The sequence below is a fragment of the Myodes glareolus genome, chromosome 3 (assembly GCF_982192425.1).
Source record: "Myodes glareolus chromosome 3, mMyoGla1.1, whole genome shotgun sequence".
Lineage (NCBI taxonomy): Eukaryota > Metazoa > Chordata > Mammalia > Rodentia > Cricetidae > Myodes > Myodes glareolus.
Genome location: NC_142028.1, coordinates 16329717 through 16401805, shown reverse-complemented (window position 1 = coordinate 16401805; position 72089 = coordinate 16329717). Strand labels below are relative to the sequence as shown.

At 45.0% G+C, this 72089-nt stretch overlaps 2 long non-coding RNA genes and 1 pseudogene across 2 annotated transcripts; 2 read left to right on the top strand and 1 right to left on the bottom strand.

The window, feature by feature from the left end:
- Positions 1 to 24263: 24263 nt before the first annotated feature.
- Positions 24264 to 39794, top strand: LOC125399139 (uncharacterized). The gene is made up of 2 exons (XR_007231628.2): positions 24264 to 24432; positions 39398 to 39794. It is a non-coding gene; the product is annotated as an uncharacterized LOC125399139 (long non-coding RNA).
- LOC125399138 (uncharacterized) lies at positions 33905 to 57945 on the bottom strand. The gene is made up of 6 exons (XR_015737418.1): positions 57455 to 57945; positions 54454 to 57006; positions 53436 to 53660; positions 53058 to 53108; positions 52735 to 52861; positions 33905 to 34495 (listed from the first exon to the last, which is right to left on the bottom strand). It is a non-coding gene; the product is annotated as an uncharacterized LOC125399138 (long non-coding RNA).
- A 7590-nt stretch (positions 57946 to 65535) lies between these two features.
- LOC146895335 (signal recognition particle RNA) lies at positions 65536 to 65819 on the top strand (annotated as a pseudogene).
- The last annotated feature ends 6270 nt before the right edge of the window (positions 65820 to 72089 follow it).

Genomic DNA, 72089 nt, shown 5'->3' with positions numbered 1-72089 from the left:
ATAATTTCTACTCTTCTCTGAATAAAAAGCAAGACACTGTTGTCAGGGTTTCTGTCCTGCCTGGTTCCCATTATCGCTAAGTCCCAAAGAAATCACACAGAGGTCTACATTAGTTATAAACTGATTGGCCCATTAGCTCGGGCTTCTTATTAACTCTTATGACTTATATTAGCCCATTATTCTTGTCTGTGTTAGCCATGTGGTTTGGTACCTTATTTAGCGAGGCAATCACATTTTGCTTCTTCTGTGGCTGAGTCAGGACTGCAGAGAAATGGGCTTCCTTCTTCCCAGAATTCTCCTGTTCTCATTGACCCACCTCTACTTCCTGCCTGGCTACTGGCCAATCAGCATTTATTTAAAATATAATTGACAGAATACAGACCATTGTCCCACACCAAGACACTGATTTTTTCAAAGTTATTTCTTATGTGTATGTGTCTTTCTTGCCATGTACATATGAGCATCACATATGTATCAAACGTGGCCAGAAGAGGGCACCAGATTCCCTAGAACTGAATGTTGTAGCTGCCATGTTGGTGCTGGAAACTGAACCCAGGTCCTGCACAAGAGCAGCCAGTGCTCTTGGCCACTGAGCCATCTCTTCAGCCCCATCCAAATCACTCCTTGGTGCATCAGGGGGCTTTTGTTCAACGTGAATACACAACTGTTTGATCCTAGTAAAGCCTTATTCCATTCCACACTCAAGCCCCACCTCCAGATCTGTTTCAAATAGTGCTGTCATTAGGATCCCGCTCCCACCCCAGGCTTCCTTTGCTTTGCTCCTAGTGAACGTAGGTTTGATGTCTGATGTCTCATCTGTTATCACTTGAACCTAATGGGACATTTTGTTTTGAATTTTTAATTATTAACGTATATTAATTATACATTAACAATGGATTTCACTTTGACATTTTCACGCATGTACACAATATACTTTGATCACGCTCATCTCCCATTACCCTCCCCCAACTCACTCTGATCTCCTTCCTTTTCCCAGTAGTTTCCCTTCAGTTTTTACGTCTTTTTTGATATCTGTGTGATCTAAGTTACTTACGGAAACATGGTCAAGTTATTAAAGGCTATATCACTAAAGTCTCTGTCTCTGTCTCTGTGTGTGTCTCTCTCTCTCTCCCCCCCCCCCCCGCCGCTCCCGGCAGCAACCATGAAGAATACACAGGTCCTCAGAGAGCTCAAACAGGGGCAGGACCTTAAGAGCCTTTCCCTCGTCCACGTGGAATGCTGAAAGGCTCAGTCTTGCGCAGGTAATGGCCGATGAGAGAAGTGCTGTCTACATCATTCCCAGACAGCACTCCACACACCCTGCCTCTTCCTCCAGGTCTTAAAATCCTCCCACCCTTTCTGCAGTGTTCCTTCCACTTGGGAGAAGATGTCCCATTTAGGACTGACCATTCAACAGCCACCTACCCTCATCACTTCGACCAGTTATTACTCTCTGAAGTAACTGCCACCCACTACAGAACGATGCTTTTCTGACCACAACAGCAGTAATAAATAGGTATAAACACAAACTTTTAGACGTCAGTTTGATAAACACATTATATTTGTTTAGTAAAAACAACAGTAGCCTCCCTTCTATAGCCTATGACACCCACCACGCCCCCAGACATGGGCTTCTGCTTGGCTTCACAGGACCAGGCATGAATTTGCTCCTGTAAAGCGGATCTCAAATCCAATCAGAAAGTGGCTGGTCACCTCCTCATAGCTGTGCCACTACTGAAGCAGTAGCGTCTTACCTGGCAGGTAGTATAGTGAGGTGTCATCTGTATTTTAATAAATAAAGCTTGCTGAAGATCAGAGAGTAAAACAGCCACCCTGGTCAGCCTTACAGACCAGGCAGTGGTGATACACACCTTTAATCCCAATAGCCACACTAGTTTGCCATTGAAACAGGGCGGTAGTGGTGTACACCTTTAATCCCAGCCCTAGAGAGGAGTATAAAATGGGAGGAGACAGCTCTCAGACACAGTCTCATTCTAAGATTCCCGGAAGCAGGATCACCATTTAAGGTTGAGGTGAGGGAAGAGCCAGTGGCTCACTGTTTTGTTGTTCTGACCTTCAGATTGAACCCCAATTTCTGTCTATCGGTTTTTATTAATCATGCTACAAAGTAGATAATGTAGCATGTAGGGTTGACAATGGCATAGGACTGGGGGTACCTCCCCAATGGCCTGGACCTCCCAGTACTGTGAAAGCCAGCCAGCAGGAGGAAGATTACAGCGTAGGGACAGCTAGAGTCGTGTATGCCCACAACTAAAGTTGGTGATATCTTCAGCAGTGATCATGTTTTAAACCGGTGGCTCTCATCCTTCCTAATGCTGTGACCCTTTAATATAGTTCCTCATGTCGTGGTGACATCCAACCATCAAACTATTTTATTGATATTTCATAACTCTTGTTGTAGAATATTATCTTAAGATGTGTTACATTCATTTCTGCTGTGGAACATTTGTTTAATGATGCAAAGATGTGTTGGATTCCTTTATGCTGCATTTGTTTAACTTTGTGAAGCTGTGATTCTTTGCCTGTCTAAAATACCTGGTGGTCTAATAAAGCGTTGAACAATAGCGAGGCAGAAGAAAGGATAGGTGGGGCTGGCAGGCATATAGAATAAATAGGAGGAGAAATCTGAGAAGAGAAAGGGAAGAACAAGAGAACAAGAAGAGGAGGACACGGTGTGCCAGCCACCAGCTACACCGCCAGACACGGAGAAGAAACAAAGAAAGGTTTACAGAAGTAAAGAAAGATAAAAGCCCAAAGGGGAAAAGCAAAAGATAGAGGGGAATTTTAAGATGAGAAAAGCTGGCTAGAAACAAGCCAAACTGAGGCAGGGCATTCATAAGTAAGAATAAGCCTCTATGTGTGGTTTATTTGGGAGCTGGGTGGTGAGAGCCTCCCCCAAAAAAAGAGCCAAAAAAGTTTAAAAAAAAAAACCTATAATTTTGCTTCTGTTGTGAATCATAACATAAATATTTATGTCTTCCACCCTTTTTAGACAAACCCTGTGAAAGGGTCATTTAACCCCTAAAGGAGTCACAACGCATAGGTTGAGAACCAGAGGACACATCCATTTTCCACAACTTTAGGAGGCGTTGGGAACTGTCTAGCAGAAGTGAGTGATTGGGGGCTGGAGCTCTGTTTCCTGGTCATCATGATGGTGAGTCTGTGCCACAGGCTCCTGCAGCCATAAACTTCACTTCCTGATGTGGTGGACCGAGACCTTCTGAAAATATGGACCAGGGTAAACGCTTCCTCCCACAAGCTGTAATGTCAGGCATCTTGCCAAAAATAACTAATATGTCTTCTTTCTATTCTTTGTCCTGAATATGTTTTCTTTCTTTGTAGAGCAGAAAAGAAAGTATTGTAGAAAGGCCATGGAATGTGCCAGCTCTTCTAATTGAACCAGTTTAACTCAGTGGACCATAAACAGGTCACAGCCTAAGTCTTGCCTTTGTTTCTGAAAAATAGGAGTATTGTTCTACTTTCCCTCATAGATTTTGGATGATATAATTAGTTTAAAAAGCTCTGTACTTTGAAACGCATTACAGAAATACAAAATTAGTGTCCGGCCTTGCATCAGCACTAACAGTTCAAGAACCATTACCAATCTTTATCTGGGGTGGGAGGGCTACGGCAGTGAGTGTCTCACGTAGCCCAGGCTGGCTCAAAATCACCACAGAGATGAAGATGACCTTGACGACCGAATCTCCCTCCCTCCTTCGCACAATAACTGGGATGACAGGTATGTGCCACAACACTCACCTCTGTCTTTTAATTATAGAAATCATCATACCAGTAATTATATTTTTTCGTTCTCCTGATTGAGAGCACAGAGATTTTAATATGGATCTCCAGATCCTCACATCAGCTCAAGGACCCCCAAGGGTCATGATTAGATGTTCAGAACCTTTGCCCAAATCAATAAAAATACAAAAGCCAGCTATAATGATTTATCCCTTCTGTCCCAGTGGAGGCACAGACCTTAAGGTCACAGGTTCAAGGTCAGGCTGGGCTACATCATGAGCCCTGTGTCAAGACATCAGGAGCTGGCAATGTAGCTCAGAGGTCAAGAGTTTCTCTAGTTTATGCAAGGCCCTGAGTTTGATCCCAAGCACCAACAACCAATCAATAAATAAATATAAAAATGTAACCAAGAGAAACGTCAACACTTTGGGACGCTTTTTTCTCCTTTCCGTATTTCCCTAAATCAACTAAATTCTTCTCCTATTATTTATCCTATCACTTGCTCGGGCTTCTTGTCCCTCCTCTGCCAGTTTCTCATAGTAACCCACCAGTCATATATTCCGTAACGGTAACTATCCTACCTTTTATCAGGGATTCCTAATTAAACCTATTTAGGCACACACCTCAGTAGAAGAGAACAAACTGAACGTCACACACAGGGATGGAAAAATTTGGGCCCAAAGTACAAAGCTATTCCTTTCCCACTCCTTGCATTATTAATTATCTTGAGGTTGCAGTTTGCAGACATCTGCCGGATAAAAGAACAGATTAGAGGGAGTCAAGGAAATCTGTCCAGACCTGAGGCAGATGCCGCCTCTTAGATTTGGACCTGTTTGCGATGCTGCATGTTCTGTCTCTTCCTTGGATCTAAGTCCTAATATCACATTTCTCTAATACATCAAAAATAACTCCAGAAGAGGTAGAACTTGCCCGTGAGTCTCCAGCATCCCTGGGAAGCTTCACACATTTGCTGAGAGGCAATCATTAATTGAGAGCCTGGTCAATTAGCTAAGCTATTCCAAGACTGAAGATCTGGGGATAAAAGAAACAGTTCCCAGCTTCTACAATTGCTCTGTCTCCTCTGGGGAGTCAGTTGACAGCACGGGGTCCGAAATTCTGTGGTAGAAGAGATCCAAGGTGGCCTGGACTCTCTGGTCAGAGTTCAAACCAGGAGTGGTTGAAAGCCGAGCAGTTTTCCAGGGCAGGCGGTGTCAGAGAGAATATTCGAAACCCAGACTCATTGGGAATGGGAAGAGTACAGCAGAGGCAAACAGAGCCTGGGGAGATGGCTCTGCAGTCAGAATGCTTGCACAGAAAACAAAAGGACCAGAGCTTGGAGCAAAAGAAATGGCTTGGGGGTTAAGAGCACTGGAGGGAGGATTCCCATAAGTCCTCTGATCTTCACAGGCATGCCATGGCACATGGACACGTACACACACATAAAAATACAAACATGTAATGCATTGCTTTTACTATTCTATTTTTGAGACTTGAGAGATGGCTCAGCAGTTCAGAAAGCACACTGCCATTGCAGACGACCTGAGTTCGATTCCTAGCTTTCACGTTGGGCAGCTTCCAGCTCCAGGGGGAAAACCAATATCTCTGGCCTCACTGGCAGTGGTATTCATGTGCACATACCCCCCACACAGACACATAGTGTAAAATAATAAGACAAACCTTTAAAAATAAACAAGTAATAGTCTACTTTTGTTAGCACACATCCAAGTTAGATCATTGTACCTATAGAAAGAATTTCTATTGTTGTAGACTGCACTTGAAGCTCAGGTCTTATAACCCGGAAATCATAGCATCATGGGTCCTAAAAAGATCATGTGCCTTGGACCGTGACTCCATGGTTGCCAGTGCAAACCAGTAACAGAGAACCAAAGGGCTTCTTTGTTATCTAACTTGCATGTAATCCTGGCATCGCGGCACCACACAGAGGCAAATGCCTGACCTATTAATGATGGGGTGAATTTTCATTACTTTGGTGGGGTGGGAGCTTAGAGTCAGGATTAACTTAACTCATACTAATATGCAAAAGGTGAAAAATGAATTTAGTGCCCATCTATAAACAGCTGATAAAATAAAATCAACGTTGTGGTAAGTTGAACTATTATGATGTCAGTTACCTGAAGCAATGTTCAGCATCTATGGGCTTCTTGGGGTACCAGGGTGGGTAAGAAAAATGTCTTTCTTTCTTGACTATGGGTCCATCCAGGGAAGCTGTCATGCAATGGCCAATAAGATATTTGTAGGCGTGACGTGAGCAGAGACAATGTGTTCACTTGTGTGTCAGCGTCCCCATGAGAACAACCGAGCCCAATATCCCCTGCCCCTCCAAAAAACAAAGCCACCTCAGCCCAGCTCCAGACCTGTGACCCAAATCAGCCACTTCAGTTCACCCACACACATACAAGGGGGGAGCAAACACTCCTTTTTGTATGCTCCTGATGTATATGTGTGTGCAACCAATCTCGATGACTGGTTGATGCCCAGAAACCCTGACTGATACACAGCTGGTCTGCGGATTAGAGTATTCTCGAGCTATAGAATAAGGCAGATGTTGATGAACTAACATAAAATGATGTGTTACAAGTACACAGAATTTTCCTGCCATGTCTGGATCGGGGGAAGAATGTTTATGTATTTATGTGAATGATTCTAGGCTGCATCTAGGAAGATACTGTATTAGAATTCTCTAGAAGACAGAACAGTTTTTGTTTTGTTTGTTTGCTTTTAAGATGGGGTTTCTCTGTGTAGCAATCCTGGCTGTCCTGGAACTCGATTTGTAGACCAGGCTGGCCTCATACTCACAGAGCTCTGCCTCCCGGGTGCTAGGACTAAAGGCGTATGCCACTACACCCAGCAGAATCAATAAATTTTAAAGGAGGATTTGTTAAAGTGGCTTATTTCTGCAAGGTAGTTCAACATTGGCTGCAAGCATCCTGTGGAGGCTGAGAATCAAGCAGTGACTCAGTCTATGAGGCTGGATGCCATATCAGTCCCAGGCTGGTCCTGAGGGACCGGATGATCCCTGGACAATCATCAGGCACCAGTAAGAAGGGAAGGCAGGCAGGCAGCACTTCTATTCCTCATTTCCTCTTAATTTCAGGGCAGCACAGACAGACACACAGACGTATGTGTATGAGCACACACAGGTGCACACAGGCATGCCCACACAGAGAGACAGACACGCATTCATACACAGAGTGTGTCCCACTCTCAGGTGGAAACTAAAGCAAAGGTCATGGAGGAACTCTGCTTACAGACTTGCTCTCCCGGGCAGCTTGTCAGTTTCCTTTCTTATACCATCCAGGACCACCTGCCCAGGAATGGGACCACCCACAGTGAACCGGACCCTCCAGCATTAATCAGTAATTAAAAGAATGCCCTACAGAATTGCCTACAGGCATAACTTACAGAAGCATTTTCTCACATTGATAGTCCCTCTTCCCAGATGACTCCAGTTGGTGTCAGTTTGGTGTAAAACTGCCAGCACAGTGGTTAGCTATGATTGTCACCAAGAACAACCCTAGTTGGCTGAGGGGCAGAATGAGAGGAATGGAACAGGCCCTCAGACCTTAGCACAGCCGATTCCTTGGTGGAAGTACCTACCGTTCAGGCCTAGGAACCCAGCATGTAAGCAGTACCGCCTGCCAAAACAAAAACAAATACCCAATCCTTCAAAGTCCATAGTTCTGGGAAGGTCTCAAAATGTCCTTGTCCTTTTGGCTACTGGAGTTCTGCTTTTGGCTAGCTGAGTTCTGTCAGCCCATGATGCGGTTTCTGTGCCTGTAAGCTCACAAAGGCTTGGAGCTGCATTCAGTCCCAAACACCCGGTGTAGCCACCAGCCGGCTAATACTTTTTATTGGCTTGAACCTGTGTCCAGGTGGTCTTCTCCGGTGGACGCCTCACAACCGTGACAACCCACTAGTATTTCGGTGCTTAGCAACCAGGAAAGGTGGGACAATCCAGCTGAATATTCACCGTACATGAACACCATCTAGAAATAGCAGAGTCCCACACATTTTCTTTTTAAAACTGATTCCTGCACATTTTCTCTTCTTTAAATATATATATAGAGGGGGGGGAGATTATTTATTTATTTTTACTTATGTATATGCATGTTATCTGTGTGAGCATATGCCTCATGAGTGGATGTCCATGTAAGCCAGAAGAGGGCGCCAGCCACTCTAGACTGCAATCACAGGTCCTGGGAACCCTGGGAAGAGCGTCCAGCACTCCTAACTGCTAAGCCATCTCTCTAGCCCCGTGAACCACTTTCAGTATTGTCTGTCTGGATGGTGAGCTAATATCTAGGTCAAAGGAAGATTTAATTGGGTGGATAAAGAATCAGAATGGGAACATGAAGGGACAAAAAGGAAATTGTGCTAAAGGTCACCATCCATATTTCTTAACAAGCCACCTCCCTCATTTCCTCCCTCCCTCTCTGACACCATTCCTACCCTGGGGAGGCCATCCCTAAAGCTGACATCATTGTATCTCACAGCATCAGGAAAATGGATTCAACTACTTAGAATAAACAAAAAACATTAGGTGACCAAAGGTACGATTTTTTTTTCCTCACAGAGTGGGAAGAAGCGTATATTGCTTTCCATATTCCACATAGCCCGAGAAACACTGTGAGAATAAGTGCATGTTGCCATGGTAACGAGATGTCATCATTACCATCCTCAGCAGTTACTAAATGCCTGTTAGTGCTGTTCTGAGTTCCTTCCTACTTACACTGGAAAAGAAAGAGATGATGTTTGCTGCGAGAGAATTTCTAATTATAAAGACGTCAAGACTAGAGCATTCTGGGTAAGGAAAGGATGAACCTTTGTCGTTCATCACTGCTGGGAACTAAGGATGAATAAGAGGCAACCCCTGTCCACAGAGTTCAGGGCGGGGGCAGAGTAAGAAATGAGTGGTTACTAGACAACACGGAAACGCTAGGTGGTCCCAAAGTCATCAAATTAGACACTAGAAACACGTGCTTGCTCACTGTTTATATAGCCACCCCTTGCCTCAGCATTTATCTCTGCACAGTATATTTTAAGCCTCATAATGCAAAGAGGAGACTTCCCATGTCCTCCCTCCAAATCCCTTCCCCATTCCAAGTTGTTGCCTTCCTGCAAGAGAGTCCCTCCTGTCCAATACACACCGCACTCCCACAAAGAGTGTAAAGAATGGAAATGTGGCTTCAGCAAGCTGTTAAAGTCACAGAACTCATGAATAATTTAGACTCCTCCAACCGCCAACGAGCCTCTGATCCAAAACTCTGAGCCCAAGGAGCCAATGATGGGCAGGGTACCTGGGCGGGATAATATGGTGCCCTGGGGAGTGATTAATCTTTATTTATTCTGTGTTGTCAGCAAGCCTCAATGCAGGCTGCTGGCTACCTGTCTGGATCTGCAATGCTCCTGGATCACCCTCTAGGGCCCAACTTGTTGCCAGCCATCCATTGACTTCTTGCCAGGCTTCTGTTGCATAGCCAGCTACCTCCCCTCCTACATCCCATCCACACTGCCCCTCACCTCTTCCCTTCCAGCCACACCTGCAAGCACTTCCTACACCCCACCTACTTGTCCATTGCCAACAAAGCTTCACCCAGCAATGTTGATTCTCAAACCTGTGGGTCGCGACCCCTACATATCAGATATTTGCATTGCGATTCACAACAGTAGCAAAATTATAATGACGAAGTAGCAACGAAATAATCTCATGGCTGGAGGTCACCTTAACATGAAGAACTACATTAAAGTGTCACAGTGTGAAGGAAGTTACCAAAAAGGGTGTGTTCTCTCCTCCTGCGGTGGCCACCCCTCAACCCACATTCTACTAGAATGAAATGAGAGCGATAATATTCTTACATAAAAGTGGGTTTCCCGAGAGAAGAGAAAGCAATAGGTGCAGGCCAGTGAGCCACACCGCACAGGCCAAGCGGGTGGAATATTGCATCCTGACCCACTTCCACAGCTTCTGGAGTTCTTAAAAGAGCGCAATCCTGAGAACATCTGGCCCTTTAGGGCATGAACGCTCATCTCCCTCCCAGGCAACGGTGAGGCGATACTTACGGGTCTCTAACAGTCACACCCTGTTTCCTCCAGGGAACAGAGAGCCAAAGGAAGGCGCGGTTCACGGTGTCTAAAGTGGGTTTAGAGAAAGAACAGGCATAGGGCTGACTGCTGTGTGGGCCTCTGCTGCCGGAATTCTGCTCACTAAACTCAAACATCACTTCTTTACTCCAGAGTCTCCTGCTCCCTCTTCCCCTAAGGTTTATAGACACAATTCACTGTCTTCCAGCCATGGATACTTCACCTGGAAACACCCTCCCTTCTCCACTGCCCTACCTCTTGGGGCCTAACACGTCCCACCCAGCCTCCAGGCCTCTGCCGATGGCACTCCAGCTTCACCCGAGTATGAGCACTACTAACTGCTTAGCCAGAGTCCTCCATATCTGGGCCACAGTACAGAGAGAGGAACCCAAGGAACCCAAAGCAGTGCTTCAGTGGGGACTGGGGATATGAAAGTATTTGGGGAAGCCAGGGTGGTTAGAGTTCTCTAGTGACCAACGCAAGGAACTCTTCTGGGGTGTAGAAAGTCCTACCAAATAGCCGCTGAATAGGAGCAGCGTGAAATAAGTACCCCAGGAAAGGACTGGAGGGATGAATGTCTGGCCAGCAATGTGGTTCAACAGGGAAAAGAGCCCATAGGTGTGGCTACTGTGACCTGACCGCGAATACATGCTTCCTCTGTCAGGGAGGCCCAGGCTCTGGGCTCACCCTAGTGTTGTGGGAGTAACTTCCACTGCCTCAACCAATAGTCGCTAAAATACGAGCCCACAATGCAGCGGGGAGCGACTTCCGCTCCGTCAGCCAATAGCCGCTGAAATACCAGCCCACTGGGGCGTGGTATATTTCTCTTTTAAAAAGAGAAGCAGATCCGGATCAGGCTCTCTTGGTTCCGGCTCTTGTTTTCGGTGCTTGGTTTCCGGCTCCTGCTCCCGGCTCCTGCTCCAGCAACTAGGCTCCCTTCCTGACGGTTTATGGTGTATGTAAGTTTTACCCCCCAAAAATAAATAACCCCTTAAAACATAACTGGTGTGGGATTGATTCGCCGATACCCTAGGAGCCCAGATCCTAAGTTGTAAACCAGGTGGTTTGGGTGCGAGTGTTTGTCCAGGCTGTGTAGTGAGGGTCGTGATGAAATACAGATTGTAATCTGTTAGGGTTAGGTCTGCAGTAGCAACACTGGGGAGGGGCAGGGTGGGGGAGCTGGGGGGAGGGGCAGGAGGCGAGAGTGCTGGCTCCAAGATTCCATGCAATGCTGTGGTCTTCTCAATCAACTGTGTGTGGTCTTAAAAGTAGCAATTATGTAAGGAGGGCTGGGGGAACTGGCTGCAGACACGGCACCAAGTGATACAGAGAAACTTTTAAGTTTATCTCAGCACAACAGCAAGTTATTATAGACAAAAGTCAACAGAGGGTGAGGGGCCATGGGCGGGAGGGAGAGGCCACAAAGGGGCAGGAGGAAATCGTGTTCGGTATCCTAGTGCTGGCTTCCCGGGTGTGTTCATGTCAAGACTTAAATTATGCACTTTCGGTTTGGTTCTTTATTGCTGTTGGTTTTGGTTTTTTTGAGACAGGGTTTCTCTGTGTAGCCCCTGGGTGTTCTGGAACTCGCTCAGTAGACCAGGCTGACCTCGAACTTACAGAGATCCGCCTGCCTCTGCCTTCCTCTGCTGAGATTAAAGATGTGCGCCACCACAGTCCGGCTAGTTCTTTGGTTTTTTTTTTTCATCTCGATTATCAGTGAACTGAGTGTGGTATCCATGGCCACTGTGTGCCTGGAGCACAGGCAGAAGTAAATAGAAAACCAACAACAAGTGCAGCCCGAGGGAAAGACTAAGCATACCATGTGCTTGAATATATCCCCACAGCTCAAAAATCCTGTGCTGGGGGGCTGGAGAGGTGGCTCAGAGGTTAAGAGCATTGCCTGCTCTTCCAAAGGTCCTGAGTTCAATTCCCAGCAACCACATGGTGGCTCACAACCATCTGTAATGGGGTCTGGTGCCCTCTTCTGGCCTGTAGGCATACACACAGACAGAATATTGTATACAAAGTAAATAAATAAATATTTAAAAAAAAAAAAATCCTGTGCTGGCAATTCCATCCCAGCCCATCAATGCTGGGGGGTGGGGCCCGGTGATGGGTATTTACGTCACAACGGTGGATTAACAAGGATAATCAGTGGGTTTGAGGACACACTTTGTTGCTTTGTTGCTTACCCCCTTTAACCCTCTATCTCTACCGCGGGGTGACAAAGCAAGGAGGCTGTAGTCTTGTCACAGTGGGCATCAGCTGGCAGCTTGACACAACTCAGAATCTCCTGGGAAGAGGGGACCTCAGATGAGGAAGCCAGGATCAAGCTGGCCGATGGCCATGTCTATGAGGCGTTTTCTTAACTGGTAATTGATGTAGGACACAGGCCACCGTGGATGGTGCCATCCCTAAACAACTGGGTCTGAGCTGTAGAGGAAAGTACCTACGGGGTTGCAGCAATGGCTCAGCAGTTAAGTACATTGGTTGCTCTCGCAAAGTTCCGTTCCCAGCACCCACATGGTGGCTTACTACCTTCTGTGACTGCTCTTCCGAGGGATCCAAGGCCCTCCCCTGGCTTCTATGGGTACCGACACACACTTATATGTGCATAAAAATAAGTCTTTAAAATGGAAGCAAAAGAAAGGTAGCTGAGCAAGCCAGGAAGTAGCATCCCTCCATGGTCTCTGCTTCAGCTCCTGCCTTGGCTTCCCTGTGGAGGTCCAAAAATGTGAGCCTATTTCCACCTTGATCAAAGTTCAGAGATGGAATTTACCTCTATTCCTTCGAGGTTATTGTGTTTCTACCTCAAACAAAGGTGCCACCTAGATTCAAAACAGAGAATTCTCCCAAGGTTATTGTCAAAGGGTGTGGCTAATACCTAGGCCTTGTATTTCAGGAATAGAGAAGTAGATATGTTTCTACCTCAAACAAAAGTCTAAGGATCCAAGTAAGATTCCAGTTCCCTTAAGGAGATAACACTGGATTCCACCCAGGAATTTGCCTACAGAATGTTTTGGTCTAGGGTGTGAGTATGACTTGTTTTGTTCTAGCAACAGAATGTTTAACTATGGCTGTAACCCACAACTTTCAACTGGTCTGTTCATTTCCTTGTATCATGGTAATGCAGTTTTTTATCTTACGCCTACCTCTTGAGGTCAGGGTATTTTAAGCAATTGGAAATTAAATGTGGGTGATTTCAGTATTCACTGGCTCTCCCTCCCAGCACTATTCTGCTTTCTGCTTTATTATTTTCACATCTCGTACTCTTTACTTACATTTCTAATCTCCACAACCCTACCCTGGTAGGTGGTATTTGTGTCGAGACTGGTCCCTGATACTTCCCATAGTGCATTTCTCCATGGTCTCTGCTTCAGTTCTTACCTTGACTTCCCATAGTACATTTCTCCATGGTCTCTGCTTCAGCTCCTTCCTTTGACTTCCCATAATGATGAACTTTACCTGGAAGATGAAATAAACCCTATCCTCCCAAAGTCAGTTTGGTCAGTGCCGTGTGAGAAGCAAACTAAAATAATTAATTTTCTTTTTGCTCTGACAAAATAACTGACGAAGGGGTTTGTTTGCCCATATTGAGTCTCCATCTCCTAAGTGTTCCATACTCTTCCAAAACAGTGCCACCATGGTGACTAAGTGTTCAGACTCACAAGCCAACGGGACCACTTCCTACGCAAACCACCACACAGATTTGTACCAATCACCAGTGAGGAAGATGTCTCAGTCTGCAGAGAGTAGATACCTGTGCTGGGCAGCCACCAGCACTGAGAGAAATAAGTTTATCTTCATAAACTATCCAGCTGGTGTATTCTATCAACACAGAACAAAGATACATAGAATATGTGAAATGATATATTTTAAATAGGCTCTGAAATGTTATATGCATGTCTATTTATGTATTTGTGTATGTGCATATATATGTATGTATATATATATATATATATATATTTGAATAAAGAACACTCAATAGTATTTCTTTACAGGGCAAGAGCTCACTATGTAGCCCTGGCTAGCCTAGAACTCAGAGCAATGAACCAGCCTGCCTCTGCTTCTTGAGTGCTGAAATTAAAATTAATTTTTTTTAACTTTTTAAAAAAATTATGTATGGGGGTTTTGTCTGCATGTTTGTCTGTTCAATGCCCAATATTGCAAAAAAAGAAAAAAGAAAAATTTGAACTTGTAGTCCAGAGTAGTGACACATGCTCATAATCTCAGTACTTAGGAGTCTGAGGAAGGAGGACGGTGTGTTAGAGTCCAGTCTAAACTCTGCATCTAGACCCTGAGTAAAAAATAAGCACTCTAGGCCCGGTGGCACATGCCTGTAACTCTTCTAGTTGGGAGTTGGAGGCTTAAAAAAAAAATCAGGAGTTCAAGGCCATCTCTGGCTACACATTATTTTCAAGGTCCAGCCTGGACTACAGGAAACCTTGTCTCAAAAGTAAACAGAAAAAAAAACCAACAACAAATAACAACCTCCCACAAAACAAACAAACAAACAAAATAATAAACAGCAATGGACCTACACACCCAAACAAACAAACAAAACCTTTCAAAACAGGGAATCAGTTAGGAGTTTAGATCTCATCACCCACATGAAAGCCTGGAGTCCCAGAACTGAGAGGGGTGAAAACAGAGATTCTCTGACCTGCAGGAGTGTAGTAGAGACTTTAAAATTGCTTCATCAAGCTGGGGAGATGGCTCAGCAGTTAAAAGCACTGACTACTCTTTCAGAGATCCCAAGCTCAACTCCCAGCAACCACATGGTGGCTCACAATCACCTGTAAGGAGATCTGGTGCCCTCTTCTGGCCTACAGGGACACATGCACTCAGAACACTGTATACATACTAAAGAAAAAAATCTTAAAAATAAATAAATAAGTAAATAAATAAATAAACAAATAAAATTGCTGCATCAAGATTAACATAGGAAAGAAATGAGCAGTTAAGGACGGACTGGAAAGCCTTCCACACTAGAGCTTCACACAATCAACAAAGCATGCCCAAGGAAAGCTCCAGGGAAGATGGACTGTAAAGGGTCCTGCAGCTGTGGCCCAGCGCTCTCCAAGCACAGGTGTTTCCCTGCTCCTCGGCCCACAGTTATTAAAGTGCTTTCCCTTTAATAACTGTCTCCTTTTCCATGTCCAACCACGTGTCCCTGGTCCAGTCTTTGCCCTGGGGCACGAGAAACTGGCTACTTCAATTCAGCTGGAGGCCTGGAACTCGGGTGGACCCCTGTAATACTGGGGCTTGCTGGCTGCCAGCCTATCCTGAAATACACGAGTTCCAAGTTCAATGAGAGACCCTGCTTCAAAAGAATAGAGGAGAGAGCAATTAAGGAGGGTTACTGACACCCCCCTCTGGCCTCTCCACACACCCACAAGTGCGTGCATCTGCACACGCAGGCATACACGTTCACATACCACATACACTTACAGAGACACATACACACACAACGCAAACTGCTCCCAAACTTTATTAACAAGCTTAGTTTCTGGTGGGGCATGGTGGTACTGCCTATAATCCTGCTAACATGAAGGCTAGGCTGAACTCTTTCCCAAACAAAACCAACAACCAAAACAACCAACGAAGTTAACTGAGCCTACACTCAGGCTTGCTGGCTGCCTTCCCACAGGGCCCGGTTGAATCGTGTTAAAACTCGATAATAATTCTGCCTTTTGAATCTAACAAAAACTTGAACTGGCATCGCCTGCCTTTCTTTGCTTTCTGTTCGCTTTAAAAATAAATATTTCATTAAAATACGAGGGCTGAAAAAATAAGTAATAATAAAAGACAGCTGGCCACAGGCTTCCCAAGAAGCAATGTTTTAGGTCACACTGGCATTCAAAGGTTCCCCGTGTGTTGTCTCAAGGCTGCCCCACTCCTGGGGTCCTGATTGAGGGGTGGAGCGACATTCCTGTGGGTGCCACACCATGCCCACCTCCTCTTTCCTCTCTCTCCTTGGATGGGAAAGGTCATCACAAGCCTAACTCCATTCCATCTAACTGAAATATACTCCATCAGATCTGGCCTTCCAGATACTTAATGGGAGTTTTAAAAATATGAAAAGAGACCTTTCTTTCTCCACCCTGCCTGCTCCCTAATCTATTGTTATGCTGTGGAATTCTCATGAATAAATTCTTGCTTCTGAAAAATTCTTCTTGAACAACCCCAACTCAAAATTAATCTCTCTCCCTTTCCCCCTTCTCCCTGCTTCTTTCATCCCTCCCTTTCCCTTTTCCTTCTCCCAAACCTGTTCCTCTCACACAACCCTCTCTCTTCTACTCCCCCTGTCCCCCAGGGTTTCATATAGCCCAGGCTAGCCCCTCACTCCATCAGCAGCTAAAGATGATCTTGAACCCCTGGTCTTCCTGCTTCCATTAATCCCCCAGATACTGGAAGATTACAGGCATACACCACCAACCTCCTCCAGCCCCCACCCCCATTTTTCTCGCTCCCAGAATACTTTGGGAGGATATTGTATTTCTAAATCAGAAACCATAATCATCACATTTCTAAATCTTTTCTTGTATGGTGGTGACATGGGTCACATGTTAAGCATGCCCCATTCCCTTCCCCGGGGATAGCGGGACCCTGTCACGGAGCCCAGCTCCCACTCTCCTGTCTGTCTCTGTCACGTAGCATAAGTCATACATTAGCTAGGCCTGGTCACCATAATACAGCTCCTCCCCATCCCGTGAAACTCTTAAACAGAAAGTGCCTGGCTTCATCTTCCAGGGCCATACTGCCTACTGTCAGTGTTCATAAACCTCTGGCCTGAAGGGCTACCTATAAGTCTCAGCATCTTCTCTAGAATGTTCTGTCCTCTCCCCACTAAAGTCCAACAGTCACATCTCCCCACATGGCTTCTTCTCAGCCCTAATGTCACTTCTCAGACACTTTTCCTCTGTGTGTGTGAACTCTCCTAGTTAACATCGGTCTCCCTGGGCTGTTATCCCACACCCGATTTTATCAATGCCTTATTATTTATGGATTTGTTTACTCACTGTCTTCCCTATAGAGATGCAAGGGCCATGAAGCCAGGAGATCTGTCGATTATATTCATAATTACGTGCTGAACACCGAGCACAGAGAGACAAGCCTGTGGCGGATGCTTAAAAGTCTTAGCTAAGTAAGTAGCACTTGGTAGCACCACATGGATCTTGAGGTGGCAAGGGCCAGCTCAGTCGGAGCTAGAGATGTACTACCTACCACTCCTGCCCTCAGCTCCCAGAGTCAGGAAGGCACTGCTTCTCATTCCTTAGGAAGCAGGTGAGAGGGTCTCAGTCTGACACGGACGGGTTCCATGAAGAAAGCTACGTCTGAGGAGAGGCCCCCCGCTCATACACAGCTTCCACGCATGCATGAGGACCTGGGCTTGCTCTCCAGAATCCATGTGCAAAGCCTGGGGGGAAGGCATGCATGTGTCATCCCAGGGCTGGGGAGCCAGCGACGGGAGAATCGGGTGCTCATTGGACAGCCGGCTTAACCTACCCTAACCTAACCTAGTCAACAAGTCTCGGGTCCCAGTGAGACATCGTGTCTCAACAAACAGGGTGGAGAGTGAGTGACAAACGCAGGTCACCTCTGGCCTTCACATGTGCAAGCCTGTGTATGCACTAGCACACATGCAATCATGCGTGCGCACACACACACACACACACACACGATAAAGAAACAGTACAAAAGAAGGCAATGGGAGTTGGGGGTTGTCAGGCAGAAGTGAAGGGGCTTAAAGCATGGGGGATGGGAAAGGGGATGGCTCCACCCTTTCAGTGTTTGGAAACACCAAAAGAGTCAGGGATGGCAGCCAAAGACTGTAATCCTAGCATTTAGGAAGCAGGGGCAGAAGGATCAAGGGTTCAAGACCAGCCTGGGCTCCATAGATCCTGTATTCAAAAAGCTAAACACATTTTAAAAAATTAAATTAAAAGGATCAAGAGAAAGAGCTCACGGGACCCTTAATGAAGTCAGAAGGAAGCTGGCCAGGATTCAGAAGGCCCTACTGAGTGTGTTAACCACATGATTTGAGGATTTTTGTATCCCAGGAGCTATCTGAGAAAGTAATCAAGTGAAATGAATGCTGAAAATGAACGATCCATTGGTGACCAGGTCAGGGGCTGGGGAAGTGGATGACCCAGTAAGTGCCACATGCCAGGATGAACCGGCCTGCGCAGGCTGCTACCCTCTAGACAGCATGTCATTGGAGATTGCAGCTAAAGGTGACCCATGTCCCTTTGCTCACCTGGCTGTGAGTCAGAGACTAAGCCACCATAGCTGCCACACTGCAAGGCACCCCCACCCAGAAATATAGGTGCAGCCCTGGTCTCCACCTCGCTCCCTGCCCACAACGGTCGGTAGCCATGTAGACCCACGCTGTCTCCCAAGTGTGGTCTGATTCGGAAAAGTTTTCATTTCTCACTTTTTTTTTCTTCTTTTTCTTTTTAAAAGCAAAACCAAAACCAAGGCACTGTAAGTTCTAGGAACCTGCAAAAATAGGGGGAACCTAACTCACTAAGAGGAAGGGGAGCCAACTATCATCCTTTCCCTAACGACTGCACGAACTCCCTAAAAGTTCTCTCCAGATCAGCGGTGGTTGCTCCGGTCTGATCTTTCACCGTTCAGTCAGTGTGGTCCTAACACCGGTCCCCGCCCCAGATTAACTGCCACAGTGCTGGCTGGCTCCATAATTCAAATTGCCCGTCTCTCTCCTTATACATGCTCCTCTCCCTTTTTATTTGCTTTTTAAGATTTGTTTTTGTTTTTAATTATGTGTACATATGTGGGGAGGGGGAATGTACATATAAAGATGCCCTAAATTCAGACGAGAAGAACTGATTCTCTGCTGCTGAAGTCATCACAGCCTGAGGTGGGTGTTGGGAATCGAACTCTGTCCCCTGGAAGAGCAGCAAATACTCTTAACCACTGAACAATCTCTCCAGTCCCTTTTCTAAAAGAAAGAAAGAAAGAAAGAAAGAAAGAAAGAAAGAAAGAAAGAAAGAAAGAAAGAAAGAAAGAAAGAAAGAAAGAGAAAAAAGAAAAAAAAACTTATTTTTAATTATATGCATATGTGTATATTTCTGAGTGTGAATGCAGTTCCTGAGGAGGCCAGAAGGGGGCGTTGAAAACCCATCCATCCCAACCCCCACCCCCGGAGCTGGAGTTAGAGGCTGTTTTGAGTCACCCAATTGCTGCATATCAAACTCTTACAAACTTCTGCAAGAGTGGTGTGTAAGCTTCACTGCCGACATCTATCCAGCCCCTTCCCCTTAATGAGTTAGCTTCTCCCTATGTGTCCAGTTCCTGTAACTTACCATGCCTTCTTTTTGTTTTTAAAAAGAAAAAGAAAAGAAAGTGCTTTTACGAACTGGAAGATGACTTGGTAGACCAGAGGACCCAGATTGGCTTCTTAACGCCCTCTGCTGGTCTCCAGAGGCACTGCATGCACATGAACCGCACAAAAATACATTCAGGGAAACGGCCATTAGCATAAACAAAGAGTAGATGAACAATGCTTTTACACTGAACTCTTGCTTCGTGTGGAACCTTCGCGTAAATCGGCATCTTTCTCTAAGACCCCATCAGCCTCGCTTCAGTTTCGGTTAGCTGTTTTGAAGACTCCCTAGTAATAACCATGTTGTGGGCCAAAGATAGCGCTCCTTCCTCACCAGCAACAGCATTCACATGGCTTCTCTTTCTTGCCTGCTTGTTTAACCGGGAGACCCTAGGCCAGTGTTCGATGGACGTAGGAAGGTTGGACAGCCTTACCAGGCACTCGGGAAGAGGCCCAGACGTCCTCCTTCAGACACCACTGATCCACAGCGGAAAACTCTGGGCAACTCTTGTTTGTTGAAAGATTTTTAAAACATTTTCATCAAAAATGGGTACTTTTGTCCAAAGTTGTGGGGTTTTTTTCCCCCAGCTATCAAAATAGTTACTTGCTTCCGTTTTTACACGAGCTGATTTTAAAACCGCAAACTAATCTTGGATTCTAGAATATAAATCTAGAAGACTGAAGTAAAGATTAAAAATTTCAGATATATATGCTTTGTTTATACACATGCCCACTTTAAAACATTTTTATTTAAGATAAGTGTGATGGCATATGTCTTTAATCCTAGCACTTGGGAGGCTGAGTTCAAGGTCAGCCTGTAGATTGAATTCTGGGACAGGCAGGGCTACACAGAAAAACCCTGTCTTAAAAAAATAAAAACAATGGATTCTCTGTTAACACATATATATATAATAGGTATGTGTGTGGTGGCTCATCGGGAAGTCAGAGGACAACTTGCAGGCACCGGTACTCCCTTTCCACTATGTGGGTCCTGGGGATTGAACTCAGGTTATTAGGTTTGATGGCAAGGGCCTTTACCTCCTAAGCCATTTTGCTGCACCACACACACACACACACACACACACACACACACACACACACACAATTTTAAGACGGGATCTCATGTAGCCCAGCTTGACTTCAAATTTAGCTCTGTGGCAAAGAATGACCTTGAACTTCTGTTTCTGCCTTTACCCTGTCCCAGTGACAGGGTCATAGGCACGCATCTCCATGCTCAGTTATGTGGCGCTGGGTCTTGAACCCAGGTTTCGTGCGTGCAGGCAACACTGCCAGCTGAGCTCCGCCCCAGCTGTTAGGTTGATTTCGTCTCTATGTTAAGGAAGGATAATGTTATAGACCCTTCTTGCAATACCCTTGTCTGGTTTTGCTGTCAAGCGAACCTGATAAACACTCGGGAGCATCCCTTTGGCTCCCTGTGTAAGAATGAATGCAGAACTGGCTGGTGTGAAGGATCTAACCTACATCCCACTGCCACGAGGGTCTAGACTGTCTTCTGCAGGAGGGTTTGTAGCAACAGCTGTAGTCATGGGTGCAGGGCTGTGAGGTCATCAAGTCCTAGCAGGAGCTCTGGCCATGTTAGACGTTGAGGGAATGTGTACATTTCATGTAACTTATTACATTTATCAGCATGAAGTCATTTATAATGTGCTCCTCATGTCTCTGGGGTCCACAGTGATGTCCCCGCTCATTCCTGGTAGTTATAAACTTTGCAGTTGTCTTCCTGGCTTTAAGTCTGGCTGGAGGCCTATTGATTTTATTAAATTTGAGACAGCTTTTGCTTTTATTGGTTTTCTGTATTAGTTTTCTCTTTTCCGTTTCATTGATTTCTATACACTTGTTTATTATTTCATTTCTATTGTTGCTTTGACTTTTATTTGCTTTTTTCTCAAGTTTCTTAAAGCAGATGATCAGGCCCCTTTGCTTTTTTAAGTAGATATGCATTTAATTGCTGTCTACATCCCTCCTGTTTTAGCTACATCCCGTAATTTTGAATATTGATGTTTCATCTTTATTTACTTCAAAATGTTTTTTATCTTTCTTTGGAGACTTAATTCCCTCATCTTTGGATCACTCCAGTTTATTTTTAGAGAGTTGCCAGATATTTTCCCATTACTGATTTTTGTTTGGTTTTTATTCAGCGTGGTATAAGAACACACTGCATATGATTGAAAATCTCCTAAATGTACTGACATCTTTTTATAGCCAGAAAATATGGCTCACTTTGGCAAGCATCTCTTAGATTTTGAAAAGGTTGTGTTTTCTGTTTCTGTTGGTCTACAGGGGTCAGCTACATCAGATTGGCCAACAGAGGTGACCTTTGTGTCTTCTTTCCAGGTGCCGTCATTTACTGAAAGGGCAACATTCAAATCTCACGTGTGTTTCTAGTTTCTCCTATGTCTCCTGCAAATTATATAGGCTCTTAACCTGTACACTTTCAGGTACATAAGTAGGTACATATACCTCTAGAATTGCTACATTTTCTGGATGAATTCCAATTGGCTACTCTGTCATCAAGAAATATTATACCATTATACATAGGGAGTAGCAAGGTAATTCTTGGTTAAGAGCACTGGCTGCTCCTTCAAAGGACTGTGGGTCAGTGCCCAGGGCCCACACGGTGACTCGCAACCATCTGTAACTCCAGTCTCAGGGGATCAGTGTCCTTTTCTGGCTTGCATGGGCACCAACCATGCACCAGGAATGCGTGCTAGGCAAGCACTCTACCACTGAGTCGTGGTGCGAGAGAATTGTCTGTATTCTGTCAATCATGTTTTAAATAAACGCTGACTGGCCAGGCAGGAGGTATAGGTGGGAAAACCAGACAGGAAGTGGAAATGATGCAAGGAGAGCAGGAGAATTCTGGGGAGGAGGAAGTTGATTCTTCCCACTCCTGCCCAGACCACTGAAGCAGCAGGATGTGAGCTGCCCCACTGAAAAAGGTACTGAGCCACATGGCTAACATAGATCAGAAAAATGGGTTAATCAAGATGTGAGATTTAGCCAATAAGAAGCCTGACCTAATGGGCCAATTAGCTTTATAACTTATAGAGATCTGTGTGTGATTTTTCTCTGGGAGTAAATAGCTGGGGAACAGGGCAGGACAAAAACCCCAACAAGCAAGCCTCCATCATGTTACAGAGCTGTGTCCCCCAGACCTTTCAAGGTCAAATTTTAGAAAATATGGAGACTCTGTGGTGCCTGTCCCTTCAAGGGTAGCCTTCTAGTGTCCAGGTACTGGGACTAGGTAGGTAATCTCTGTCATCAATCAAATGGTGTTTATGAGAGCAATGGGCAGGCTTAGGGCCTACCCCTGGGAAAGGAGAACAGGACAGGGAGGACGGATAACAGCCCCAAGGAGAACAGAATCTTTTTCACACTGGAAGAGCCCTGAAATGCCACAGCAGCACTAAATCACCCTCCATGGTTGTATGCTTAGCAGACACTTTCAAGATTCCCTACCAGCTTCTGAACAGCAGGCTCACAGTCACTTGGCCACATGCACGGAGCCAGCAGCGAAGACTGGCTCGTGTTATAGCGTTCCTGGGACTGTGTGGGCTTTCTGGCCTTGAGTAGGAAAGAGTAGGAAAGGGAAGCACAGACTGGGGAAAGGTCCCGAGTCTCTCAGGCTCGCAGCGAGACTTGATTCGGGGCCATAGTATTTTATATTTAACATTGTTCCTTCTGAGGCAAGGCAAAAAGAGTAAGAAAATTTAACGAGGTGGCCTTGGTATCAGAAACCCTGCCTGAAGGGAACTATTGCTTCATCTTTCCAGCTGCCAGGCTCCCCTTGCTTCTGTTCTTTGCCACAGACACAGCGTTGATTGCTTTTTGTCAGCTTGACACAAACCTAGATATATCTGGGAAAGGGAACTCTCAGCTGAGGAACCGCCTCCATCAAATTGCCCTGTAGACAAGTCTGGGAGATATTTTCCAAGATAATGATTGATGTGGGAGGGCTCAGGATGCTGTGGATGATGCCATCATTGTGGCCCTGGGCTACACAAGAAAGAAAACCAAGTGAGCCAAGAAGCAAGGCGATAGGTAGCACCACTTCCCGTGGCCTCTGCTTTGGTCCCTGCCTCCAGGTTCCCGCTTGACCTCCCACCCTAACCTCCCTCAGTAAGAGACTGTGAGAGGGCGTGGAGGCCACACAAACCCTTTCCTTCCCTAAGCTGCTTTTCATCGGAACAGTTAACACAGCAACAGAAACGCAAACTAAGACAGACAATATAATTCTAGATTTTTCTACCACTTAGAAGTGCACAGTCACCAAGCTTGCCTGCAGAGGAGGACATGGCTGCTCCAGGTATCTGTATTACTCACAAACACAGACAGCAGCATGTCCTTTGAGAACAGGGGAAGTGACAGAGGCGAGGTTCTGTGGAGCAGGGCTTGTTCAGTCATGGGTCAGAAGTGGGTTCTTGCCCTCAGACGAGGGTTTACCTGGGATTTCTCACCTGCAATGTTCCTGACAGAATCTTCCACCTACTGCTAAAGGCACTGGATCAGGAGAGCCAGTCAAGATGATGCAATAACAGCCTAGTGGCACAGGTCTGTAATCCAGCTACTAGAGAAACTGAGGCAACAGGATTTCAAGTTCAAAGCCTGCCTACATTACCAAGTGAGTTTGAGGCCACCATGGATATTTTAGACTTATTGGGGCTGGTGATGTGGCTCCATGGCCAAGCACTCACTGAGCGTGTGTGTGAAGTCTAGGTGGATTTTTCTTTGGGCTGCCAACTCACAAAAAACTGCACGGAAACTTAATACTTATGAAAGATTGGCCTATAGCTTAGGCTTGTCCCATTAGCTCTTATAACTTAAATTAACCCATTTATATTAATTTATGTTCTGCCTTGAAGCTTTGACCTTTCCTCCTGCATGTCCTGCTCCCCCTGCATCCAGCTGGCAACTCCACCTTTCACTTCTTCCCAGAAGTCGCGCCTAACCTCTTCCTGCCTGGCTATTGGCCATTCAGCTCGTTATTAAACCAATCACGGAGACACATCTTCACACAGCGTAAAGGACTATTCCGCATCGGTGAAGTACTAACCCGGTATTGCAAAACTAAAGCACACAGTAGCGTGCCTTGTGTCTGAAATGAGCTTGCATACTTGCCGGTTAACAAGCACATAAGTCACAAAGAAGCCCAGAATTCTGTGCCTCTGGACACCACAGCCTGAATGAGGCTCCCACAGGTACGTGGTAAGAAAGACAGAAAGCCTGGAGGGAAACTCTCTTTACTGTTTGGGTGTGAAATGTTCCCTCACAGGCTTAGGCATTTGAACATTTGCTTCTCAGCTGGGGCACTATTTTCCTGATGTGGAACCTTTAAGATGTGAGACCTACCCGGAGGGAGCTGGTTTTGGAGGTCACCTTTAAGATGTGAGACCTGCCTGGAGGGATCTGGTTTTGAAGGTCCCCTTTAAGATGTAAGACCTATGGAGGGAGCTGGTTTTGAAGGACACCTTTAAGATGTGAGACCTGCCTGGAGGAAGCTGGTTTTGGAGGCCACAGCCTTGTGCTGTTTCCTGTTTTGCTGAGAGGAAAGGAGTCCCGGACCTTGCTTTCCCACACTAGGGAGCATCCTGTATGCCATCCCCCTCATGGTGGACATGACAGTCACACCATGAATCGAAGTAGATCCTTCCACCCGGAAGCTGCCCGTTGGCTATTTGCCAACGAGAGAGCCTGTCAGCCACCATGGTGGCTCCTTCCTGGGCACTCATGAACCTCCCTCAGGGTAAAAATGACCCTCACTGGTTTCCAGATGTGCCTGGGAAAGCCCCCCACAACAGCTCCAGCTTCTAATTTCTATCCGTCAAACCCACCCCCAAAACCTGTCCAGAAGGACCAGGTTTCTGCCCCAAAAGCAGAAAAAATTTTAAATAATGGAATATCAAGGTGTGCTGGCACATATTTGATGTCCAGGTACTCACACTCGGGAGGCTGCAGCAGGATGACCACAAGTTCAAGACCACCCTAGGCAAGAGAGTGAGACCCAGTCTAAGAAAAACAAAATTTCAAAGTAAACAAATAAATAATGTTAATTTAAAAACAATGGGTGAGCCCTGGCTGATGAAAAGTAGGAAAGGACAGATTGCTTGCTTTTTCTCCTTCTTCAACCTCGACGCCTGCTCTGAGAAACACTGGCTCTCCACACCTCCAAGAGACATCCCAGTGGATGGGCAGCTGATTATCTTTTTATTTTGCTGATTTTTTTGAGAGTTTATTTAACTTCAACTTCTCAACTTTGTTTGCCCAAAGCTGTGAGAATTGTAGAGGAATGATGTGGTCTGCTGTGGAACAATCTTTTGGTACACTGTAAATATGCATTATTCTCATTGGTTGACAAAGAGTTGACTGGCTAATAGGTTGAAAAATGCTAGGCAGGACTGTCCAACAAAAAGCGAGCACAGGGTCGAAGAAGACAGAGTTGCCAGGAGACTCAGAGGAAGCAGGAGATGAACACGGCATATTGTGAAAAGATACCAAGCCACATGGTAGAACATAGTTAGAAATCTGGTTGATTAAAGTTGTAAGAGCTAGTTAGTAACAAGCCTAAGCTATCAGCCAAGCATTTATAATCAATGATAAGTCTCTGTGTGGTTATTTGGGAGCAGCTGGTGGGACAAAGCTGATCAGTGGTCCTGACAAAAAGATCCCCCAAAAAAACTCCACATACAGTAGTAGAGGGTCGCTCTAGACCACCTGGGGTCACTTCTGACTCACACACTGATGTGGGAAGCTAGGAAGAGAGAAAATTGAAACTTTCTATGAGTTTAAAATATTCTGAAAATATTTAAGTATAAGGGAGTTGGGAACATAGAGACCATAAGCCTGCAAGGAATGCTCAGAAATTTGAGTGAGTATAACTGGGATATTCTCTACCACTCTATGCACTAGCGTGTGTGCAGAAGGAAAGTCGAGATTTAGAAGAAAAAAAGATAACATCATCTGGAGAATTCAAGAGATAGAGAAATACTGGAGGAGGGAAAAGGGAAGGGACTTGCCACCATGAATCTTCTGATTTCTTTGTTTTGATTTGGGTCATGTGGGGGCCAGAGGGCAACTGTGGAAGTCATCTCTCCCTTTCCCCATGATCAAACCCAGGTCACCAGATTTGGCAGCAGGACCTCTACCCACTAAGCCACCTTGTGGACCCCAAATTTTCTAATTCTAAACCACTGAATTCAGAAGGGTGTCCAGACTGAAAAAAAACCTGTGTATTAATATCAGTGCTATAGGGCTGGAGAGATGGCTCAACAGTTACAATGTCTGTTGTTCATCACAGGAACTAGGGTTTGGATCCCAGCACTCATGTCCAGCAAATCCCCTATAATTCCAGCTCCATTGGATCCAGTACCCCCCCCCCCCCCCGGCCTCTGCAGGAGCACAGCTATAGATTCCTGCATGGACACAGGCACACATAAATAGAACATTTAAGACATATTATTATAATAAAATGAAATGATTGTAAAATCCAACCCAAATTCTCCATGCAGAGAAACAAAACAGAGCCAGGTGCTGGTGGCAAATGCCCTTAATCCCAGCACTCAGGAGGTAGAGGCAAGCAGATCTCTGTGAGTTCAAGGCCAACCTGGTCTATAAGAGCTAGTTCCAGGACAGGCTCTAAAACTACAGCAAAACCCTGTCTCAAAAAAAAAGAAAGAAAAGAAAAGAAAAAGAAAAAGAAAAAAGAAACAAAACAGAACAGGTGTGGTAGTATACAATTTTAATCCCAGCACTCAGGAGGTAGAAGCAGGGAAATCTCTGTGACTTGATGTCAGCCTGGTCTACACACTTCTAGGAGGGGCAGGGCTACATAAAGAACCCTGTCTCAGAAATGAAGAAAGGGAGGGAGGGAAGGAAGGGAGGGAGGAAGAAAGGAAGGAAGAAAGAAAGAAAGAAAAGAAGGAAGGGCCAGGTGTAATGACTCATGCCTTTAATTCCAGCACTCGGACAGCAGAGGCATCAGTTTCTCTGTGAGATCAAGGCCAGCCTGGTATACACAGTGAGTTCCAGTACAGCCAGAGCTATGCAGAGAGAACCTATGTCAAAAAAAGGAAAGGGGGGGGGAGAAAGAGAGAGATGATTCCAACTTTCCCCCAAAATAGTTTAAGTAAAGAGATGATCCGGCACAATGCCCTTGGGAACACACAGATCCACATTCTGTTTGAAAGTCATTGGCAAGGAAAATTAAAATTAAATATTAACCTCACACAAAGCAACCTACAATCCTGTTGCCAAATACCAATCATTACTAGAGGTCTTCATCAAAGACACAACACTAGTACTCCTAGGGATGAAGCCGTCTCCACTCTATTTTCAGCAGACCATACTAACTCCTGTATTCCCTGCCTTCCTTTTCCCTCTCATCACTTCCCAAAGGAAAGATTTCTTTTCCCTAGTTTTCCTCCAATGAACAGTAGTGGCCTCGACCCCTGGAAAGGGAAAGGATGACAATTGCACCCTGCATGTGAAGCTGCATAGCTATCACTTCATACAGGGTTCTATGGGTTTCTTATTCAGAGAGAAAACCAGATCTCTACTGGGAACAATTCATATTAAGAACAGTTTGCCCATTTTTTAAATTTATTATAATTATTGTACGCATGGTTTATGTGTACATAAATGTAGGTGACTTCAGAGGCCTGAAGTGTCAGACTCCCCTGGAGCTGGAGTTGCAGGCAATTATGAACTGCTTTGGGTGCTGGGAACTGAGCTTAGGTCTTCTGAAAGAGCAGTATGTGCTCTCACCTATAAGCCATACAAGATCCTGAACCCTGACACACCCTTTATGTGTATGGTGTGGCATTGGTGGTACAGTGCTAGGCATTGCTGCCTTCCAATTCCTTATTGTGCCTCATTTCTGAATTTCTTCTTGGATGGTTGTTGTAGGAAGTCATTTGTTTGTTCCTGGATGCTCAGCCATAAAATAATCACACAGAAACTATATTAATTAAATCACTGCTTGGTCCATTAACTCTAGATTCTTATTGGCTACCTCTTACATCCTAACTTAACCCATCTCTATTAATCTGTGTATTGCCACATGGCTGTGGCTTGCCAGCAAGTTTCCAGTTTTTCTGTTCCCAGCAGTGGCTACCTGGCATCTCTCTGACTCTGCCTTCTTTCTCCCAGCATTCAGTTTAATTTTCCCCACCTACCTCTATTCTGCCCTGTACAGGCCCAAGATAGTTTTTTTATTAACCAAAGATATTCACAGCATACAGAGGGGAATCCCAAATCACCTCCACTTTTCTGTTTAAATAAAAAGAAAGTTTTTAATTTTAACATAGTAAAATTACATATAACAAAACAGGTATCAAGCAAGAATTACAGTTACAATATTTATATCTACTTTATCTTTTATTATAACTAAAGAAAACTGTAATTATAACTATCTATTCTTCAACTCCACCAAAGACCCCCAGAAGACTATAATATTGCCTAAATAAACAGGAAATGCATTGTAAACAACTTCTAACTCTAGAATTGACAGAGACATCTTGCTGTCAGGACAGATACCCAAAATCCTTCTGTAACATTGGGGTATTGATCTTCAGTCTACATGCCCATAGTATCTGGCAGGTTTTTCCATGAAGCAGAAAGTTTCAAAGACAGTTTTGCCTACATTGACAGTTTTTCAGTAATTTTCTTCTGTATCCTGTAGAATGTCTGGCAGACTCTTTGGTGAAGCAGGAACCCTGAAGGACTATCTCACCTTTAGGCAAGATCAGCAGTCATTTCTCTGTGGGTCCTGCATGTCCAGTTCATACAGCAGAACATCAACCAGTCCAGGCAAGAGAAGTTTCTTGCCCAAATGGCTAACAAACTGCATAAGGAGGCTCTTCGAAGCCCATCATTCTCTTTAGGTAGATTGGTGCTGCCAGGAGCATATGTGTCTCATTGTCATGAAAAGTCCTAAGCTATTAAAACATTTTAAATGCCATACTCTGTAACTCTTTGAAGTGGTTGAAGAATACCTATCTATCTGAAATATATCTCTGTACATCTAGAAAAACCTGACTAACATGACTACAAGCTTGTCTACTATACATGATTGTCTATTAACCTATATTTCTTAATTATGCATTAAATTTTCAAATGAGCTGTATAAACACAATACCTTAATCAAGAACAGAATATATATATATACATATATATATATATATATATATGTATATATATACCACAAAATTGACCTTAAATTTGTATCAATAAACCAAGATCCATACCAATGAAAACTATCCACCTCTATAGCATATCCCTCTTTAAATGTAAACAAACATTTAAAAACAATATTTGACAATTTGAGCATAGTTCTCTCCAAGCTGCTTCCTGCTTTTTGTTGGGCAAAGTAATTTTGGGGGGTGTTTATAACAACCTTTCAGGGGGTCTTGGTCCATCAAACCACATTAGTCTAGAAGGATTCCACAGATTCTCATCCTCTGTGGAAACAAAAGAAGAACCTCTTTTCCTAAGCGACAAATCCTTAGACCCAAATTCTGGAATCAAGATATCTTTAAAATATGTATGCTGGTTTAGCTCAGCAGCCCATACAATGAAATATCTCTCTGTACTTAGCTCCTTCACAGTCAAAAAATTCAACGAAAACATAATAATATACATAATCCAGACTCTCTGTGTAAATTCCATCTTTATGTGGCTTATTTTTCTTACTCTATTACTTTTTCTACAAGTTTAACATTTATTATTCTTACTTCTTTAATCTATGACTGTCTGTACTCTTTTATACTACATTTACTGTCTCTTTACTCTTTTTCTTCTCTCTCCCAAGCCTACATACATTTTTTAAACACATTGTGTCTTATTTAGAGGTCTTTTATATCTGAATCTGTCCTATTGTGTATCTGTAATCTTTTTCTGTCCTGAAGAGCTTTGAAAGTGCTAAGCAGCTAAGCATCTTTACTAAGACTAAGGTTGCTTTGCCTTTTGGCTTCGCCCAGTCCAACATGGCAGGGCAGAGGTCTGTTTAGCACCAGTCATGCTCACAGCCCCATTTTCAGGTACACAGTGGGTCTATGTTGTCATTAAGCAAGTTGTAGCACTCTGTTTACAAACACCATTGAGTCAGAGCCATTCATTCTGGCAAACTAGGACAATGCTGTTTTGAAACCATGCAATTTTTGGGTTTGGGGTTTTTTTTGTTTTTGTTTTTGTTTGTTTGTTTTGTCACTGCTGAATCAGGAAGACCTCTCTTAAAAGATCTGCAGCATGCTGCCAGCAGCCAGCAGAATGCTAGCTACCAAGAAGTCATGCTTAATTAACTCTCTTCTTTTGTGTCTAGAATTACTTTTTATGCTTTCTCAGGTTTTATGTGGATTTAGTCAGCCCCACATTGGGCGCCAATATGTTGTAGGAGACTACTTGTTTGTTCCCAGTTGCTCAGCCCTGAAATAACCACACAGAAACTGTATTAATTAAATACTGCTTGGCCCATTAGCTCTAGCTTCTTATTAGCTACCTGTTACATCCTAACTTAACCCATCTCTATTAATCTGTACATCACCATGTGGCTGTGACTTACCGGCAAGGTTCCAGCTTGTCTGTTCCCGGTGGTGGCTACATGGTGTCTCTCTGACTTTCTCCCAGCATTCAGTTTAGTTTTCCCCCACCTACCTCTATTCTGCCCTGTGCAGATCTAAGACCTTTATTAACCAATGGTATTCACCACATATAGAGGGGAATCCCACATCAGATGGTGATAACCTGAAAAATAGAGGCCTCCTAAGGCATGTTTTTTGTTTGTTTGTTTGCTTGCTTGCTTGACCTAATCACAGGTTTTGATTAGACTAATAAGGCCTTTGTTGGCTTTGGTTACCCTTCCAAAGGGTTGCCATGTTTCCTTAATACAGTCAGAGGTCTTAACTAAGCATCCAAGACTACATCACTGATGAGCTCTCTGTCCCAAAGCTGAAGGATACTCCCTCTGTGAGACGACTTCTCTTCAGTTGTTGCTGCTCAAAGAAGGGATTAGTTCCTTTCACTCTGAAGTTCCTGGGTTCTCCCTTCCTCTGCAGCTCTGCTTTCGAACAGCCTGACTCTGGTTTTCTGTACACAGTTCTTTCTTGTAGTACCTTACAAACTACTGTTCCCCAGTCCATGATGCAAACACACAGCTTTGGATCCTCCTCTTCAAAGTGTGAAGCATATATCTATTATCTGGCATGCACCAATAATCTCAGCACTTAGTAGACTGAAGCGGGAAGATCTAGAGTTCAATGCGAGCCTGGGCCACTTAGTGAAATCCTGTCTCAAACTAAAAGAAAAAAAATCAGTGCAAAACGGTATGTTGTGAATGAAATGATACATTTAAGACTTTCTCATAAAGAAAAAAATTTTGAGACAGGATTGTATGTGGTCCTGGATAGCCTCAAAGTTGTTATGTAGTTGAAGATAATCATGCCTCCATCTGCCAAGTGTTGGGATTATAGGCATGTAGCACTATGTCTGGTTGATGTGGTGCTGGACTGTGTGCTTCTACACAAGCACTTTAACAACTAAGAAAGACTTATGGCTGGTGTTCTGATGGGGAAATCTCTGTCAGCCAATGAACTTTAAGAGGTGGGAGCAGGTTAGGGCATGACCTTAGACTGGCTCTCTCTCTCTCTCTCTCTCTCTCTCTCTCTCTGTGTGTGTGTGTGTGTGTGTGTGTGTGTGTGTGTTTCCCACGCAACACAGCTGAGCTTTAATTCTTGTTCCCTTATAATAAAAAAATATATAATTGGTTTATCTTGGAGTTAGCCTGGTATTATTTGACCTACACTATTTCAACAGTGTTCAGCATATGCAACAGTGTCTACAGGAAGAGCACATATGAGCACAAATGTAAACACATAAAAATTTCTTGTACCTTTTCAATATTTGCCATGTCACTCATGATTATTGAAAACTTTTTCTTTTTGAAGTCTATATAGAGTCCAGGCCCTTGCATATGCTAGGCAAGTATTCTACCACTGAGCTACATCAATAGCCTCTCAAAATGAAGATTAATAATTAGTCTAGTATGTCTAAGTACTTTCATTGAAATGTGTGCATAAGAAAAAAGCAGAACTTTCTTCTAGGGTCTGTACAGAAATATGAGCTCACCTAAGATAATATACATTGTTAAGATATATCAACTACAGGAAATATAATACGTTTACATTTCTTTATTTTGTTTGTAGTAATTTTTATCATTAGTTTTGGTGCTTTTGCTTTTTGTTTTCTTTTCTTTTCTTTTATTTATTTAGTTTAGTTTTTTGAGGCAGGGTTTCCCTATGTAGGCCAGGTTGACCTTGATCTCATAATCCTTCTGCCCTAGCCTTGAACAATGGGATTACAGGCATTCACCACCATGCCTGACTTGGTTCCCATGGTTTTTACATTGTTAGAAGATTATTTTAAGAATGCAATGCAAATTAAATATTTTCAGCAAAGGAAAGCCATAAAAGGGTCCTTTAGAACATAGTATGAGGATCATTGCAAATTTGCCTCCGAAATAAGAGTGTAGTTACTACTTGGGGAATAGACTGGGCTTTAGAAAGATGGATTCAGGTGGTAAAACCCAGGTCTTCCATGATAGCAACAAGTGCTCTTAACAATAAAGCCATCTCCCCCGCTCCTTAATTTCTTTTTATTTTTTTAAGTGAGCAAAGGCCTAAATACCAGTACATTTGTGTGCATACATATATATCCATATACTTAGAAAATTATATATAATATGCATTATAATATATATTAAGAGAAGAAAGGGCAGGGTGGCTCTAGTCAAGTGAAGCTAAGGGCTATAGAAAACCTATAGGTTGTAGACGTATAGCCCTCTGAGCAGCTGGGGATATGAGAGCTTCAGCTCTTACATTGGGAGGATTTGGGACATGCAGCCTAGGACCCATTAAAATCCATTCCTGATCCTCTGGGATTCACTGGTTTCATTCCAGTTCTTGACATCAAGATCTGAAAACAGATCCTCCAAAGTTTGTTTGTTTGTTTGTTTCTTTGTTTGTTGAAACAAGGACTCTTTCTATAGCCTAGGCTGGCCTGGAACTCACTATGCAGCACAGGTCAACTTTCTGTCCTCTGGTAGGGACAGGTTTACAAGGCATGCCTCTCCCCAAATAAAACAATCCCCACAAATATATCCACAGGCCAATCTGGTCTGGGAAGTCTCTCCACTGAGACTCCTTTCTCAGAAGACTCTTAGCCCGTGGTTTTCAACCTATGGGTCATGACCCCTTTGGGGTCAAATGACCTTTTCACAGGGGTTTGCCTAAGACCATCAGAAAACACATAGTTACATTATAATTCATAACAGTAAAAAAATTATAGTTATGAAGTAGCAACAAAAATAATTTTATGGTTGAGGGCACCACAATATGAGGAACTGTATATTAAAGGATTGAGCATTAGGAAGGCTGAGAGCCACTGTTCTAGGCAGTGTAGAATTGACAAAACTAGCCAGGATACTCCGCTCCTTGCCGAATTTGACACACAAATGTATCACTTTATGTCATAGCTTTCACTTTCCTGTCTCCCCCAACATAATACTATTTGGGAATTTTATACACTGTACCCCAATCACACTCACTCCCTATTCCTCCCAGGTCCATCCTCTCACATTTACATGCCCTCCTCCCCCCCCAAAAAAAAACAAAAGAGAGACAAAAAAAACACCAAGTTTAATTTGTGTTGCCCATATACTCACAGGGTACAGACAAACTCCCAGTGGCCAGCCCCTAAGGAAAATGAGTCCTTCTCCCACCGCCCCCCCCACAAGAAGTCATCAACTGTGAAGAACTACACTTAGCATCTTTGTCATGGTTTCTAAGCACTCTCTGCGGTAGCTTCCCGACTGGATGGTTTCTTTGTGCGTGGGTGTGGAAGGGGGGTGTCTGTCATTCTCAGCTATGAGTCTGCAGTCATAGACAGCTCTATAAAAGAAGCTTCATTGCCCATAGCAGTCAAGTGGCAGCATGGACCATGGAGTCGCCACATCATTTCTGGTAGCAGCAGCACTGACTGTGGACTTCAAGATGGTTATGATGATCACGCACATCAACCTGGTCTGTGGTGGCAGCGCAGATCACAGACATCACAGTGCCCTCTAGTGGCAGCACGGATCACAGACCCGCAGACATCAACATGGTATCCAGCAGCAACACACCACAGACATCAACACTTCCTCCAGCAGCAGCACAGATCACAGACATCAATATGGCCTCTGGCAACCAGCAGCATGGTGCAGTGAGATTTCTTCTGTATTTTAATAAAAAAAAAAAGCTTGCCTGAGGTTCAGAGAGTAAAACAGTTGCACTGACCAACCTTCAGGCCAGTGGTAACACACACTTTTAATCCCAATAGCCACACTAGCTGCCATAGAAACTAGACGGTGTGCACCTTTAATCCCAGCCCTAGAGAGGAATATAAAATGGGAGGAGACAACTCTCAGAGACATTCTCATCCTGAGATTCCTGGAGGCAGAATTGCCATTTCAGACTGACGTAGAGCTAAGAGCCAGTAGCTGGCTATTTTCCTTTTCTGATCTTCAGAGTGAACCCCAATTTCTGTCTCTGAGTTTTTGTAACATGAGGACCTGCTTGTTGGGGTTTCTGTCCTGCCCAGTTCCATGGCTGGCAAGTCCCAAAGAAAAATCACACAGAGGTCTCCATAAGTTATAAACTGATTGGCCCATTAGCTCAGGCTTCGTATTAGCTCTTATAACTTATATTAGCCCATTATTCTTATCTGTGTTAGCCACATGGCTCAGTACCTTTTTCAGCAGGGCAATCACATCCTGCTTCTTCAGTGGATGAACCAGGACTGCAGAGGAATGGGCTTCCTCCTTCCCAGAATTCTCCTGTTCTCATTGACCCACCTCTGCTTCCCGTCTGGTTGTCCCACCTATACTTCCTGCCTGGGTACTGGCCAATCAGCATTTATTTAAAATATAATTGAGAAAATACAGAATTGTCCCGCACCAGGTTTTTATTAATCATGCTATAGCATGGACCACGGAAGTCTTTTAAGGAGACTTAATCCAGAAAATGAGCCTTTCTTTATCTCAAATATCTCAGTGCTCAGAGCTGGGCAGAAGCATGTCCCGGGACAGGGCTGGGCGAGCTCGAGGCTGCCATACACCACGCTGCCCTTGGTGCTGGACGCCCTGCCTGTACCCCAGGCACGACCACCGTGTTCACAGGGCAACCGTCATGAGCAGGGGCAGCAGCAGTGACTCCATGCCGTGGAGCAGACCAGCGGGCACTGGCACTGGCCCAGCAGGTGGCAATGGGGCAAGACTGGCCTGACGGTAGCCCGAGCCTCCCGGCGGCTAGAGGACCAGCTCTACTTGACGGTGACACGCTCCTTTGTCCATGCTCCCCTACCTATTGCTGCCACCTTGTCTCCAGCTCCGCTTTTCTCTGCTGCTCAAGTTGCTCTGTTCTGCCATCTTTTCTTTCCAATCCTATGAAGCCATGTTTAAAAGCATCTTCCCACAAGACCTGCCTTTTTCAGTTGGTCATGAGACACTGCACACTCGGCACACTTCTCCGCCGCCCTATCTCCCCTCAAAGCCTCCATGGGTCTCTCAGGCTCTGTGGAGTGACCCCAAGGCCCGGAGGGTGATGACAGCTGCCACCATCTTTTCTATCTCCTCTCAGCTTCCTTTTCTTATTTCAAAGATCTCATGTTAATATTGTAATATGAAATATAATACAGCCAGGCCTGGTGATGAAGGCCTTAATCTCAGCCCTTGAGAGGCAGAGACAGGTGAATCTCTGTGAATTGTAAATCAGCCTGAGTTCTGGGACAGCCAGGGCTACATAGAGAGAGACCCTGTCAATAAAAATAAAACACTATGCAATGTGGCGGTATAAAAGTCTTTTACAACTTCAACGCTTAAAAAGTCCCATGTCCTCCTTAGAAATCCAGCATCTCTTAGCTGTGAGCTCCTAAAAATCAAAAACAAGTTATATACTTCTTATTACAAAAAGAAATAACTAGGGCACAAAGATTATCAAGGCAAAACCAACCCAAACCCAGCAATGAAATCCAAAATATGTGGCTCAGTGTCTGACATCTGGGGCTCACTTGTAATCTTTTGGCTCCAAAAGGCTTGGGCACCTCCAGCTTTCCCATCAAAAGCACAAACAGCTTGTCTTACAGGCTTCGGCCGACTATGTCACACCTGTCACTGTCTTTAGAGGACCACCCTGTGGTCCTTAGGTCTCTATTGCAGCCAAGACTGTACCTTCACCAAAGACATCTCTTGACCTCACCACAGAGACTCCAACCTTCCACACACTGACAAGCCTCATGATCACCTCATGCCTTCGAAAACAGTGTCACCCTGGTGGATCACATACCATGAGCCAAACGCTGCTGTAAGCTTGAAATACTGCCCAAACCCTTTGGACCAGCTCTATGTGCTGACTCTGAGGAAATATCTTCCTATCCTGTCAATGGGGCTGATCTCTTATTCATAACAGCTGATTCTTCAGTCCAGCTGATTAGCTCACATAGATTATTAGCCAAAATATCATACAAATGCCCCCTAGCCAAGCCCCAGTAGGGTCCTTGCCCCACCCTACCCCCAAACTTCACAAGCCAGGCCTCTGCAGTTAACATTCTCTCAGCATTACTATCTGCCCAGCTCCCACAGCAAGGGTTCTTTAAGCCCCGAACACTCAATGGCTTTTCTAACCCAAGTTCCAAAATCTTCTGCATTTCTCCAACAAGAGAGTCCAAATGCGTCAAAAGCCATATGGTCAAGCCCGTCACAACAGCAGCCCAATTTCCGGTACCAGTTCCTGTTCTCGTTCACTCTCTGCTGCTGTGCTCCGACACTCTGATACAAAGCAACGTGGAGACGAAAAGTTTTCTTTGGCCTACGAGGCAGGTCAGGAACTTAAGCAAGAACTTGAAACAGAGCCATAGAGGAACACTGCTTCCTGGCTCGTTCACGGGCTCGTGCCTAGCTAGCATTCTTACACATCCCAGAACAACCTGCCCAGGGAATGGTGCTACCCACAGTGGACCCGACCCTATTCTGTCAATTCCCCAGCAAGATAATCCCATAGGGACATGCCCACAGGCAAGTCTCATCTTCTCACCTGGTAAGTTCCTCAACTGAGGCACAGTTTCAAGTGACTCTGGGTTGTTTCAAGTTGACAGTTAACAATAACTAGGGGGAAAAAAACAACTAGAATAAACTCTATGCTGCCGTGGCTGCAGCAGAGACAGACCTCGCATATCCACGTGGACAGCACCCTTTTCAGGTCCGATGGCAGCCTTGGCTCTTTCCCAGCCTGTATTGGCTCCCGTGTGGCCAAACCTTACATCAACTCAATGAGCAGCCTCTAGGGACGGCTGAGAGCAGATGGCCTATATTTTAGTAAGGACATCTGCCTCTTGGTTTCCAGAAGGACTCAGTGGACTATGGGTTGCCATATGGAAACTACTAGAAGTTCTGACTCCTAGTGAACTCTGTTATCTATTTCCTTCCACATCTGTTGTTGCCATGGCAGCCAACCCAGCAGGCTAACCATAAAATTAGGCCTCTGGAAACAGACCAATTGTCCGTACAGATGGCCACAGGCCAAGCCTCCTCCATACAGAAGCCCACTGTCTGTTCCTTCCTTCTCTCGCCCCATGTTATTAGCATTTATCTCTATTGCTATACTCACACATTCCAGCCTCTTGCCTTTACCTGAGCCACAAGTGACCGGGCATCCGTGAGCAAATAGTCAGCACTGACTCCGGAACCTCATCGCCTGGTTTGGTTGTTGCTTCGGTTATGGATGGAAGCTCAGAGATGTCAAAAGACACTGGGCCCGTGGCTAGAGATGGGCCAGTGACTAAGAGCGCTTACTGGGGATTGCAGAGGACCCATATTTTGTTTCCCGGATCTGTTGCCCCCTTCCAGCCACTCTGGACTCCTACGTGCACGTGGTACAGAGACATACATGATCATACGTTGAAAAGTTTCAGGTTTAAAAGTCACTGGCTGTGGCCCAGCAGTCCTGGCATTGGGGGCATGAACACAGTATTAGTCACTTTTCTCACAGCCATGACCAAATGCCTGGCTCAAGCAACTTAACAAAGGAAGCCTTTGTTCGGCAGCTTAAGGGCATGGGAGGAAAGGTGTGGCCTCGGGATCTGGAGGGTCAGCAGCATTTCATCTGCAGGCAGTTTGTGTAGAGCCATGGATGCTGGCACTCAGCTTTCTTCCTCCTTTGTATGCAGTCCAGGACCTCGGTCCACGGAATGGTAATGGACATTCAGGATGGGTCTCACCTCAAATAACCTAATTATGTCATCTCTCACAGACATAACCAGAGGCTCACCTAATCTAGACGGAGATGATCTCTTCGGTTATTCTAGATGCATCCGTTAACACTGCTGGCAATGTATACCATCACATTAGGCATGGTGGTACATGCCTATAATCCCAGGATTTCTGGAGGGGCAGCGGGTGTGGAGGCCGGAGGATCAGGAGTTCAAAGTCATTCTCAGCCACATGATGATTGTGAGGCCACCTTAGCTACATGAGATCCTGTCTCAAAGAAAAGAAAAGGGACAGGCTGGAGAGATGGCTCATCAGTTAAGAGTATTGCCTGTTCTTCCAAAGGTCCTGAGTTCAATTCCCAGCAACCACATGGTGGCTCACAACCATCTGTAATGAGGTCTGGTGTCCTCTTCTGGCCTGCAGGCATACACGCAGACAGAATACTATAAACATAATAAGGAAATAAATATTTAAAAAAAAAAAAGAAAGAAAGAAAAGAAAAGGATCTTAGATGGGAGGTGGTACATATGGTGGTGTCCAGACCGAGGACAGCCCCTCCAACATTAACAAAGCTATAGTCCAACCAGGTCTGGTGACACACCTGTAATCCCCATACTCAGGACGCTGAAGCAGGATGATGGAGTGCCAGGCCAGACTCGACTATATAAACAAGAAACCATCTCCAAACAAAACAAGAAAGTTGGCTCCGATGATTGTTCTATTCCCTACCCACTGCCCATCTTCGATTCTTTAATTCAATTCCACTTTATTCATTATCTCTGCGTGATAGGTTCCAGTAATATACTTAGTGATCAATAAAAATTTTTGAATTCAAACTCTGTCTCATCTCGCTCTCTCTGTGCCTGTTCCAGAAACAGCGATTCAAAGAACAAAGCTCCACCTGTGTTAAAGAGGCTGCAAGGCTGATCGACTGACCAGAACCGTCGTGATCGTGGAGAACTGGGATGTTGTCCTCCGGAGCCACATTATCTTGGGCTATCTTTAGTCCCCTTAATAGTCATTCATTGCTCACTTCTGTGTTTGACCTAGCCTCTCTGTGGCATTATGTAAATCTCTTGGAACATCTAAACAGGCCCCTGGCCTCCACCAACACAGAGGCTGAGAACGACATCAGAAGCACCTGAGACCTAGAGCAGACGTCCCCCAACTTGGCAGCAACACACCTGCCCGATCTTTCCACTAATATATTCTTAAACACCTTGATTTATGACTGTGTTCTGCTACTATAAAAACTTTACGAAACTGTTACGCTGGAGCATGGTATTTGGGGCAACCTGGTTCCCTGTCCCCAGAGCACGGTCATTCATATTCCGCTCCAGAATAAACCACCTCTTATTTCCTTTGGGGCGAGAGCCGTGTTTTTATGTCAGCAGTGCCAACAATCCTGAGGGTCCAGCTTCTGCCTCCCTCCCATCCTCTTGGTCTCAGCTGTACCAACCTGATGCTCTCTCTGAGACCCTTCATGTATGGATAGCAGTCATCTTTTTCAACTTTGTCTTGAGGGTTAGAAGCAAGGACAGACAAGACCACCTCTGACACCTTTTGAAACAGAAAGTGAAAAAGCACCAGGTAGCATATTTGCAGACGGAATGGGGGAAGGAGACAGGGGGTGTCCAATGAAGAAGTGATGGAGGAAGGAGATGGGGGTGCTCAATGAAGAAGTGATGGAGGAAGGAGATGGGGGTGTTCCATGAAGAAGGGATGGAGGAAAGAAACAGGGGGTGTCCCATGAAGAAAGGATGGAGGAAGGAGATGGGGGTGTTCAATGAAGAAGGGATGGAGGAAGGAGACAGGGGTGTTCAATGAAGAAGGGATGGAGGAAAGAAACAGGGGGTGTCCCATGAAGAAAGAATGGGGGAAGAAGATGGGAGCTGACCCATGAAGAAAGGATGGAAAGGATGGGGGAAAGATACAGGGGCTGTTCCATGAAGAAGGGATGGGGGAAGGAAGCAGGGGTTGTCCCGTGAAAAAGGGATGGGGGAAGAAGACAGGGGCTGTCCCATGCAGAAAGGATGGAGGAAGAAGGGAGAGGCTGTCCCACGCAGAAGGTGTCTCCATGTCATTTGTAGATATTGGTTAAAGCTTGGCGTTTCGGATCACTTTGGAATCCAAGCATACTAAAGGTCTTTCTTCTCATCTGAAGGTGTGTGGGAATAAAACAAGTACGTTGTATTTTTACTGGTTGGACGGGTATGGAAGTAGAACTCTACTACAGATGCGTTCAACTTATTTAATGCAGGAACACAGATGGAGATTCAAGTAACCAATACAAATGGGGGGGGCGCATATTGGTTTGGTTTGACTTTGCTCTTTTGACACAGGGTCTTATATTGTTCCTGGGAAAATCGGGGTCTCCTCTCAGTGGTCTTTGTCTCATGTTGGAAGAATTTGAGGATGGACTCAGTCAAATTAACCCTTCAGCTTCTGAGAGAAGGCAGATGAAGGGAAGGAAGGGAGAAAGCCATGCCAGAGTAAGCAGCCACATAGTGGAACGGTGGGATAAATAACTTAGAAGAAGAAGAGAGCCCAGGATGTCAGGGAAAGCAAAGCATGCCCAGGCTGTGGAAGAAGAAAAAAGGAGGGGTGTTTGTTTGTTTGTTTGTTTTAAGAAAAAGTTATATTTTTCTGGGTCTCAAGATTTAGAAATATGGGTGTTCCCAACAGAGTCTCATGCTGGTGCTATAGCAACTGCACAGAGGTCAGGAATTCTGGGAAGGAAAAAGGGATAAATACTCCTCCTATTCCCTTAGCTACCAGGCGAACCCATCTCCCTGAGAGGTGGTCCCATCTTCCTCCCAAACTGGAATGGGGTCTTCATCCAGGCTAGAGACTTCAGTTCCTTGATGAGAAAGAAATAATTGTCCCATTTAATGGACTTCCAATGCTACTGCAATAATATAATCCAGGCTGGCCTTGAACTCCAGACCCTTCTGCCTTGCCTCCCAAGTGCTGAGATTAGAAATATACACCACCCACCACCACCCTCAGCAAAACAGGAAGTTAGGTATGAGTGGAAGCCAGGCATAGTGATAATGTACTGTAATCTCAGCCCCTGAGAAACTGGAGCAGGAGGACTGCCAGTTCAAGGCCAGTCCATGCTGGCTACTTCCTGAGTTACAGATATGCCTGGGCTATAGAATGCAATTTGTTTCAGAAAGACAAAGAGCCAAGGCTAGAAACATGGTTCAACAGTTAAGAGCACTGATTGCTCTTCCAGAGCACCAGAGTTCAACTCCCAGCAACCACATGAAAACTTACAACTGTCTAATTTCAGTTCCAGGGGATCTGATGTCATTTCCTGGCCTTGATCGACACAAGGCACACGTGTGGTATGCAGACATACATGCAAGCAAAATACCTATATACATATGGGGAGGGGAGAGGAGGGGATGGGGAAAGGAGAAGAGGAGAGGGGAGGGTGAAGAAAAGAGAAGAGAAAGGGAAGGAAATGGAAAGGAAAGGAAGGGTCAGGTATAGTGGAATACAGTTTTAGCCCCAAAACTTGTTAGGCAGAGGCAGGTGGATCTCTAAGTTTCAAGTCATCCCAGGAACTATAGTGAGAACCTGTCTCAGAAAAAGAAGGAAGAGGATGATATAGCTCAATCAGTAGAGTGTTTGCCTAGTATTCATGAAGCCCTGGGGAAGACCCCAGCTCACCATAAACCGATGACAGTGGGGCATGCGTGTAACCACAACTCTTGTGAAGTGGAAAAAAGAGGACCACTGGGACTAGAGAGATGGTGCAGAAGAGTGCTGTCTGCTCTTTCAGAGGTCCCGAGTTCAAGTCCCACCGACCACATGGTGGCTCACAACCATCTATAATGAGATCTGGTGCCCTCTTCTGGCATGCATACATGCAGGCAAAACACTATATACATAATAAATAAATCTTTACAAAGAAGGAAGGAAGGAAGGAAAGAAGGAAGGAAGGAGATCAAAAGTTCAAGGTTATCCTTGGCTACATAGTGAGTTCTAGGCCAGCCTGGACTACCCTGTTGGAAATCAAGAAGCAGCAGCTATGAGTGGGAAACTCAGAATAAGTAGCTTTAGTCTGGTGCTATAGGCATGTCCTTCTTGAATGTGACCACAAAAGAGCCTATTGAGAGGATGTTTGTTCACCCTCCCAGCCTCCGACATTAGACCAAGAACTGCTAAAGAGATGAATACTTTTCATTGGTATGAATCTTGGTTTATAGATACAAATTTAAGGTCAATTTTGTTGTATGTATATTTCTGCTCTTGATGAAGTTATTGTGTTTGTGCAGCTCATTTGAAAATGTAATACATAACTAAGAAATATAGGTCAATATTCAACTATACTGTAATCATGTTAGTTAGGTTTTCTAGATGTACAGAGATTTTTTTCAGATGAATAAGTATTATTCAAGCCTTTCAAAGACCTTCAGAATATGACATTTAAAATGTTTTATTTAAGAACTTAGGACTTTTCATGACAATGAGACACATCTGCTCCTGGCAGCACCAATCTACTTCAAGAGGATGATGGACATCAAAGAGGCTCCTTATGGAGGTTGTGAGCCATTTGGGCAAGAAACTGCTCTTGCCTGGATTGTTTGATGTTATGCTGTTTAAAATGGACATGTAGGACCCACAGAGAAATGACTGCTAAACTTGCTTAAAGGTGAGACAGTCCTTCAGGGTTTCTGTTTCATAAAAGAGTCTGCCAGACATTCTACAGAATACAGAAGAAAGTGACTAACAAACTATCAATAGAGGCAAAACAGTATTTCAAATTTCCTGCTACATGGAAAAGTCTGTCGGATACTATGGGCTTGTAGACTGAAGATGGATGCCCCGATGTTACAGAAGAACTTTGAGTGACTGTCCAGGCAGCAAGATGTCTTTGTCAATTCTAAAGTTTTAGAAGTTGCTTGCAATGCACTTCCTGTTTTCTTAGGTAATATTATATCCTTCTGGGGTCTTTGATGGAGTTGAAGAATAGTTATAATCATAGTTTTCCTTAGTTACAATAAAAGATAAAGTAGGTATAAATATTGTAACTGTAATTCTTGCTTGATACCTGTTTTGTTATATGTAATTTTACTATGTTAAAGTTAAAACCTTCCTTTTCATTTAGACAGAAAAGGGGAGATGATGTGGGATTTCCCTCTGAATACTATGAATATGTTTTATTATTAAAGAAGCTGCTTCAGCCAATAGCTTACCAGAGTAAAGCCAGGCAGGAAATCTGAACAGAGATATAGAAAGAAAGTACTCAGAGTCAAAGTTTGCCATATAGTTGCTGAAGGAGAAAGATGTGAGTGCCAGCCAGAACCTTACCAGTATGCCACAGCCTCATGGTGATACACAGATTAATAGAAATGGATTAATTTAAGATGTAAGAGGTAGTTAGAAATATGCATGAGCTAATTGGTCAAGCAGTGTTGTAATTAATATAGTTTCTGTGTAATTCTTTCAGGTCTGGGCATCCGGGAAACAAACAAGCAGTCTCCACCAACAAGGAACTCCTTTCTTCAGTTCTTCCTCACTTAAGAATCCCACCCATTCCTTTTAGTTTCACCTCAAGGAAGATGTCTTAGTTAAGGTTTAATTTCTGTGGAGAGACACCATGACCACAGCAACTCTTTTTTTTTTCTTCCAAGACAGGGTTTCTCTGCAGCTTTGGAGCCTGTCCTGGAACTAGCTCTTGTAGATCAGGCTGGCCTCGAACTCATAGAGATCTACCTGCCTCTGCCTCCCGAGTGCTAGGACTAAAGGTGGGTACCACCACTGCCCAGCTTCACAGCAACTCTTATAAAGGAGAACATTTAACTAGGGCTGGCTTACAGTCTCAGAGGTTTAGTCCATTATCATCATGGTAGGACATGGAGGCATGCAGGCAGACATGGTAATAGAGAAGCAGCTTGGTGAGGGACAGTTGTCTGTACTCTGTCAATTATATTTTAAATAAACACTGATTGGGGAGTAGCTAGGCAGGAAGTTTAGGCAGGACAACCAGACAGGAAGTAGAAGAGGGTCAATGAGAACAGGGAAATTCTTAGAAGAAGGAAGTTCCTTCTGAGGTTGTGAGCCCACCACAGAAGAAGCAAGATGTGATTTCCTCACTGAAAAAAACGTACTGAGCATGTGGCTAGCATAGACAAGAATAATGGGCTAATATAAGTTATAAGAGTTAATAAGAAGCCTGAGCTAATGGGCCAGTCTGTTTATAGTTAATGTAGACCTCTGTGTGATTTCTTTTGGGACTAAACGGCTGGGAGACCAGGAGGGACAGAAACTCAGTCAACAGCAGCTGAGAGTTCTAATTCTTGATCCACATGCAACAGGAAGTGAACTGTCACACTAGCCATGGTTTGAGTATTTATGAGCCCTCAAAGCCTCCCTCCACACTGACACACTTCCTCCAACCTGGCCACACCTCCTAACAGTGCCACTCCCTATGGGCCAAGCATTCAAAACATGAGTCTATGGAGACTGTTCCTACTCGAATCACCGCAGAAGCCAAAGACCCACAGTGCTTGACCTGAGAGCAGGTTTTGTTATTTAGCAGTAATAGCCAAAATAGAACTGCCTTTCCCAGTTGCATTCACTAAGTATACTTAATGCCTGGCCCAGTGGTGGCCAGGAAAGTCCCGTGTAAACATTTGTTTCCGGGCTGCCTAGATGCAAATAATCACACAGAAACTATATTAATTAAAATACTGATTGGCCAATAGCTTAGGTGGATTCCTAGCTAGCTCTTACATCTTAAATTAAATCATTTCTATTAATCTGTGTATCACCACAAGGCTGTGGCTTACTGTAAGGTTCAGCTACACGGCGTCACCCTGGCTCCACCTTCTTTCTCCCAGCATTCAGTTTAGATTTTCCATCTAGCTCTATTCTGCCCTGCTATAGGCCAAAGCAGCTTCTTTATTAACTAATGGTGATAAAACACATTCACAATATATAGAGGGGAATCACACCAGTTTCAGAACAGCCTGGTCTCCAAGTGGCAGCACATTATTAGGGTGCTTTATTTACCCAAAGATTCACTCTTAGTAGTTCCCATTCAGCCTGACTAAAAAGAAAAAAGGGAAACTAGAGGTTAAAATGTGTGTGTGTGTGTCTGTGTGTGTGTATGTGTCTGTGTGTGTGTCTTTGTATGTGTATCTCTGTGTGTAACTATCCATTGTATCTGTCTGTATAACTCAGTGTTCATTGTCATTAGCCTTAAAAAATTATTAAAAGTAATCTTTAAATTAAAAGGTACTGGGCAGGGTGCTTGCATCTAGTTTCTATTACTAAGTAAATTGGGGAAGAAAGCTACTTAAGTAAGAAAGTTATTTGGTTTACAGATCCTGATGACAGTCCATCATTGAAGGAAGCCAAGGTGAGACCTCAAGCAGGAAACTGGAGGCAGGAACTGACACAGAGGCCCTGGAGGATGCTGCTTACTGGCTTGCTTCATGTGGTTTGCTCGGCCTGTTTTCTTACAGAATCCAGGACCACCTGCCCAGGACAAGCAGTGCCCATGCTGAGCTGGGCTCTTCCACATCAATCACCAATTACAAAAGTGTCCCACGAACTGACCTATAGGTTAACCTGATGGGACATTTTCTCCACAAATCCAGTCCAACAGAAAGTGCTAGAAGAAAAACACCAATCCAAGGAAGTTAACTGCACCCACAAAAACACAGGCAATAGATAATCTCACACCAGGAAATCACAAAGAAGGGAAACACACACATACTACCAACAACAAAATCAAAAATTAACAGGAATTAACAATCACTTGTTGGGGAATATTCTTTTCAGATGTGTGGCTTTTGTTTATTCTGCATTTGTTTAACTCTGTGAAGCTGTGGTTCTTTGCCTGTCTAAAACAACTAATGGTCCTAATAAAGAACTAATAGCAAGGTAGGAGCAAGGATAGGTGGAGTTGGCAGACACAGAAGGAGAAACGAGGAAGAAGGGGAGGAAACAGAAAACAGGAGAGCAGGACATCAGGGACCAGCTACCCAGCTATACAGCAAGCACAGAGAAAGAAGTAAGGGAAGGTATACAGAAACAAAGATAAAAGCCCAGAGGCAAAAGGTAGTTGGGATAATTTAAGGTAAGAAAAACTGGTAAGAAACAAGCCAAGCTAAAGCTAGGCATTCATAACTAAGAATAAGCCTCTGCGCTTGATTTATTTGGGAGCTGGGTAGTGGGCCCATCAAAGAGCCAAAAGAATAAAACATCACACAACATGTTGGTGTACCATCATAGGGCTCGAATATCCATCTAGAGCCTTAGAAAGCAGAAAAAGAAAAAGAATACAGCTCCTTTAAGGGTTTGTGCTGCTTGCTGGCTAGCCCCTGAACAGCCAGTATGTCAAGTAGGAACAAAAACAAAAGTGCCTGCCACAGTGCAAACATTGGCATTCTAGAGCTCTAGGAAGGTTGAATGTAGTTCCTGGTCACATGCCTTCATCCTGGCTGCAAGCTTTGGGCTTGACTTTCACAACTAACCCAAGAGAGGGCAGAACCAGCTTCTAGAGCACACAGATGCCAGTATAGCTTAACAATCTAAAGTTTGCTCATGCGGTCAAAAAAAGTTAAAAGATATGCAATAAATGAGGTTCAGACTGGGGGGGGGGGACTCTAAATAGTTTCCACTGTGTTTTACAATGTGTGTAGGCTTAAGAAAGAAAGAAAATGGGTATAGGTTATAGGTTATAGGTTATAGAAAGAGATAAATGGGTTTTTAAAAAGAAAGTCTTTAAAGAGAGAGTAAAAGCAATACAAAAGAAAAAGCCATGTAAGACAGGAAATGCACAGGGAGTCTGGGTCCTGTCCACTATTGTGCTGATTTTGAATTTTTGGACTGCTGACAAGCAAAGGGCAGCTGCTGAGAGGCCTGGAATTGAAAGAGGAGCTGTGGAAATACTAGATATTTTAAGAATACCTTAACTTTAAAAAAGTCAAAAAAATGTATTTGTCAAATGGAAATCAAAAATGCTTTGGAAAAGTGGTTTTGCTTTTGTTTTCCACAGGCAACAAGAGGCTATGGATTCATTCCAGGTTGATTCAAATCTGGTTTGATCAGTGGAGACCTCCTGAAACTTGACAAGTGAATTTTATTAAATCAAACACATCTTTGCATCATTAAACAAATGTTCTGGAGCATAAGCAAAAGCTCTACACCTTAAAATAATATTCTACAGCAACCACTGGTCATTAAAACCCCTTAATATCAATGAACTCAATTCACCTATAAAAAGACACAAGCTAACAGAATGGATCCATGCTTCTGCTGCATATAAGAAAAGCACCTTAACTTCAAAGACAGATACTACCTCAGAGTAAAAGGTTGGGGAAAGATTTTCTAATCAAATGGACATCAGAAGCTGCTGTGGCTATCCTAATATCTAACAAAATAGACTTCAAACTAATATTGATCAAAAGAGATGAAGAAGAATATTTCATATTCATCACAGGAAAAATTCATCAAGATGAAGTCTCAGTTCTGAGCATCTATGCCCCAAATACAAGAGCACCCACATTTGTAAAAGAAACATTGCTAAAGCTTAAATCACACATCAAAACCCACACACTAATAGTGGGAGACTTCAACACCCCACTCTCACCAATGGACTGGTCTGCCAGACAGAAACTTAGTAGGGAAATAATGGAACTAACAACTAACAGATGTTATGATTCAAATGTGCTTAACAGACATCTATAGAACATTCCACCCAAACACAAAAGAATATACCTTCTGCTCGGATCTTCATGGAACCTTCTCTAAAACTGATCACATACTTGGTTACAAAGCAAATCTCAATAGACACAGAAAAAATTAGAATAATGCCCTGTATCTTATTGAGTGACTTAAAGTTAGAATACAACATCACAAATTGCAGAAAGTCTACAAACTCATGGAAATTGAATAACACTCATCTGAATTACCACTGAGTCAAGTAAGAAATAAAAAAAAAACTAAAGACTTTCCTAGAATTCAATGAACACAAATGTACAATATTCCCAAACTTATGGGACCCTATAAAAGCAGTGTTAAGAGCACTGAGTTCATAGCACTGAGTGCCCATATAAAAAAAAATTGGAGAATCTCACACTAGTGACTTAACAGCACACCTGAAAACTCTGGAACAAAAAGAAGTAAATTCACACAGGAGTAGATAGCAGGAAATAATCAAATTGAGGGCTGAAATCAATAAAATAGAAACAAAGAGAACAATACAAAAAATCAGTGAAACGAAGAGTTGGTTCTTTGAGAAAATCAACAAGATAGGCAAACTCTTATCCGAATTTGGTGTGGGATGTCCTTCAATATATGTGTTGCTTTTATTGTTTGATAAATAAAGCTCTTTTGGCCAATGGCTTAGCAAAGTAAAGCCAGGCAGGAAATTCAAACAGAGAAATTTAGAGAGAGTAGGTGGAGTCAAAGATATTCCATGTAGCTGCTGAAGGAGAAGGATGCTGGAAACTTACGAGTAGGCCACAGCCTCATGGTGATACACAGATTAATAACGTGTTAATTTAAGATGTAAGGGCTAGGTAGAAATATGCCTAAACTATTGGCCAAACAGTGCTGCAATCAATATAGTTTCTGTGTAATTATTCACGTCTGGGTGGTAGGGAACAAATGAGCAGTCTCCATTTATAAAAGCCTTGCCTTTTGGTAAAGGTAAGAGCAGAATATCCAAATTTAAAAAGTCAGAAATGAAAAGGGGGATGTAACAACAGATGCTGAGGAAATTCAGAAAACTATTAGGTCATACTTCAAAAACCTGTATTCCAGAAAATTGGAAAATCTAAAAGAAATGGGTGATTTTCTAGATAGGTACCACATACCAAAATAAAATCAAGACCAGATAAACAATTTAAATAGACCTGTAACTACTAAGGAAATAAAAGCAATCATTAAAAGTCTCCCAACCAAAAAAAAGTCCAGGGCTAGATGGTTTCAGTGCAGAATTTTACCAGAATTTCAAAAAAGAGCTAATACCAATTCTCCTCAAATTGCTCCACACAACAGAAATAGAAGGAACATCGCCAAACTCTTTTTATGAGGCAATAGCTACCCTGATACCTAAACCACACAAAGACTTAACCAAGAAAGAGAATTACAAACCAATCTCCCTCATGAACAGTGAAGCAAAAATTATCAATAAAATACTGTCAAACCGAATCCAAGAACACATCAAAAAAAAAATCATCCACCATGATTAAGTAGACTTCATCCCAGTGATGCAGGGATGGTTCAACATATGAAAATCTGTTGGTATAATCTACCATATAAATAAACTAAAAAAAAAATCACATGATCATTTCATTAGATGCTGAAAAAGACTTCAACAAAAGCCAAAACCCCTTTATGATAAAGGTCTTGGAGAGATCAGGTGTACAAGGAACATACCTAAATATAATAAAGGCAATAAAAAGCAAGCTGACAGCCAATATTAAACTAAATGGAGAGAAATTCAGAAAAAAGACAAGGCTGTCCACTTTCTCCATATCTATACAATATAGGACGGGAAGTTCTAGCTAGAGCAAGAAGACAACAAAAAGAGATCAAGGGGATACAAATCAGAAAGGAAGAAGTCAAACTTTCACTATTTGCAGATGCTATATGATAGTATGCATAAGTGATCTCAAAAATTCTACCAGAGAACTCCTGGTAGAATTACTGTTAACACCTTAAGTAATGTGACAGGATACAAGATTTACTCAAAAAAATCAGTAGTCCTTCTATATACAAATGATAAACAGGCTGAGAAAGAAATCAGAGAAATATCACCCTTCACAATAGCTACAAGATATCATCTTACACCTGTCAGAATGGCTGAGGTCAAAAACACTGATGACAGTTTATATTGGAAAGGACGTGGAGTAAGGGGAACACTCCCCACTGCTGGTGGGAGCAAACTTATACAGCCACTTTGGAAATCAGTATGGCAATTTCTCAAAAAATTGAGAATCATTCTACCTCAAGAACCAGCTCTTGGGCATATACCCAAAGGAGGCACATTCATACCACAAGGACATTTGCTCAGCTATGTTCATAGCAGCATTATTTGTAATAGCCAGAACAACCTAGATGCCCCTCGGCCAAAGAACGGCTAAAGAAAATGTGTACATTACACAATAGAGTATTACTCAGCTATTTAAAAAAAAAAAAGACATCATGAATTTGCAGACAAATGGATGGAACTAGAAAAAAATCATTCTGAGTTAGGTAACCCAGACCCAGAAAGACACACACAATATATATTCACTTATAAATGGTTACTAGATGTAAAGCAAAGGATAATCAGCTTATAATCCACAGTACCAGAGAGGCTAGGTAATGAGGAGGAACCTAAGAGCGATGTGTGGATTGACCTGGAGAAGGGAAATAGATGAGATCTCCTGGGTAGGGTGGGGGAGGGTGGGGTGGGATGGGGGAGGGGAGGGGATGGGGACGAGAGCATTAGGGAACTGGATGGTCAAGTTGGGGGAGGGACTGAGTGGGAGAGCAATGAAAGAGATCTCTTGATAGAGGGGGCCACTATGGGGCTAGGGAGAAACCTGTTGTTAGGGAAATTCCCAGGAATCCGCAAGGATGATCCTGGCTAAGACTCCTAGCAATAGTAGAGTGTGCCTGAACTGGCCTTCTGTAAACAGATTGGTGACTCCAGCTCCAAGGGACCTGACGGCCTCTTCCAGCTTCCTCAGGCACGAAGACACAAACATATAAACATGATTTAAAATAAAAATAAAATATTAAAAAAAAAAACAGACAGAGGGCTAGAGAGATGGGTCAGTTAAGCACTGGCTGCTCTTCCAGAGGACCTGAGTTCAATTCCCAGCACCCACACAGCTGCTCACAACTGTCTGTAACTCCAGTTCCAGAGATTCTGACACCTTTGCACCAAAGCATACAAAATAAAGTGAGATAAATTATTTTTTATAAAAAGACAAGAGAGGAAGGAGGAAAGAGAAAAGGGAAATGAGAAGAAAGGGTGGGGCGTGTTAGATAAGCAAGGAAGGGGGAAGCGGAGAGTATGGGAAGAAGATACAGGATTTCTAGATTTTTTTTTTTTAAAGAAGCATTTCTTAACTTGTCTGAGTGAGGTAATGTGTCAAAAATATTTGTGCAGGGTGGGTGGAGGACACCCACAGGCCTGCTCAAGTGGAACAGTTCGTATGCTACAGAGAAAGGAGGAACAGGAACAGAAGAAGCAAAGGCAAGAACAGGCTGAGGTTGGTGGCCGGCACTGCTACCCGCAGTCACAGTGACATCCGGCCTAGGCTGCTGCTGAGAGCCATCTGGGTCTGTGATCTAACCACAGCTGGGGTCTATGTGGATGGCTGTGGCTTCTATTACCACCAAAGGCTGTGCAGATGCCCAGGGTCTGGGCTGAAACCTGAGACTATGTTGGAATGACAGCAAGCTCTTGCCAGGGCTATGCTGATCTGGGAGACCTGCGCTGCCACCCAGGGCCATGGTGACATCCAGGCCTAGGCTGCTGCCGAGAGCCAAGTCTGGGCCCGTGGTCCTGCTGTGGCTAGTGTCTGTGTTGATGTCCTTAACACATAGTATCCCCAAGGGCCTTGCAAACCATGCCTGTTGAAATCCCAGGGCCGTGATGAGCCATCTGGTCCTGTCGCTTGTTACTGGCTGCAGTGGTAGAGCTGACCCCACCCCGATGGGACAGCTGGCTCCACCCCTCACCATGGGTGCAGGAGTCCTGTCTCTGTCCCTCACCTGAGGGGAGCAGTCCCAGTGGAGGCCTGGACTGAGGAACTCAGCTACCACCCAGACCCATACCCAGGGCTTTGAGGGGGCACCCCCAGCAACCACCCTATCTATGACCTGCTGGAGCACATGAAGGGACCGGTCCCAAGGAACCATAACTGCAAGATCTCCAAGACACAGGGCAAGAGCAGGATATCCGAGAGGAGCCTCAGATACAGAGGGACTGGGAAATGAGCGGGATTGGGGTGCATGACGTGAAATGACCAAAGAATCAATTAAAAACTACATTTAAAAAATTTGTAGATCGGTCATAATTGTTCATAATTTGTTAATAAATATGCTTGTGTGCTTGGAATTTACAAAAGACAAACAGGTTTTTTTTCTTTCTCTCTCTCTTTTTCTTTTCATTTTTGTTTTTGTTGTTGTCAGTGCTTTTCAAGACAGAGTCTCTCTGTGTAGCCCTGTCTGCCCTGGAACTCACCCTGTAGACCAGGCTGTCCTCAAACTCAGAGATCCGCCTGCTTCTTCCTCCCCAAGTGCTGGGATTAAAGGTGTGTGCCACCGCCGACAGACTTGTAGCTCAGCTTCTTGAAATGCCCAGGGGTGTCCTACAAGTTACAGAGAAAAACCCATGGTTCCACCTTCACCTTGAGCTAGTGGACTGTCCCAGGCGAAGGATAGCTTGGTGGCAAATAGGGCTGAGTCCCTGCTGCCTACTGGAGGCAATTGTTGACACTTTCCCATGCCCTCCTAGTAGTTTGTCCCTTCAGCCAAGGGGACAACTGGGCACATCCCCACACTCACCGTTTCTACAAAGTAGTGCCATTCTGAGCTGTCTCTGTCTTCTGTCCCTTTCTAGTTCAAAAAGAAATAATTCCCATAAATAAAATATTGGACTGGGGTATTGTGTTTCACACACAAGCATGCGCGCGCGCACACACACACACACACACACACACACACGGGGGGGGGGGGGCGCGGGGATTAAATAAGCAATTTCAAAAGAGAAAGAGAGTGGAATCCAGGCCAGCCTGAGTCATGTGGCAAGATCCTGTCTCAAGGGAGTGGGAGGAAGGGAAGGAAGAGATGAAGAGGAAGAACAGAAAGAGGAAAAAGCTTTTCTGAGGTACTGGAGGGAGAGGAAAGGAAAGAGGGGGGCACTAATGCCTAAAATTCACTAACCACATTCTGTCACCCACAGTCCCTTGCACCAGTTCACATCCTGAAGCTGTAGAAACAGGCAGCGGAAATAACAACTCTGATGAAGTCATCATTGCATAGATCAGCTCTCAGGGAGACTTTCTCCGGCCCAAACACGCTGTTTTCCCCAGCTCTGTAGCAATACCGCAGAGCATCCGTGCCATCTGCAGCAATGTTCCACAGAGGCCACGCCACCAGTCGCTGACCCTAAGGATATGTTAGAAAGAAAGAAGCAGGATTAGGAAGTTAGATTTAGTATTCAGAGTTGGTGCCTTGCTCAATCAAATTACACACTCCATATGCTGTGAAATCACGATCATTATCCCAATGTTATATCCTAAATGTATTAAATAAAAACTCTTAATGGCTAAACATAAGAGGTCAGTAGAACAGTGTCCCTTTTCTTTCTCTGTAGTCAAGTTATGCCCACTGCGAGAGCCCCCACAGATCAGTGTCCCCACAGAGATGAGTTATAGATTGCCCTTTCACATGCCCAGTAACTGGGTTCAGTCTTGATCCATGAAATTTATTCTCTGGAAAAATGACAGTTGGGAAAAATGGGGTACAGGTGTCAACCAGAATATCAGCAAGTACAGAACAGAGTTGCTATTAATGAGAGGTAGCTCCCCATGGCATTGTTCGGACAAGTCGGGGAGCCTTTAGAGCGTGGAACCTTGCTGATGGAAGCAGGTGTGACCTTGAGGTTTCTAGCCCGCGTGTGAGGACTGACTGCCTGGGCAGTTCCTGCTCCTGGGTCTGCTGAGAGCCAGGCAGGCAGCCTCACCTCCCGCTTCCACAGTCTCCTGCTGCTCTTGCTGCTGTGCCTCCCTCCTGCCCTGCTGGGGGCAGACAGGCGCTCTGGAGAACATCGAGTGTATCCCAGCTCGTGACTGGGACAAAGCTGACTGCCCTAGAGTGACTACTGCCGTGATGAGACACAGTGACCGAGAGAGAGCTCCAGAGAAGAGCTCACCCGGAAAAGCAGCGAGGCAGGACTCACCCAGGGCAGGATCCTAGAGGCAGGAGCTATGCTGCCGTGATGAGACACCATGACTCACCCAGGGCAGGAACCCGGAGGTGGAAGCTGATGCAGAGGTCCTGAAGGGGTGCTGCTTACTGATTTGCTTCCCCATGGCTTGCTCAGCCTGCTTTCAGGACCTCCAGTCCAGGGATGACATCACCCACAGTGGGCTTGGCCCAGTATTAATCACTAATTAATAAAATGGCCCACAGGTTTCCCTACAGCCAAATCTACTTTTTGTTAATTACATTTTTTATTAATTACATTTTTTCATTTATTTTACATCTCAATCACAGTCTCCCCTCCCTCTTCTCCTCCTGTTCCTTCCCCTGCCTCCCTTCTGCCCATCCCCCATCTGTTTCTGTTCTGAAAGGGGAAGGCCTCCCATAGGTCAACAAAATCATGGCCTATTAAGATGAGGAAGGACTAAGCTCCTCCCTTTGTGTTAAGGCTGGGTGAGGCAGCCCTGAATAGGGAATAGGTTTCCAAAAGCCAGCCAAGGCATTAGGAAAGGCCCTGATTCCACTCCTAGGAGTCCCACAGATAAACCAAGCTGCACAATTGTCACACAAATGTGGAGGACCTAGGCCTGTCCCATGTAGACTCCCTAGCTGTTGGTCCAGAGTCTGTGAGTTCCTAGTTAGTTGTTTCTATGGGTTCTCTTGTGATGACCTTCCCTCCCCTCCATAAAATCCTTTCTCCCTCTCTTCAGCAGGATTCCCAGAGCTCGGCCCAGAGCTCGGCCCAGAGCTCGGCCGTGGATCTCTACATCTGCTTTCAACAGTTACTGGATGAAGGCTCTCTGATGACAATTAGGATAGTCACCAATCTGATTACAGGAGACGACCAGTTCAAGCACCCTCTCCATTATTGCTAGGAGTCTTAACTTGGGTCATCCTTGTGGATTCCTCAGTTTCCCTGGCACCAGGTTTCTCCCTGATCCCAAAGTTCCCCCCAATCAAGACATCGCTTTCATTACTCTCTCCCTCCTGCCCCCAACTTGTCCAACCCCACCCCTAGTTTACCCAGGAAATCTCCTCTATTTCCCCTTCCTGGGGAGATCCATGCATCTCCCTTTTGGTTCTCCTTGTTACCTGGTCTCTCTGGGGCTGTGGACTGTGGCATGGTTATCCTTCACTCTACAGTTAATAGCCACTTGTGAGTGAGTACATACCATGTTTGTCTTTCTGGGTCTGGATTACCTCACTCAGGAAGATTTTTTTTCGAGTCCATCCATTCACTGGCAAATTTCATGATATCATTGTTTTTTACAGCTGAGTAGTGCTCTATTGTGTAAATATACCACATTTTCTTTATCTGTTCTTTGGATGAGGGGCATCTAGGTTGTTTCCAGGATCTGGGTATTACAAATAATGCTGCTATGAACATAGTGGAGCAAGTATCTTTGTGGTATGATTGGATATCCTTTGCGTGTATGATTCACATAGCTGCGTCTTGAAGCCGATTGATTCCCAATTTTCTGCCAGAATGATTTCTAAAATGTACAGCCAGATTTCATGGAAGCATTTTTTCACTTGAGGTGCCCTCTTCTCTAGCTTGTGTCTTTAGTAGACACAGAACTAGCCAGGCAGCTGATGCCTTGTCAGCTTTTGATACATAAACATATTACTGCTAAGCCACACCTTTCCCTTCTTGTTCATCCCCAAGATCACACATTAATAAAAACATCACAATATAAAATGTTTTACAAACTTACTAAGTCCCACAGTCTTACAAATTCAAATACTTTAAAAGTTGTATCTTTAAAAATACCCAGTCTTTTTTAAAATCCAAATTCTCTGTAAGACTACAAAATCTCTTCTTTTTTAAGTTTTAAGTCTCTCAACTGTGGGTTCTCGTCAAATCAAAAATAAAGTAAGTACTTTCTTACTTCAAGAGGAAAAAACAGGGCACAGTCACAAGCTAAACAAAGCAAAACCAAATTTCAACAGTGGAAATAACTCAATGCCCAATATCTGGGACTCACTCATGATCCTCTGGGCTCCTCCAAAGGGCTTGGGTCACTTCTCCAGCTCTGCCCTCTGCAGCACACACAGCTGGTCTTCCAGGCTCAAGTCAATGCCTCTCTACCATTGATGCTGTCCTTGGAGGTCACCCATAGTCCTGACATCTCCAAAATGCTGGGGTCTCTTGCTGCAACTGGACTTTCATCAATAACCTCTCCTGGACTTTCTTCATGGTACGAAGCTGCAAATTCTCTGCACGACCTATTCAATCCTGCTACTGAAGCTGTTCATTTCCCCAATGGCCTCCCTTGGCCTCTCACAGTCCCAAGCCTCGGCTGCTCTCCCTGACCCCTTCCTGCCTCCAAAACCAGCACCGCCTGAGTGACTTTTAAACTACCAAATTCAGCTGCCAGTGCAAGGCAGCACAACCTGGGCCGCCTCTGGAGCACAGCTTCTGTGTGCTAACTCAGATGAACCACTTCCCAGAAGACTCCACTCCAGAGATGCTGGTCTCATCTTCATCACAGCTGGTTCTTCGGCCCCAACTGAACAGCATCCATTGTCCCTGCAAAGCAAAGGTTTACTTAAGTGGCCCTGGTCTCTTGTTAATCACAGCTGATTCTTCAGCTCCGTTGACCAGACACCACACACAAATGGCCTAGTCGGATCTTTGCTTCCTTCTGAAACATCACAAGCCAGGCTTCCATCATCTGCACTGTCCTCAACACTCTTACCTCCCGAGCTCACTGAACAGCTCACTGAGCTCCCAACACACAAAGACTTTCCTAGGACAAAGTTCCATAGTCCTTCCATAATTCTCCCCAGCAAAATCAGCCAGGCCTGTCACAGCAATGCCCACTATCCTGGTACCAACTTGTCTTAGTTAGGATTACTATTTCAGTAATACATATATTATTATTCAGTAATACATATATGTATTACTGTAATACAGTAATACAGAAATATGTGATTAAAAAAATCAACTTGGAAAAGAAAGGGTTTATTTGGCTTACCCTTCTACATTGAAGGAAATCGAGACAGAACTCCAACTGAAGCAGAGGCAGTGGAGGAAAGCTACATGCTATCTTGCTCCACGTGACTTCCTTAGCCTGCCCTCTTGAGAAGCCAGGACCACCAGCCCAGGGGTGCAACCATCCACAAGGGGCTGAGTCATTCCTCACCAATCACTAATTAAGAAAGTGCCTCATAGGTTTGCCTATAGCCTGATTTTAAGAAGGCATTTTCTCTAGTCGAGGCGCCTTCCTCACTGATGACTCTAGCTTGCGTCAGGTTGACATAAAACTAGCCAGCACACGGCTGCAAAATGAAGTGATTCCAGGTCACACATCCGCTTGTTCCTAGAGTCTGACTGAGCACAAGGAATCCTGAGCCCAATCCCACATTCCCTCTCACACTTTCTCCCCACAAAATATCGGAGGCTGTGGAAGGGGGTCTGACTTTTCACAGGTCAGATAACTCAGGCTAAGGTCTCTACTGGCAGAGACGCGAGTCAGCAACACCTGCTTCCGTTCCACTACGAACGGTCGCTAATAGGCCCAGAGGGAAACATGCGCACTTGAGGAAACCGGTTTGCCTTCGGCTTTGAAGCCTCCATGCCAACAAGTAATAAAATCATCTGAAGATAGACCTCAAACAAAGAATTTTTAAGAACTGGAAGGTCCAAGTTAGGAAAAGTTTAACAGGGAAAGCAAACATTCCTGATCTTTGTTCCTCCGATAAACTCTAAACACTGGCAATGCCAAAGGGTCAAGGTCCGCGGTCGCGGTACCAGCAGTATTTACCGTACTCTGCTTCCCATGGCAAGCATGACCCAGACTCTCCCTTCAGACGCAGTGGTTGAGCACGGAACTTCTGGACTGTCTAGTGAAGACATATATTTCAGGCATTATTAATGCTAGTTTGGAAGCATTTACCAGTGCGTTTCTGTATCAGGCAGCTTTCCATTTCTATAGTAAAATACATGAAGCAAATAACTTAGAAAAGGTTTAATCTCTCATATGCAGGAGCTAGATTTAAATATAAACATTTAATAAATAAGCTATGTATAACCATAGATAAGAACATAAGCAAGGTGTGTATGATCTACAGGTATAAAAATACTGAAATGCAGGGTGATAGCACACGTCTGGAACCCCAAGACTTGAGAGACGGTGTGCAAGGATCAAGAGTTTGCCATCTGTGGCCACACAGTAAGTCTTGGGAAAGCCTGGGATACCTGAGACCCTTCCTCAAAAAGACAACAAAAGTCCTCCAGAAGAAACTTATCATTTGGACACTAAAGAAACTAACAATGGAAAAGAAGAGGGTGCTGGAGAGATTGGTCAGTGCCTAAGAACACTGGCCGCTCTTGCAGAGAACCTACGTTCAATGCCCAGCATCTACATAGTGGCTCACATCTGCCTATAACTCCAGTTTCAGGGGCCCTAATGCCCTCATCTGGCACATCGACTCATCCAGGCTCACATACATACACATAAACAAAAACCATAAATGTTATTAAAATGTAAAAGAGAAAGTTTATTTTGAATCATAGTTTTGGAGGTTCAGTCCAGAATTGAGAGTCCTGTTGTTTAGGGCCTCCAACTGTTAGGTCCCAAGGAAACCCAGGACAAGGCTCCCTTGGTTCCTGTGGCTCCTCCCAGTACTTCTCACCCACCTCTTACCCTAAGCCTCTCCAGCCCATTCCCTTCCCCCAGCTTCTCCTTCCTGTATAAACCTGCCATTTCAGCCCTGTGGTCTCTTGTCCTGCACTCTTCTATTGGTCTGCTTGCTTTCTCTCCTCTCTCCTCTCTCCTCTTCTCTCTCTCTCTCCTCTCTCTCTCTCTCTCTGTCTGTCTGTCTCTGTCTCTCTGTCTCTCTGTCTCTCTGTCTCTCTCTCTCTCTCTCTGTCTCTCTCTCTCTCTCTGTCTCTCTCTCTCTCTCTCTCTCTCTCCTCTTGCCCTCGACCTGCCCTGACACACCCTATGGCCAGATTCAGTCTGGATTCTTCCAGATGCCTCTGGCTGTTCTCTCCCTCAAGTCTACGGCACAGCCCTTCCCCTCAACCATCCCCTGCAGCAGCCATGCCCTTGTCTGCATCCACCAAGGCACATTAGGTTGGAAATGCATGGCAGTGGAAGCTACTCATCTTGTGAGACAGGAAGTGAGGAAGAGGAAGAGGAAGTAACTGGTTCCCACAATCTTCTTCAAGAGCATGACCCCAGTGACCTAATGACTTTTCTCTTAAAGGTTCCACCATCTTCCAACACCACCACCAGGAATCAAGCCTTTATGACACATTTGCATTTGACTGATGATCCTCTGAGCCACAGAATTCCACTAGGGCCTCTGCTTCATGATAACACAGGTATTCATTTAAACTCTTTAGATCTCCAATCCCAGTGGCAGGGGAGCCCTGCTGGTGGGAGAAAAAGCCCACCAGACCTTTAGATCTCTGTCTCCAGTCAGAAGGATGAAAAGAAACTGGAAATTCCCCGTCTTTTTATCTATTTGTGGCCCCTCTTCTTATCTCTGTGCCTATCAGGGATCTTAGGCCTCATCCCTCAGCTACATGTGTAGTTCGGTTGGCAGAGTGCTGATGGAGCAGGCACAGGCCGTGGGCTCCATCCTCAGAACCGCACAAACAGGGTGGGCAGTGCATGTCTGGAATCTCATCAGTGGGGAGGTGGGGGCAGGACTATCAGAAGTTCAAGGTCATCCTCAGCTTCACAAAGGAGTTTGAGGCCAGGCTAGGTTATATCAGGTCCTCAAAAACAGATGAGTAATTCAATGTAGCCACAGGAGCAAAACAGGTCCAAGGGTTGCCTCCTGGGCAGCTGAAATGACTTGAGGTTATTCATGGCAAATAGAACAAAGGGGGGGGGCACCCCCAGTCTCCTCAGTGTAGCACAGATGGTGGGGAGAGAGGGGGACTCCTTTCAGTGCTGAGGAAGATACTGGCACTGAAGGTGCAGTCTCTGATCGCCTGCCAGTTGTGGTTCCGTCTGACCGGTCATCCTGGGAGGCAGACACGGCTCACTTCCCATGAGAAGGTGGCTGCCGCTCAAGCGGGCATGGGTTGATGTGGCTGCCAGCATCCTGTTCCTTGGAGGAGCATGGGCACAGACAGAGACTCCAGGCGTCTCTCTAGGAGTTCTGGAGCAGGATGTTTTGGAAGGTTCCAGAAAATCTTTCAAACTCCTAGCTATTCATCTCGGTGTATTGAACCTCGGAGAGGAGGATTACATGATGAGCGCTATCTGAATGATTAACGCGTAGAATTGAGTTGGAACTTGTTCCAAAGTTTAAGGCAGAAGAAACAAGTACAAAATGAAGGCAGCGGTGCAAGAGCTTATCATGCTTTTAGTTACCATTGGCCATCAGCAGGCCCAAGGGAAAGGTCAGTATTCTTAGCTAATGCAGCCACTTTGTCCCTGCCATAACCCCAGAAAGAACAGCTATTGTCAAAATGACTATAACGCATGCCGGTAAGGATACAGAGTCAAAGGAATTCACAGACACTGTGGGCAGGGACGTTCATACCTACTGTGGAAAGCAATATGGGGGGATTCTCACAAAATGGAAAGAGGAGGACCGCAGGATCCAGTAATCTCACTACTCCATCCAAAAGAAATTAAATCATTGCATCATTGCTCACCATACCCAATAACAATAAAAATGTTATGTACAGATACAACGGGATATTCTTTAGGCATATATTTTTAAGAGAAAAGAAAGAAAGAGAAAAGTGGGGACCTGGAGAGACAGCGCAGCAATTACGAGCACTAACTGCACTTCTGGAGGTCCGAAGTTCAGTTCCTAGCATCCACATGGCAGTTGACAACCACCCATCCGTAACTTCATTTCCAGGGAATCCAGCACTGTCTTCTGCCTCCTCAGACAAGGGCAAAGCACTCATGCACCTCAAGCAATGAAATAACAATTTCAAAAGGAGTTTCGAGGGACTCAGCACTGAAGCAGGAAGCGAGCTTGTTACTCTTGCAGAGGACCCAGGCTCAGTTCCCATCAACAACACAGAGGGGATCTGATGCCGCCTTCTGCCTTCCCTAAACACAAAGAACACATTGGTACACATACATACACGCAGGCAAAGCACTCATATACACAAAACAAATTAAGTCTGAAAACAATGTTTTAGTCTTCAAGGTCATCCTTCTATCCTTAGCTACAGAGTGAGTTCAAGGGCACCTGGGCTACATGAGGCCCCGCTGCAAAACAAATACAAAAAGTAAAACCACATGGACCTCCACTAAGATGCCTAATTCTATGTACTCAGCTATTGTTCAGAAATAAATATAATCTGGACTTTTAAAAATAATAACTCTAAAACAGTTACCCCACACAATATTTATAAGGAGAAACCAAAGTCCACGGAATCTCGGCCTTCGGTGGGGGAAGGGGACTTCCACCCAGCAGCTGTCTCTGCAAAGGCCATCTCTGCCTCTGCCATGGCTACGTCCGCCATCTCTGCCTCTGCCATGGCTACCTCTGCCATCCCTACCTCCGCCATCTCTGCCTCTGCCATCACTACCATAGTTCCTCCAGCCGCTTTCATTTTCATCTCTTTTCCCAGCATTATTTGGTACTAGTAAAGTTTAATGTATTTATGGCAAGCCTGTTAGGCAGCTTCCTATCACTATGACAAAATGCCTGAGAAAAATCAACTACAGGAAAATAAGGTTTATTTGGGCTCCCAGTTTCCGGGCTTTCAGTTCAGCATGGCTTGGCTGTGCTCATCAGGACTATCAGAAAGCAAAGACAGGGCAGAGAGGACAGAACCCAAACACCCCGACTCAGCGAGCGTCACTGTTGCTGTGATGAAACCCCACGGTCAAAACAACCAGAGGAAAGAGTTCACCCCACTCACACTTCCGTCTGACAGCTCGTTGTCATAGTGAGGGCGGCAACTCAAGCAGGGCAGGATCCTGGGGGCAGGAGCTGACGCAGGAGCCATGGAGGGTGCTGCTTACTGGCTTGCCTCCCCTGCTTGCTCAGCCTGCTTCTTTACAGAACCCAGAACCACCAGCCTGGGGTGGCACCACCCACCATGGGCTGGGCCGTCCCCCATTGATCACTAATTAAGAAAATGCCACGTAGTTTGCCAGATCTTATGGAGGCTTTTTCTCAGTAGAAGCTTCCTCCTCTCTGGTGACGTCAGCTTGTGTAGAGCTGACATAAAACTAGCCAGGTCAATGGCCTCGAGGACAGTCCCTGTGACTTGACTTGGTTCCACTAGGTTCCTTCTCCTAAAGGTTCAGTCTCCTCCGACTAACACCACCCTTGGGCCCAAACCTTCCACACTCAGGTCTGTCAGGGATGCTCCAACAAAACCATATTGCTGTGAGGTGACAGTCACCTTCATTCCCATCACTGTGGTCAGCGACTGCAGGGATCTGCAGGTAAAGAGCCCTCCACAGACACATGTGCCTGAACACTCGGTTCCAGCTGTGTGGGTGCACTGTTCTGAGAAATGATGAGATCTTTCGGATGGGGGACCTATCAGATGGAGGCCACTAGGGGCAGTCCTCGAAACCTATACCCCCTTCTCGTTCTAGACTTAGGTGCCTGTTTCTTATTTGCCCAAGAAGCAACCAATCTGCCTCCCCTCCCACTGCCGTGGGCAGAGCCCTCCAGCAGCCACGGCAACAAAGCAAACCCTTCCTTCCTCTGTCACTTCTTCTGGGCACTTTGTCACAGTGGGCTTCAGGGATGTCTAACAGTTGGGTCATTATACAAGATGGCAGTGGGGGCAGTACTCTGACCTTCTTCACAGCCTGGTACCTGTAGCCCCTATTTTCCTGTTGCTGCACCAAAACCTCAGGACCAGAAGTGACTTAAGGAACCAGAGTTAGTTTGGCTTCAGGTTCCAGAGGGATGAAGTCCATGCGGGAAGGAAGGCAAGGCAGAAGTTGCAGGAAGCAAAGAGTTCTTTTTCATCCACATGGGAAGCAAAGAGACAGAGCAGGAAGTGGGGAAGGCTAGACATCCTCAAAGCCCACCCTCAGTGACACACCTCCTCCAGGACGGATCCATAACCTGCCCCCAAACAGCACCACCAGCTGGGGACCACGTGTTCAAATACATGAGCCCATGGAGGATGTTTCTCATTCACACAGGACTGCTATCACACGTGGCTCTTACCGATGTAAACAGGAAGTAAAAACCGCTTTTCTAGAGAATAAGCTGTTTGAGAAAAGGTGCTGGATGGAAGGCGCGATCTTCGTTTGATGATCAAAGCCAGCATCCTCGTGGGGATGGCGCTAACGGAATGGATCTGCTGGGCCGGTCCCCTCCTCTTCCTTTGATATTGTGTTAGTGCTCTGATCATTGCTCTGATCTCCCTAGAAGCTAAAGCCAAGGGGGCTTATTGGTGTGCATAGCAGAGGCTATCCCGTGCTCTGGAGGCAAAGCGGAACACAGTTCAGAAGGGCGAAGTGAAGACAGCTCTCCCAGCGTACCCTGTGTTGGCACTGCGTCATCCTTGCTCCAGCAGATGGCTGGAATCGTGGCGGATAGTCAAGAATTTAATGGGGGAAATAGGAAACAAGCCTCCAGGCCTTCTTAAAAACAAAAAGGAAAGAAAGCGAAATTTCTCACAGCATCCATGAAGAACTTTGTTCTTCTTTGGATGGTGCAGTGTGTAATGGCAGCCAGAAGATGGCGGCATTGGCAAGCCATACACCATTTAGAAAGCCAATGTTGGAAAGTACTTTTCGCAGTTACCATTCGTAAATAATAAGCTTCCTAAACAGAATAACTTTGAGAGATTCCGCTTGTATCATTATCTTTAATGCTGTATATAGAATTGTGTCTGTGTGCAGGTAGATGTCTGTGAGCACAGGGGCCTGCAGAGACTGGAGACCTTGGTCCCCTGGAGCTGGAGTTACTGAAGGCTGTGAGCTTCTGACATGGGTGCTGGGAACTGAACCCGGGTCCCCTGTACACCCAACAATTGCTCTTAACCACTGAGATATCTTTCCAGCCATAAGAATAGCTATTAAGTCATGGTTGGTCTTAAACAATTAGATCAAGAGCAGACTTGCTGTCAAGTAACTGTATGGTTCTGTGCGTTTTGAAGAGTACATATAACCATGAGTACATACAACCATTTTGAAGAGTACATATACCATGCTTGCCTGATGAAGTCATCAAATGCAAGTGATGCATACTTTATACAAATGGATAGCATTAAAATGTCTATAAAATGTACATATGTTATAAAAACAATTTTCCATTGTAGCTATGTACAAATAATCTATAAACTGCATTTGAACATTAAAGCAAAATATGTTGAGAAACACTTGAAATCCCGGGCATTGGTAGGAGAAGGCAGCAAGACCAGGAGTTTCAAGTGCAGCCTGGGTTACATGGTGAGTTTGAAGCCACCCTGGCCTCCGTGATGAGGCAAAACAAATGAACACCAGGTTGGACAACTAGAAGCAACTGTTCATAAGCCACATATAAAACATTGGGTTTGAGGAACTGGGGAGATAGCTCAAAAGAATGCTTGCCAAATGAGCACGAGGACCTGAGCTTAGTCCTCAGAACCTACACCGAAAAGCTGAGTGTGACTGTGCTTGCTTGTAAGCCCAGCAACAGTAAGGGAGGATAGGCAGATGTGGGGCCACTGGCCAGCCAGGCTAGCCCACCTGGCTAGTTCCAGACAATGAGGAACGCTGTCTCGGCCAAGCAAGGCTGGCAGCACCTGAGGAACAGCACTTGAGGTTGATCTCTGGACCCCCAACATGCACCCTGCGCACACAGGTGCACACACAAGCATACACACACCCCCACACAAAACACATCCACACACAAAACCCAAAATCACATTGTAGATGTAATAAGTAAAATCTGGAGTCCGGGTGATGGTGGGGCACACCTTGGATTCCAGCACTCAGGAGGCAGAGACAGGCAGATTTCTGAGTTCAAGGACAGCCTGGTCTACGAATTCCAAGACAACCAAGGCTACATAGGGAGACCCTATCTTGAAAACACAATAAATAAATTAATAAATAAAATTAAACCTGGGCATCACAAACATCGCATGGAAATATTGAAACTATGAGGGGGGACTGTTGAGCATGGTAGCACATGCCTGTTGTCCCAACTGCTTGGGGAGGTTGAGACTGGAGGATTGCTTGAATCCAGGAGTTCTGAGCTGCTCTGTGCCGTGCTGATATGGTCTGACATCAATACGGTAATATTCCAGTAACGGGAAATAACCAGGCTGCCTAAGGAGGGGTGAATCAAACCAGGTTGGAAAAACAGAGCAAGTCAAAACTCCCGTGCTAATCAGAAGTGGGATCATGCCTGTGAAGAGCCACTGCACTCCCGCCTGGCAACATAGAGAGACCCCATCAGAAAAATAAAGGAGAGGGAGTGGGGGGAATGGGAGGATATGGGGAGGAGGGGAGGAGGGGAGGAAGTGGAAATTTTTATAAATAAATAAATAAGTAAATAAAAAAATGACCCCCCCAAAAAAAAAGAAAAAAAAAGGAAATAAAGAAAAAAAGAAAGAAAGAAAGAGAGAGAGGGAGGGAGGGAGAGAGAGGGAGGGAGGGAGGAAAGACAAAAAAATCTATTAAAAAACATTAATTTGTTCTTAATATCTTTTCTTTTTTTCTACATTTATGTGTCTTGTGGAGGTCAAAAAAACAACCTGCAGGAATTGGTTCTCTGCTTCCACCTAGGATCCAAGGATCCAACTCAGGTTGGCAGGGTTGACAAGAAGCACCTTTACCTGCTAAGCCATCTTGCCAACCTCTCAATGTCATTTTTAACTAGCAAAATCCAAAACTATGAAGTTTTCAGAATGTGCATAGATATCGTCAAGACTCTGGGCCAGCTTTAGTGACGCACAAAGAACGGCACATTAAAGGGGAACACCAAACCAAGACAGTGTAAGGGCTAACCAGGAGACAAGTGATTCATTAGAATACGGTGGAATATGAAACAATCAGGCAAAGTGTTGTGTTCCTGTGAGGGCCACCTACACAAGAGTCACTGAAGGCTGAGTGGGGACTTGGTTGCATGGTCGACTGCACTGAAAGAAGTCATCCTGAGAACTAAGAAAAAGGATGGGCTGTAGAGTCGACTCAGGTAAAGCAGCTGCAGTCACATCCATCCATCCATGAAATGGGAGGCTAAGGCAAAGCGAATTCCTGGGAGATTTCCGTTCAGCTTGCTTGACGCACACAATAGTAAACAAGAAATCCTGTCTCAAACAACATAGAAGGCAAGGACCCATATCCAAGGCTGTCCTCTGACACCCCACCACCACCACCATTCCACCCCCCCTCCCCCACCCCCCTCCCCCACCCCCACCCCCCACCCCCTCCCCCACCCTCCCACCCCACCCCCACCCCCCACCCCCCCGCTGCTAGGGGTTGCAACCAGCGAGGAAGGAAACACCCTGGACACACAGAAAGCCTCCCTCAACAAACAAATGGTCTGACCCGAAGAGGGCCACTGTGAGAAAATGCTATAAAAGAAATAGCAGGTCTTAGAATGACAAGGTTGGGAGAGGACAGGAGAGGGCGGAGCTACAAAGATGGGCGGTACATATTTAAAGAGACCTTGCTAAGCAAAGGGAAGAGTTGAGATTTTCTTGCAGTTGGGAGAGCTGAACACGATCAGATTTGCAGAGCAGGATTTAAAACACACACACACACACACACACACACACACACACAAATGGCTACAGAAAGAAAACTGGAGGCGATTTGTTTGAGAAAGAAAATGTGTCTTAACAATGCACTTATTTCTTTATCATGGGGAATGTCTTTAGGGGAAATTGAAACCCAAGATCACGGACAAGGCTGAAAAGTGTTGGAATAAGATGGTTGCTCCAATGCTTCCAGAGTCCTGACAAAGACAAATGAAACACCCCCGTCTGTCCCTCTTTCTGAATCCCTCCCTCCAACTGAACGTCCCTGCTCCTGCCTGCCCAGCCTACTTTTGAGCACACCAACCTCAACACCAGTTCTGAACTTGCACTGCTAGCCCGGCGCCCAGTTTGACCTGCTCTTCCAGTTTTGTCTTTGAAAATTCCCTCCAGTCCTTTGTACCCAGGAGAGGGTGGGAACTCCCCTACTCCCACACCAACTCCTTAAAGATTGGGGGGGAGGGGCACTCAGGATGTAGTTTGGTCAGCAGAGCGCTTGATTAGCATGCGCAAAGCAAAGCTCCAGTTTGATCTCTGGCACCATATAAACTAGCCAAGATGGCATACTTCTGTAAATGAAGGCAGGAGGGTTAGATGTTCAAAGTCATTCTCAAGATTGTATAGCAGGACTGGAGAGGCGGCTCACAGTTAAGAGCACTTGCATAGGACCTGTGTTCAAATCCCAGTATCAGTGGTTCACAACTAATTATAATTTCTGCTCTAGAAGATCTGATACCTTCATCTGGCCTCCTCACACACGTGCGCGTGCCCTTGCGCGCGCGCACACACACACACACACACACACAAAGTATGTGCAGTGTGCACACCCATAAGGGAAAAAAAAACGACAAAAAGATGGCGAGAGGAAAAGGCAAGGTTTGGAAATTATTTCCTTCCTCTTTTTGCCAAAGAGAGTTTTCTCTTCCTTTATGTGCTTGATTCTAATCTCCTTCACCTCTCTTCACTCGTGTCTGCGTCCACATCCACACACACATTCCAGGTCAACCACCTAGTGTGGATCTGTGCTACTTTCTCCAGACTTATGTAGACTAAGGAAATAATACAATACCAGGCAAAATAAAAACTTAAGAATACTGTCCCAGCTCTCTCTTGTCCTCAACCTATCCCCCACCTCCCAACCCCAAGCCCCACCCGCATCTCCAGCCTCCAAGCCAAGCCCTTTGGATGCACCTCCACACTAGCTGGACCCAGTCTCAGAATCCAGAGCAAAAGGGAGCGGGTGGGGGGGGGCATCAAAATAGGCCAGCCTCTGCCACACACACACCCTCAAGGCCCAACCTCAGCAAGAAGAGGGGAGCGTCCCAGTCTGGAGAGGGAGAGAAAGCAGTAAATCCGTTTCCCAGCCTCCATGACACTTCACGGTAAGATGCCACGAGTTGTTCCCTGTGAGGCTGACTCTTAAGCGGGGCTTTCAGAGAACAGCGTCCTCTCAAAGTGTCCTTCAAGGCCCTTATCTGGCGTGAACAGGTTCCGTTAACTCTGTAACCCAGACAGCAGAGAACAGCAAAACAGTCCCAAAGTAGAAACACTGCGTCCTTGAGAGTAGGTGAAGAGGAACCATTTCCAGCAGGGGTCGCTGTTATAATCCCGTTATATAAAGACGCCTGCAGGGGGAGGGGAAGCTGGCCGGTCAGCCATGGAAGGTCGTCCACAGAGAGAAAGCCCAAGCTGGAACTCCAGCTGTTGCCTCAGTTTCCCCAGTCAGTTTCTTTTGGATGTTTATCTGATGACATCACCTTTCTTCAGTTATTTTCTTTCTTGGATGCCTTACCAGAGGGACCACCACTCTACCCGGCCAAGACTGTCCCTACCTGAAAGGGTTTTCCCAGGCGATTTCCCCTGGATATTTTGAGCGCCTGACCTGATGATGTTTTACAGGCCATCTATCTATCTGCCACTTCCTATTTATTCTTTTTCTTCATCTTGCTATATATCTATCAAACTTCCTCGTTCAAAACCAAAATTGTGGAGGTCACAAATCTTTCTCTGGACCATACAGAACAGCTCCACTCTTCAGTTTAAGAACTAAAGCATTTCTGACATTCTCAAGGCTCCCGGCAAACCTCCTGCGCCCCACCTGTAATAATTTCAGCCACAATAAAGCGGATACTTCCGGGTTCTAGGGGCCTTGCATGTGCAGTCAAGCCCTCAGGCAGAAGTGCCTAATGGCCCCGGGGATCTTAAAGGGCCCTGCGTGACCCATGACCCACATGCAGCGTAGATTACATCATCCACTTATGACTCAGGTAAACTCTTGCACGCATGCCTGAGCCCCGTCTTCTGTGTATGACATAACGACGTCAACCCCCTGTGTGCATACCATAGGCAGCTTTTAAAAGCTGGACACGCCATCTTCTCTCTCACTGCACATTGACTTCCCCAAGCCTGTGCACGCCCCCTCTAACAAACTCCTAAGCGGGTTTGTTGCGTATTCTCACTCCACCAGGTAATTTCACCACCCAAACTCTCCTGTGCACCAACCATCCTCTCACTAAAGACGACTGTTGGTTTGTGGATATACTTCAGTTGGTAGAGTTCTTGTCCAGACAGCATGAGGCCCTGGGTTCAACCCCAGCACCGCATGAACCTGGGCATGTGGCTCATACCTGTACTCCCAACACTAGGGAAATAGAGGCAGAAGAATCAGGAGTTTAAGGTCACCCTCCAGTACATGAGTTTGAGGCCAGCATGGAATACATGAGACTCTGGAAAGAAGAAAAGAAAAGGAGAGAGGGAGGGAAGGAAGGAGGGAGAGAGAGACGGAGGGAAGGAGGGACATCAGTCTTAACAACCCACCAGCACTAAGAGAAATCCTGGGCCTCCCACATGCTAGGCACTCACTTCAGCTAGCAGTGACCTCACCCCTAGCCCGTTATTTTGAGACAAAGTCTCCTGAGCTAAGTTACTGAGCACACTAACTTTGAATTCACCTTGTAACCCATAAAAACCTCGTTTGTGGTTGCAATGGCCTGTTCTGTCCCTTTAAGAAACAAGCCCCGCCCACCCACTCCCTCCCCTCCTGTGAGACAAGCAGATTTTCCTTTTTTTTCTTTCTTTTCCATCTCTCTCCCTCTTCCCCACTTCTCCCTTTCTCCTCCCACCCATTTCTCTCTCTCTCCCCTCTTGTCCCTTCCCTCCTTCCCCTCTCCATAACCCACAAAATACCATCTTTCTCTGCATGGCGTGCCTCATAGGTCTCTGTCTCACACACAATGTGCGGCTCCCTGCCTGGACCAGCTGCCCTAGTGGCCGCCCACTGCTGCCACTTGGGGACCTATTTTTACCATAACAGGGGTTCCTTCTACCTCAGCCACCTGAGTAGCTGAAAATACAGATCCAAGGCCCGCCTTTCTACTTTCCCAAAACTGACATTTCTACTGAAAACACTCATATTTCATATATCTGGGAATTTAATGATGTTACTGATAAGTTTTGAATCCCTGGTTATTCTGCCATCGCTGATGTAATAAGACAATCGAACTGAATTAATAAACCCAGGTTTAATGAGCAGAGCAAAGCACCCCTGGGTGACCCTTAGGAGTGCGAGAGAGGTATTTATTGCATGGCAAATATGGCTACCAGGTCTTAAGTAGCCTATAAGCATGATCTTGGGCAGCCCCAAGGAGGGGTTGACTTTCAGTGAGCTTTCTCAGGGGTGGAGTGTGAAGAGGGCAGATCCAGGGGAGGGGCAGCCATTTGGTGCTCTGCGGTGGGGTCTGGAATAGGGTCCCTGGAAATTCCAAACAGCCGAGCCTTTGGGGGTATATATGGACGCCGGTAGGGCTTCCATCTAAACAGTTACCTTAAGTTTTATAAGCTTTGTGTAAATGGGTGCCCCAGACAGTGCTTGCTTCTCTTTCAGAGACTGGAGTTCAGTTCCAAGCCGCCACATCAGGCAGCTCAGAGGGGCGTCCTCGCCTCCACAGGCACCAGCACACACAAGCAAATGCACACAGAGACACACACCTACGTAAAGAAGCAAATCTTAAAAAAAAATCTTTAACTTAAATAAGTAACTAATAATGATTCTATCCAATATGGATTTTATGCCACTTCGACTTTTCCTTTGTAATTTTTTCTGTGTTATATATTTGGCTGCAGGCACTTTGTTTTCTGTGCCATGTGTTTTCTGTTTCTAAAGACCGCCATGATAATGTCTAACTGTTTACAGTTCTTCACTGTTACACCAAAGGCTACGATAAACATTCTCATGGATCGTCCCTTTCTCATATGTGTAAGGTTATCTCTATGGCAAAATTACAACTATCTTAGTTTGAATCATTTAGAAAACAGAGTCTGGAGCCAGGATTAAGTTATTGACGTACAGGCTGGTACAGGCACAAGCCTGGAGCAGCCAGCATTAAGAAAACACACAGCTTGAGCAAAAGGATATATATGCCCCACTGCACCATGCTGGCTGTGCATCATAAGCCACAAAAAGATGGGTGATAGCACGTGACTCTTGAACAAAAAACTGTTAGAAGAAATAATGCCCTAGCAGAATTCAAGGAATGGAGAAGGGCTCTTATCTGCCCATCTTCCTTCAGGTCCCCTTCCACCACACAAGAAGCTAAATTTCTGTGCCTGTTGTATTACTTGGCTTCTTGGCAACCACCCAGGCAGTCAAAATCCCATTACTCTGTATAACATTGTATTCGAACCCAAGCGTGGCAAGATTAATCCCTGCAATTAGAGTTTGTCCTGAACAAACTTCCTGAAAGTCTAGGCTTCCAGTTCAAGTTCCCACCCACCCAGGAAGTTTAGGAAGGATACCAGCAAAGATGGCAGTCACTCATAAAAGCCCGGAGGGAGACAAAGGCATCAGGAAGGAGGAACTGGTTGCAGAATCTGAGGAATCGGCTTGGACTGAGCAAGCATATGCATGTTTCTATGTGTACCCAATGTTTACAAAACTCTCCAGCATAATCACAACCCCATCAACA